Source organism: Watersipora subatra, chromosome 5 (genome assembly GCF_963576615.1).
Source record: "Watersipora subatra chromosome 5, tzWatSuba1.1, whole genome shotgun sequence".
NCBI lineage: Eukaryota > Metazoa > Bryozoa > Gymnolaemata > Cheilostomatida > Watersiporidae > Watersipora > Watersipora subatra.
This window is the reverse complement of record NC_088712.1, coordinates 44,107,119-44,179,207: the sequence shown is the minus strand read 5'-3', so window position 1 is coordinate 44,179,207 and position 72,089 is coordinate 44,107,119. Positions and strand designations below refer to the sequence as shown.

At 34.2% G+C, this 72,089-nt stretch overlaps 1 protein-coding gene across 1 annotated transcript; it reads left to right on the top strand.

Annotated features, from left to right (window-relative positions):
- The first annotated feature begins 12,246 nt into the window (after positions 1–12,246).
- Positions 12,247–71,436, top strand: LOC137397392 (crossover junction endonuclease MUS81-like). Its single transcript, XM_068083683.1, has 17 exons — positions 12,247–12,329; positions 16,789–16,959; positions 21,925–22,039; positions 37,207–37,337; positions 38,479–38,629; positions 39,815–39,898; positions 44,210–44,290; positions 46,866–46,954; positions 50,981–51,236; positions 53,520–53,665; positions 55,104–55,216; positions 56,988–57,085; positions 59,695–59,811; positions 62,167–62,262; positions 63,087–63,310; positions 70,406–70,489; positions 71,131–71,436. Exons 1-17 carry the CDS (start codon positions 12,247–12,249, stop codon positions 71,195–71,197), a joined length of 2,106 nt encoding a protein of 701 aa, XP_067939784.1. The 3' UTR covers positions 71,198–71,436.
- The last annotated feature ends 653 nt before the right edge of the window (positions 71,437–72,089 follow it).

Here is a 72,089-nt window from a genome sequence, read left to right as displayed (position 1 = left end):
GAATCTCATCAGCTTCTACTTTTTTCCACCAAATAATTTGATTTTCAAGACCTAGGGCATTGCACTTTAGTATTTAGTAAGCACTTTTCAAACATATACTTACGTACAATTATTGTTGCATATCTAGTTAGACTAGTGGGCGTGAACAATACACGAAATACAAAAAGACACATAGCTTTGTATTCATATCCTCTGTGCAAACTTTCAATTGTAAGTTTGCTAAGAAGCCAGGATTGATTCAATTCTTTTCTTTCTTCTGGCTCACTGACAATCTTCCATGGGTTTAAAGCTGTAAATTATGAATAAATAAAATAAAGTGAACCTAACTCTGTGCAAAGCTGAATCACATATTATAGACCAGTGTTTAATTAGAGGCTCGTAGTGAGCTGAGCTCCTAATGATAGATAAGTTTTAAAAGTAATTTTATCGAAAACTATAATAAAAAAATTAGAAAATTGATTCCTGTTGGGCATATTTACTACACAAAACCAAATAAAATGAGTATGATATTTCAAACCATATATGTTTTACTATTTCCGAATATTCTGTTTGGCTCTAAAACGTATAACTCAAATTTCAGAATTAAGCCTACTTCTTACATGGGTTGACATTCTGGCCATTAGTGAAATGTATTGGTCTGAATGTCAGAAAATAACACACGATGTGATTAGTACATCTGTCAAACACAATGTACATGTACTAGTTTCAATAATTGTAACTAGTAGTAACATTATTTTTTACACTTTTCACAATAAAAAGTTTAAATAATTGGCATTTTCCATGAAATATTTTTTTACTAAACATTCCTAGAATTACTTGTTATAACAAAATCATAATTACTGTATATGTATCATTATGTGTTTATATCACAAACCGAAGACACACTTTGATGCAAGCGGACAAATCAGAAATTAAACTTAGAGGTGAAATAGAAGGAATTGTGATTAACTTGACTTGTATCAAGTAATAATAAGAAACGATCTGGTAAAGAGTAGTAAAAAGAACGTAAGGAAGCTGGAAATTCCAGGTGCTAACAAGAAAACTAACCGAGAAGCTGTATACATAGAGACAAAGGAGAGGACAAGAAAGCAATGAAAGACAGTGAGAAAAAAACGGTGGACACCAACCAACATTATGGAGCTCTGGAGATGTCTTAGGAACTGTTCAGTGCACTACTCTCAGTAAATGTTAATAGAAAAACGCAGCAAAAGAAAAAAGAGAGGAAAGAGGAGAAAGTAAAAGAAAACAGTTGAAGGCGGAAAAACCAAAGAAAATGGCAAAGTGTTGCGCAAAGGTGATGGAGTAATAATAATAGTCAGGGAGTATTAATACAGATCAGGGAGTAGCATGCAATTATGAATCTTGCTAAGCCAAAGGCTTTCAAGCCAACACACTGAATAGATGAGATTAAAGAAAAAAACAGACAAACAGTAGAAGACCCAAACGGGGACCTTAGAATGAATGTATACAAGATCAATAGTCAGCAATTTTACAACATACGTATCTACTGCTCAGGTTCGCTACTCAAGTTCATATCTTTACAATATATTGCGAATTTTCCTGGAAACCCTGAACCAACCCTAGCACTACCTTACAAATAGCAATCTCATTTTACATTCCAGGGTCCGATTTAATTTTGGTGCAAATGTGCTGCATTTCTGTTAAACCCTTTCAATACCATGTTACCAAACCATGGCCTTCTATTACCACATAAATATGTTAACACAAATGCAACTCTTTGAATACACCAATTGCTCACTTAGTACAAACAAAAAAGACTTCAGGTCTAAAACAATAGCTCAATCAAGTCACATAGAATGAAAGCATGAAGAAAATTAATCTGAAAAAAACTCGTTTCCAACGTCAATATATAAAATTTTGCAGAGCAAATATGTTCCGCACACAATACTCTCTGTTACTTAATGAGTTATTTATTGGCCACTCAGGACAAGCCTTGCATTAAAATATAACCAAGAAACTAAGCAAAATCACTCCAACAACAATAGTAGAGCAGGAGGGCATCAAAAAGCTGTCAAAAAAAGCGATTTGTTCCTTTTGAAGGTGGGCTATGTAATAAGAGTGGCTTCTAGATCAGAATTTTGAGCTGATTTTAAATATCTGGTTTCTACACCTTTCAGATTGTTCATTTTTGAGCAATAAAATTAATATATTATTTTAATTAAATAAATGTCTGTAAAGTTATATGTGCTTCTACCAACAATGTGATAATGAAAATGGAATATAAATACTAAATATTTAGCAGTAACCTAAGTTGGAATCAATTCTGATCACACTAAAATATTTATTCTTCAAATATTAGAATAATATTATATTTGTATTATATAATATTATTTGTTCTCAGTTTGGTTGGTTGATATTGTGGCAGCTTTAAAGTTTGTCCTTGTTATTCCGCAACTCCGATATCATTACAGATCTGCAAAACTAAATGAAAAGTATTTTTAAAGACTCAAACCATGTACATGTATATATAATATTTTAGTATACATATATTCATCATTAACGCTTATTAGGTTGAGCCATATACCTTATTATGCAAGTGAAATTGCAATAAGTTAGTCTTTCAGACGGTATGACACATACATATTCTAATCAAATATGAAGCACGCCTATGGTTACAGTACTAATCAAATACCAACCTTCTAATTCACAGTCATCCAAGTCCTCTGCATCATTACTTCCATCTCCATCCTCTTTATTTCTGTTGCTACAGCAGCTGCATCGCACATGTTTTTACATTTGAGATCTGTATTGTTGCACTGACAGCGACGAAACTGGCACCCAGTTTTGCATCGACAAAACTTGTTATGAACACATCAGGAGGTGCTGGTTGTTGTGTCGTCTATCTAGCTTTAAGCTCTCTACCTTCCATAAACCATCCATGTTGCTGAGGGATGGGGCATTAATGATGATTTGTATGACTCTTCTCCGTATTGCGGCCTGATAGGCAGCCCTAGATATATGGAGGTTTATATCCCCTAGTGTAGGTGGTAAGTTTGATTGTGATGTGCGAAACGGTCAGCAGAAGATCTTATACAGTGCTTCATTGATGAAATTTGTCTCTTCACCATATAATCTGCATATGAATGTCTCAATAGATTCTCTTATTGCACCATCAACTTCAAAATCTGTTCCTAATGATTGCATTGTGTTACAGAATTCAGGATTGCTCTTTAGCGGCTTGAAGAAAGTTATCTTTTCTTTTGAATAGAACGCGCTTACACTGTCCCATCCACTTAGAGTATGGAGCCCGAGCAGTGCTTTGCATTGGTTTGGGTGTGAGGACGGTAGACAGACAGCCTATGTTTACATATCTCAACTGCTCCTTACTACAGCAGTAAATGAGCTTATGTGATGGTAGCTCATCCGCTAGAGATAGACAGTTCAGAAAACATCTGTGTCCTGGCACTTGACTAGAAATTTTGAGCTGGGTTTGTCTTCCATTATCTTTGCGATATATGATAACATTTGTGTATCTGCCTCTTCGTGGGCTGATGTCGAACTATCTATTTGGCTCACAGGATTAACTCATCAAGGTCATAGCTGATCATGTGGCATTCTTGAGAAAAAGCTGTTACAAGATCTAGTTTCTGTTTCACAGTTGACTTGCTCTATGTATCCTTCAAAGATTCCAATAGGGCAGTCTTGTTTGAGCCACCTGCTAAAAGTTCAAACCATTTTGGCACTAACTAGTTCGGACTAAACACAGCAACCTTCTGCCTTCCTTTCACACTTCTACGACTTCTCTCACCTCCATTTATGCTGATATCAAGGTATGTGTCACACACAGAAATCCACACTACATGTGTGATACACGCTTGCAATGCTAACTATCCGGTGCAAAAGCCGGCTTGCAACCATGCAAAAAGTTGGAGGAGCTTTCAGGGTCTGAATTTCGCCCATAGCAACAACCACCACGGCGTCAAAGGCTGATAGCTGATCCTGGTTAACATAGGTTGGTGGTTGATCATCAGCATATTTCTCAACAGCAGCCATCAGAGCCAATTTAGCAGTCTTCAATATAGAGCCATCAGAGTTAGCCAGGGACCAGCTGATGTTGACAAAAGAAAATAATAACACTTTTCTCAAATCCATGTTACACTGTTGGCTGATCACTAACAAATTCTCAAACAGTCTGTGCGATCACTCTAGGATTTTTTCTCTTGATTTCTTCTTAGCTGATGGTAATGTGGTGAAGGTTTTGAGCTTGTTTGATTTGATGGATGCCTTGAAATTATTTTTTGGGTGCTTAACATCTTATGTAAAAATTCTGAAAGCTCTTTCTCTTCTATCACATTTGCTATTTCAAGACTCTGCTTCATTTCAATGGAGGCTTTCGCACCACTGGTAATATGTACTAGCTTGGTAGTTTGAAACCCAAACAGATTCTTGTTGTTATGAGTATTTCATGACGTCCCTCATTTTCTCATAAGCCTTCCATACCTTTTCACGCATCGCATAACTTGCTGTATCCGAATCACCAAACACTAGCATCTTCTTCATGTCTGTATGTACAGATATTTTTTCCGGATGAGATAGAGTCCAGCGCTCAAAGGCCAATGACTTCCTGGTAAACCCTATGATTCCTCCGTGAGACTTGAGTCTATTCTAACTGTTTGCTCAATAGATTGATCACAAGCGATAGAGCTTAATGGACAGTGATGTCGTGATTGATAAGTAAAATACCCCTTCTTCATAAGAGCCTCATACACTTGGCTATGCTATACTTTCAGATTAGTCATCTCTGCATAATACAGCATGTCATATCTAGCATAGTTTGTGTGGTCATATGCAAAAAACCAAGGAAGGATCAAACGTGTTATTTATCTATACATTTATGTCCAAATTGTAGGCTATAACACGTCATGTATACTGCAAAGTGTTAGTTTTGCTGCTCCCAAAAAGTGCAGACAAAAATGAAAAGGTTTTCTTTTTCTTCCACCAAAGTACCATCATCATGGAATAATCATCATGAATTTGTAAAGTTATAAATATCTAGTATCACCTCTTCTGATGTATCACTTTCTTTCTGTTTCTTCTCATGTCTTTTCTCAGCTCTTTTCATAACAAGTTTGTTACAATACTTTTTATAACAGGAATAATGACATAACAAGTTTGAACTCTCATCAAAGTTCTCAATGCTTAGCACTTTTTGAGCAATTTCACATAGAATGCTCTTCTTTTCCAATATCAACCATCTGCTTGAATAATGTTTGGCTGTCGCATATTGAAGTTTAGTCACTCTGACTAGGGTTTTATTCATAGACTGTTCAAGACAGTGAAACAAGCAGTCTTGCTGCATCCTTGGCAGGGATTAAAAATACTGAGAGTTGACTCACCAAATCTCAAATAAAATCATTTATTAATTTTCGATATTATAAAATAGTTTTCTTTGTCTGATATGTAAGGTTTTCCAAGCAAACTTGGAGTTGCCCCTCCCATTTCAAAAGTGCCCTCTAGCTCGAAGATGTGCAAACACATAAGTGTAGAAACATTATAATTGAATTCAGCATAAATTTCTGACTATGAAACATCTTTGTTTGAGTAGCCCACCCTCTGAAGGAAAAGACTGAAAGATAAGTTTATGTTCTTGCTCTACTACAATGAATGATTACAAAAAGGTAAAGCTCACACATCTTGCTAGTTGTTTTAAATAATAAAAATGGTGAAAGTTTGCATATTTTCTTGTAAACTATTGCAGGTTTTATTTCACCGCTTAAAAACATATCTACTACTGTTTTGAATAGAATGAAAAAATGTCTTAATACAGTGCACAAACACCTTCTTCGACACATTTGGTTTTTACATTTAATACTTGATAACATCATGTGATGATGACACTAAGCAAAACTCAGCATTTGTTACTTGCTCCAGAGTTTATAAATAAAAAGCACAGCTTTTTAGATCAGCTTCAACTCCTTCTGGCTTTAAATGGTTAATAAAAACAGTGTTTTTTAAAACTACACAGAAAAATATATTTATCCGTTAGAAGCAGCATTTTTTGCCATTGAGAGTTGCCATTTTGAAATGCAAATTAAAAAAGTAACAGTTATCTGCCAATCAAAGCTATTATAAAGTTGCAACAACCACAAAACTACAATACTATCAGTTTTTCTTTAGCACTCGCAACTGCTTCTAAAAATCCAGTCAGCATAATTCAAGAAAGATCAAACTCTGAAACCTTAGAAATCAAAAACAGCATATTTTTCTATACAGACCCATGTGAGAGGACTTCTGCTAAAAAGACAACGTTTTGTCCTAAAATCCTTGACAGCCTTCTTTAACTATTTTTTGCCCTCTGTTCTCGAAATCCATTCCATTGTCATAGACTGTGAAGGCGTTTTAGTAAGTTCAACTTGTGGAGCACCCGGCTATTGAATATTGCACAAAACTATCTGGATATCTGGAAGGAATTTAATTACTGGGTAATTTTCCAAGAACACTGAGCAACATTCAAGGCCAACATAGTTTTATGTTATGTCATTCATCGTAAAAGAAGACCATATTTTTTAATCCTGTCTACATAAAGCAACCATCTTTTTGTAAACAGGCTCATTGATGAGAAAACTTGACCCAATGTTAGTTCCAACTATAATTTCAAAAAGAGTACATGTGTAATATTGTAGGTATACTTAGTCAAAAGATGTGTGTAGAATATTGTCTATGTGCACTTTTCACACTAATCCACCAATAGGCAGCTAAATGATGAAAATAATGTAATTAAAACCACAGCAATATCTGTTTTGCATCAGAAGCTTCTACAGCAATCTAAACTTGTTTTGCATCTTGGTCAATGAGGTTCTTCAAAACTACAGCCTCTGGGAACCGCGACACTCAATCATTAATTGTGCACACAAACCATCTGCACAAAGTGGTATGCATGATTACCACAGCTGCTTTGCCAGTGAAGTCATTGAAAGATGTCATGCAACCCTATGAGTCACATAGTTAGCGATTCAATCTTGTCGTCATAGTCAAGAAAGTCTCCTGGCAGCTTAAAAGTCCTACACCAGTGGTTCCCAACTTTTTGTTTGCTTTTACTCCTTTGCAAAATTTTCAAATACAAATTCCTCCCTTCCTGGAAAATGTGGAGTGTGAGCCTATGCTACACTTGTGCACACAGTTTATGCACACATGTATATTGTATTCACTGAAAGGGCTACACAGATACATATATGTAGGTCAGCAGCATATATACATGTAGATGTATTTATTTGTTAAATAACTGAGAGTAGGATATATAGTAATAAATCACATCAACATTATCGTTATTCCGCTACACTCAACGAGTGTGGGGTGAGATTGTGAGTTTTAATGAGACTGCTCCTGCTGATACCTCTATGCAAGTTTACACAAATCAAGCTTTGTTTTTTTTATAATGTACATCTCAAGTCGCTCTCAAGGTCAAGTCGATATATTTTCTCATTTTCAAGGTGCAGCATTGATGAAAATCCTACTTCGTGTAGGTAGGTACAGCTAAATGGCATCAGAATCTTTATTGCCTTTTCAGCAATGAGTGGATAAATTTTTTTTGCTGAGAGCCAAAACTAGTCAATAGACATTCATCTGAGATCATCTTTGAGTGCAAAATGTTAACCAACGCAACAAACTCCTATTGTAGCTCCTCTGACATTTTTTCAACAGTGCGTTGAAATGGATTTCGCGTGATGTGGAGCATCTTTTTTCTGAAGGTAGCTTAGGAAAGTATCATCCAAATTCTGTTATGAGATCAGACAGGTGCTCAGTAATGGTTGCCACTAGACTACCAGGAGGAGGTTTTGTCTTCCAATAATTCAGTGAGTGTTGGAAAGGATACCGTGTTCCCAGTGTAGGTTCGTGTATGCCACAGTACCAGATTTGCTTTGAAAGCATCAATGCTGTCATGAAAGGCAAGGAGATGATTGCTCCTTTGTAACCTCAAGTTCAACTTGTTTAGCAAGGCAAATGTCTCAACCAGGTATGCAGTCTCAAATACATACATGTAGTTATCAGCTTTCATGGCTGCTAAAAGTTCATGCTGGCCTTCACTTTCAAAAAATTGTATAACCTCGGACATAGCTCAAAGAGCCTGCCTAACATGTTTCACTTGGACAACCACCTCACTTCAGTATGAAATAACAAAGTTGTAAACACGACATCACAAGAACATAGTGCTGAGAACAATCTGGTATCTAGTGCTGAAGCTTTGATGTAATTCACAACTTTTACGTTCACATCCAAGTTTGATTTCAACGCATGTGGAAGAGTTTTTGATGCCAACACTTCACAGGGACTAAAGAAATACACTCCTTTTCTGTATCAGGGTTCTTCTGCTTGATCTGTTTTACAAAGCCTGATCTACATCCTAACATAACAGGTGCTCCATTAGTGCATACACTTATTAACTTTTCCTAACCTAACTTGGCCTTTTCAAGGAAAGTTTCAACTATTTTCAACACATCTCTTACTGAAGTTGTTCTGAGCAAGAGCTGACAAAACAAAAAGCACTTGGTCTACCCTAGCCAAAATATACATGTAATAGAAGAGGAAGGAGAATAGAAAACACATCTAGGATTTTGTTAAAGCTAAAAGCGCGTTTGCAAAATGCAAAATTATAAAAACTGAAATTTCCCCCTTCAAAATTCCAAGTTCCCCCTGGGGGGAATTCCCTTCAGGTTATGAACCACTGAAATGTAGCAACTCGCAAACTGCTGACAATGCCTGGAGCACTCTACTCAAAGTATAATACTACTAGGGTGTACCTCGATAGAAAAGTTGGGGTAGGGAAACCAAAAGTGTGCAGCAGGCAGTGAAAGAAAAAGAACAAAGCATTAAAACCTATGTAGCTCCAATGGCTACCACAGATAACTTGCACGCTGAATTTCAATTGGCTGCTCTGACAATAGAGCTTTGCAGTGAGGATGATGAACTTGACTGGCACATTAAACCTCTTCATGGCGCTTACTACCAAAACATTTATAATGTTGGCAATCTCCAACAGATATATCTGTGGCTGAACAAAAGGAACCTAACAGCCAATACAGAGTTGCTACTCTTGGGAGCCCAGGAGCAAGTTCTTCCAACAAGACAACTCTGAACAAAGATCTATCACACTATAAACGATCCTAGATGTAGAATGTGAAAGATGCATGTGAGACCATCCAACGCATCATCAGTGGATGCAAGCAGCTAGCAGGGAAACGGGGAAGGCATTCACTGAGTGACATAATCATGTTACAGGCATTGTGTACAGAAGTCTATGTGATAAGTATGATCTTAATAAACCACAACACTGGTGGGAAGTTTTTAGTAAGGTCAATAAGAATGACTGAGCTAAGATCCTCTGGGACTTATACTTTTTGACTGTCAAGAATCTCTTAGCAAACCAACCAGAGATAGTGGTAATAAAGAAGGAGAGCAAGAGGCCTACTGTATTAAATATAGCTGTACCCAATGGCTACAATATAGCCAGCAAAAAAAAGTAAAGGTAGAGAAATATCTCCCTCTTAGAAAAGAGATTGAAAAATGCTGGAATGTAAGAACAACTGTAATCCTAGTAGTCATTGGGGCACTGGGCGCAATAACACTCGCGCATAAAATGTGGCTTGCCCAGATACCGGCAGCAATCAACTCAAGTAAGTTGCAGAAAAGTGTGCTATTGGAAACAGCTAAGATCTTGGTGTGTGTGCTCAGACTAACGGGTCTCTGGTAAGAGATATGAATTTGAGCAAAAGTTACCACCCATATAGGTTAACCAGTGTGAGGAAACAATTTATTTATATATAAATATATAATTTAGGAAAGCATAAAGAAACAGATATAGCAACTCGCAAACAAATATATATATATAAAATACATTTAAAACTGAAAACTTTTAAAACTGTTTGTTACTTAAAGTTTCATAGCTATTACGATTCATCAGGTCAAACTAAAATTATTTTAGTTATACCTGATGAATGGTATCGACCATGAAATGGTTGTTACCATTCATCAGGTAAAACTAAAAAAATTTATTTTGACTGCTATATAACAGTCAAACTAAAAAAAGTGTTTTAACTGTTATATAACAGTTTTTATACACATGAAACTATGTGTACTAAAAAACTACAAGTTTTTCTAAAACATTTGTATATCAGTCCTGTTTTACTCAAAACATTGAGCACTCGTTTTACTAATGTTTATAAGTATAACTTTCATATATATATATATATATATATATATATATATATATAACTTATATATATATATATAACTTATATAATGTATATATACATATATGTATACATATATATATATAATGTATATATATATATATATATACATTCTGCGCTATCTGTCCTGTATATATGTATATACAGGACAGATAGCGCAGTTGGTAAGGTATATGGGCAGTGATCATTAGGTCCTAAGTTCAAACCCTAACAACTGCACCCTTCTGGTGGTTCTTAGAAAAGACCTTTGCTTGTATAATGTCTACAACCTCTATGATGAGTGCAATAACCAAAGCCATGCCGGCTCGGACGTAACTCGGTCAAACAAGGTCCGTGCTGCCTGTAGCTGAACCAGAACAAAACAGCGAAAAATGGGCTACTGGTTCAAAACGGATGAAATGAACTCGAACTGATAACATGGACCTTATGCAGTGCTACTTTATGAGTGAACCTCAAAAGTGGGGCTATATGGGAAGGATACATCAACTGTGAATAAACATGCGCCCTGAATTTCCACTAACCGCAAAGCAACTTGTAGCTCAGAGAAGTAACATAATCAAGCGGCACCTCATATCAGAACTCGAGGTAGATGAAATTAGGAAACACTTCATCCGAGTAACCTCGACCAACGAGGAGTGCAAATCAACACACACCGTCACAAATACACGACTTTGTGTTGACTCACAAGTTGAAGAAGACATGCACTTTGACCTTGGCTCTGAAGGAGCTTGCAGAAAATATCATCAACGAGATTTCAGCTGCTAATGATTATGGAAGCAGGGTACCACTACAGAGAGTTAGCAAGATCATACTCAAAAAGCTGTTAGAAGACATTAACTTGGCACTGGAGTCGATCTCAACTAAATCGATCAGTGAGACTAATGCCTTAATCTACAGTACGGCAACCATCGTCTTGGAAGAGATGGGTATTAAGCCACTGACAACAAGGCTTCAAACCATTCCATCTTGGCAGCTGAGACTGCAAAATAAGATCAAGGACTTGCGCAAGAAAATTAGTAGGCTCAGTGAAAGATCAAACCACAGTTTGGAGCGTCCAAAAAGGGAAGCCACAATAGAAGCTCTAGAATCTGCCAAACAGCAGCTAGTAGCACTCTCGGCACGACTAAAGCGGTACACCAAAGAGCGGGATAACAAGAGAATGAACAAACTGTTCACCAATAATCCATCTAAAGTGTTCTAAGTTCAAAGGTGAACTGTGGAGGCCAATGTCAGATCCTCCCCAATCCAGCACCTCAAAGTTCTGGAAGAATATCTGGGAGAAAGAGACTACTCATAAAATCACTTCAAATTGGCTGAAGAGGCCTAAAGAGAGCCACCAACACACTGTGGCTCAGCAAGGACTCACCATCAGCGAAGTGGACATCAAGTGCAGAGTGCAGAGTTCTTAAGAACTGGGCAGCACCTGGCCATGACATGATTCAAGTCTTCTGGTTGAACAAATTGACATCACTTCACACTAGAACGGCTAAGCAGATGTTATGCCTAATAGAAGAAGGCGACCATCCGGAATGGCTGACCAAAGGACGAACTTTACTTCTGATAAAAGATCCAAAGCAGGGGCCGATTCCCAAAAACTATCGACCAATAACATGCTTGCCTACCACCTGGAAACTGCTCTCAGGGATAGTTGCAGACAAACTGGAAGAGCACATGGGTCACTATATGACCACTGCTCAGAAAGGAATTAGGCGCAACGCCTGAGGAGCCAACATCAGTTACTGGTGGATCGGACGGTCTGTCAAGACAGCAGGAAAAGGCACACCAATCTTGCTATGGCTTGGATCAACTACAAAAAGGCCTATGACTCAATTCCCCATAGTTGGATACTTGATTGCCTGAGTATATACAAAGTTCACCCTGCTCTTGTGGCATTCATCAAAATGTCAATGACCAAATGGAAGACAGAACTGGAGGCTAATGGCAAAAAGCTAGCGAGTGTAAAAATTAAGCGAGGCATATATCAAGGTGACTCCTTATCACCCTGCTTTTCTGCATATGCCTAAACCCTCTAAGCAATATGTTGGAGAAGACTCACTATGGGTACCGGTTTAATAGTGGCACCAAGATAAACCACCTCTTCCACATGGATGACATCAAGCTGTATGCTAACAAAGAAAGGGACATTGATTCGTTAGCTAATACACCTCACTCAGGTATACAGCAAGGACATCGGAATGACCTTCGGTATTGAGAAAGGTGGAAGGCTAATTTTTAAGAAAAACCATTCTATGCTCACAGATGGCCTAAGAATGCCAAATGGTACCATCAAAGATATAGAAGAAGGGTACAAGTACTTGGAGATTATGCAAAGCAACATCAACCACGAAGCTGAGGTACGTCACAAAGCCATTACTGAATACAAGAAACGCCTTCGGCAGGTCCTACGGAGCCAGCTCAATGCCAAGAACCAATTCAGGGCAATAAATACCTATGCACTGCCAGTAATAGGATATCCAGCAGGCACAATAAAGTGGACTGAGGAAGCCATCAAAGAAACAGATATAGCAACTCGTAAACTGATGACCATGCATGGAGCACTCCATCCAAAGTCTGATACTACTAGATTGTATCTCGATAAGAAAGATGGCAGTAGGGGACTCAAAAGTGTACAACACACAGTGAAGGAAGAAGAGCAAAGCATCAAAGCCTATGCAGCTTCCATGGCCACTTCAGATAAGTTGCTAGCTGAATTTCAATCGGCTGCTCTTACAATGGATCTTCACCCTGATGATGAGGAAATTGACCGGCACACAAAACCTCCTCATGGTGCTTACCACCGACAAATATCTAAGGTTGGCAATCTTTACCAGACATATATGTGGCTGAACAAAGGAAACCTAACGGCCAATGCAGAGTCGCTAATCATGGCAGCCCAGGAGCAAGTGCTCCCAACAAGGCAACTCCAAACAAACATCTATCACACTAGAGACGATCCTAGATGCAGACTGTGCTAAGATGCACCTGAGACCATCCAACACATCATCGGTGGATGCAAGCAGCTAGCAGGAAATGCATACACTGAGCGGCATAACCATGTCGCAGGTGTTGTGTATAGAAGTCTATGTGACGAGTATGGCCTTAATAAACCACAACACTGATGGAAAACTCCTGGTAAGGTCAATGAAAATGACCGTGTTAAGATCCTCTGAGATTTCTACATCCGGGCTGACAAGCATGTCCCAGCAAACTAACCAGATATAGTGGTGATGGACAAGGAGAACAAGAGGGCTACTATAATAGATATAGCAGTACCCATTGACTACAATATAGACAGCAAAGGAAAAGAAAAGGTAGAGAAATATCTCCCTCTTGGAGAAGAGATTGAAAAATGCTGTAATGTAAGAACAACTGTAATCCCAATAGTCATTGGGGCACTGGGCGCAATAACACCGGCGCATAAAATGTGGCTTGCCCAAATACCAACAGCAATCAATTTGTGTGAGTTGCAGAAAAGTGCCCTACTGTGAACAGCGAAGATCTTGAGGCGAGTGTTTAAACTTCCAGGTCTCTGGTAGGAGACCCGAGTTGGAGCAGAAACTACTACCACCCATACGGGTTAACCAGAGTGAGGAAACAATTTTTTTTGTGTGTATGTCCACACATATAATTTTTGTTACAATATTCCCCATAAACTATCTTTAAAATAGCGTGGTTTCACTAACATTGAACCCAAAACAATAAAGTATTAATATGCTAAATAACCAGGCCTAAAAATTGTTGGACGCTTAGAATTGCGCCTATTCAACCATCAGATATATGCAAAGATCTGTCTTTGCAAAATATCCTTTTAACAGAGGTCTTTTAGCAAGACCTTTGCTAAAAGGATATTTTACCTTTTTTAGCGAAGGTCTTTGATGTTACAAGAACATAGTCATCCATATGGGTCCTGCGTCTTTTTACTTCTAACATGACATGATGCAGTTCTATGAGATCTATTTCAGTAAAACCAAAGCTATTGGAGTCTGCCTTTATATTAATTGAAATTTGAAGGTTGTTCCTCACTTTTTCTAGCGTAAAACTTGCATCAAGGTCTGAAATAAAAGAGTTAAATAAAATGAGCTCTGTAAAGTTATTATGTACAATTATGCAAAAAGTAGATAATTCTCAAACTCCCAAATTTTTCAATATTATAGCATATGTTATTACCAAAATTATATCTGCAGTAGTGAAATATAAAAGTTTTTAATTTTGAATACTCTTTTTGAAAAGCATAGGTCACAAGCATACTTGGGGATAAGAATCTATATACTGTATTTGATTCTGAAAGTTTGGTTGTACTTCTGTTTGTCCAACTATATCTAATAAAATCTTAGATATATATACATATATATATATTATATACATTTATATTATATATATATATTATATATTATATATATTAATATATACACATGTACGTATATAAATTTGCATATATATATTTGAACTAGCTGTGCTATACGGCGTTGCCTGGGTAATAGATAAGTCTTTGAACAGGCAATTGAGTTGCATTTAACATAAAACAACATTTGCTATTCTAACTTTCAAACTAAAAATCATAAGAGAACTTCTTTTCGGAGTTGAAATAAATTAGGAGAGAAAATAGAAGCAACTGTAAAGGTTTTCAAACTTTGTCAAACAACTCTAACTTTTAAACTTCATATCATGAGAAAAGGTTTTGTGCAGGACAGCTGAATTAAAAATAAATAAAGCAAGATTTTCAAACAGCTTCAAATTTAAAATTTCATAACTTGAAAGTAGTGCTTCGTTGAAATAATTTAGAAGGAAAATAAAAATGTAAAGGTGTTTAAATGTAAATGTGAACTCATTAGAGAGTAATGGCTAAACATAGTCTATATTGTTTATACAATTATATGATTTCAGTCTGTTTCAGTGTTGGCGTTCAAAAATTGGCATGCGAAAATATAGTAGGTTATAGATTTACATAGTTGTATAGAAACCCATAGTCATTATCTGATGTCATCACCTCCTGGTAGATATCCCCATCATTAAAAATAGTACCAAAATACTATGTTAACATTGGTAACTATAGGTACCTACATTGACTTTAGTGCATTTTGTGGTTATGATTTCTAAGATAGAGTATTACAATGTACTACATAGAAAGTTCTTACCTTCAAAACAGACGTGCAACCGAAATGCTAAATTTTACTTAGATGAATTTAATTTACTAAACACATACTTGAGGAAAGTTTTAGTATGTATTTTAGTAAACTTCAAACTTTTAACATAAATTTTATCATTTACTTTAGCAGATTGTGTTTATTATAACAAATACTAGATATACCAGATGACAGATATGGATAATTTGCCATGGCGAGTTTAGTGATGTGTATCTTTTAATAACGTATATAAATGGTACATTAATAGCCAAATTTTAAGTTTAAGATAAATTGTTGCTGATTTTGTGACCAAAGCTATAGCAAGCTGACTAAAGCTTGGTAAAAGTAATGGAAAAGCAGAAAGAGTTATGTGTACTACCGCAAGCCTAATTGACAAATCATATCTTTAATTTAGAGCGATGCTAGGTTATCCAAAAAAGTTTATACAAAATTATTATATTTGCTTCAAACAGCTATTTGTGGGGTCTCAAATCCGATGTACCAATTTACTCAACACTTTTCTCATACAAATTCTTTTTTTGTTGTACACATATTCTTTATTTTTTATACACTTTCTACCAATCAAATCAGTTAATGAGTAGATTTGAAAAGTTCTTGAATTGTTCTAATACATGTAATGCTCTAACTGGTGCTATATGAAAAGCTGATAATCGATCGTAATAAAAAATTGCTAAATATTTAGCAAGTGAGGCAGAAATTTTGAATCTAGCAAACAAATAAACTCTGTTAGAAGTTTAAAGGTAAAGCGTCATTCAGTTGGCTGAATTCTATAAAGCTTTTTTCTGATGAATTTACAATATCCAGCAGAAAGAAATCTGAAAACAACATGTATGCAATAGCCTAATTAAATGTTTATGGGTTTCATGTTGTTACAGATTATGCAAATCGGGCACTGCAATACATATTGCAAAATTCTTAAGAGGGCTTTTTAGACATGATGTAGCTAACTCACATGTTTTTGAACTGAAAAACAAACAACACTTTTACTAAGAATAAACAATTGGAACGCAGGACACTGCCTAATTATTTTAAAAGTAATAAATTTTTAATTCAACACTAGCTTTACTCAGACATTTACGCTAAATAATGCTTTAAAAAAGACAGGATTGTATTAACCCTTTGGCTGGGAAACAACCAAAACATGGTTTATTGGTTCCATGGGGAAATGACTTTTCTGTCGCTTTTGGTTAACTCTTATACAGCTTTCGCCTAATAACAATACAAAAAGAATATAAGCAATATAAAATCTTAAATATTATCGACAAAATATTAGTCGATGAATTACCATATAAAGCGATTATCTGAGAGGCGTTGCTTTGTGCTAAAAGCTAAAAAATCGAAACTCCTTTAAAAAATGAAAGTTTGAAAAACCAGTCAACATACAGCTCAACGTTCAAAACGAAAAAATAATATTTATTTGATTCCGCAATCGTTAGGGATATTGTGTTCTACCAGTATGATAACAATTCGGATAATGGCGGTAATGTAAACTCTAAAGACTCTGAATATACAGAGAAAGGAGATGGTTATGATAGCTCAGATGATGATGATGCTACTGGCATTGGCTCCTCTGTGGCATTAGACTATGCCAAAAGGAATGCTTCCCAGTATTTCATACATAGATGGCTGTACATAGTCGTAACATTTTGTAGTAGTACACATGTAAATGAATGTTTATGTACGATATATTTTGTTCATAGAAATAAATTTAAGTTTTAGCTATGCATTTTCATAAAATACCGATTTTATTGAATTTTCAAAAATGAATTACACAGTTTTTGGTTGTTCTTAGGGGTCTTTTACCGAGCCAAAGGGTTAAAGACTAGCGGTTCATTAAGTAAAGTTCAACATTTGCGCCAAAAATTCATAATCTGGCCACTTTTAATGATATGAAAACTATGAATGTTAGGCTGAAATGTACCTACTTATATGAAAATAGCAACGATGCATTGTGGCGACTGAGATAAGATTACATGATTTACTGTCCTAGTTCACTCATTTAAAGATTTTAGATAAACAAGATACCTGTCTGTGTTTAAAACATGTATAGAGGCCATCCCGCATCTTAGTATCACTAAATGAGTGGTTTAGATGGCACCGCTAATACCATTTATTAGCAGGCATTATTAGATGTGGTTTTATTAGCATCACTCATACAGAGATATTTATCTTGATGGTTTATTATAAAATATCTAGAATGCAGCAACATAATTATAGCATGGTTTAAAACTGCTTAAGCGTTGGTATTAGTTTAGTACCACTTTTGGTGTAGTAGCAATTAAAACCCAAACCAAATCAATACTGGTTTAGCAGTCACTGTGGATATTCTATGGCTATAGAAGTTTAATAGGCTTGTCATTTTATGGTAACAAATCATATTTTACACAAAATGAACGCAAGTATTAGAATGTTTACAGAACAAAAAGACCACTAATATTTATAATGATACATTATAATATTATATACTATATAATATAATTATATAGTATTTGTCCAAAAAGCAAATAGTTATTCCTACCACTCATACTGTGGTATTAACTAATATCACACCACGAGTGGTGCTAATTGATACACTGCCTGAGTGGTTTTAAAATTATCAGTCTCATACCACTGAACAAGCCATATTATTCATACTACTTCATAAGTGGTATTAATGTGGGGATACACTGCATGTATATCATTATGTTTTTACTACTGTTTCAAAACTTATCGTACCAAACTTAACAGACACTCTTGTGTGTACTCACTTGTACTGCCAACTTGAAGCATGAGTATCAGCGCGTACACTAGAAAAGTTGTTCGTAAATTGTATGAACTAATCATTCTTATTGTAGCGATCGCTGTAACAACATGAATTAGGAAATACAAATAATGAAAAATCCTTGGAATGAAGCTCTAACCATAGTCTACATTCCAATAATCTTAAATCCCAATGATAATCTAAAATTCATTGCATGCATTTTAATAGATAAATAATAAACCAACAGATATGACCAGGTACAAGTTAGTAATAGAAATATAAAAAATATTATATTTGAACTTTTAGGCTACTATTTTTGGGGTATACTAGCTTAGCATTTTATTTCAACTACTTCACACGTTTAGTTCAGTCTTTTATAAAATTTATCTGCATTGACCATTGAGAGTTGAGATTATTTTGGTCATATACTAAGTGATTGGCATACATTACCCTAATTTGATGTCTCAAGCATGTGATTTGCTTTAGACCTGAGTCCAAATCCACTGCTATTGATGTATGTATGCAAAGCCTGACAGAACTTGCATCTCTATTCATGTTTGTATTTACCCAACTCATCTCGAGGCATGGCTTTAACAATAACTAGCAGGTGTAACCATGTCAGTCCAAGCATACTAAAAAACAATTTTACATACCAATTTTAGATAACATTTTACATACCTAAATAAAATACTTATCCTACAGAAAAGATTACTTAGAATCATTTATCATAATCCTCCCACATATTCTTCTGCTTTACTGTTTAAACTTAGTAACATTTTACCTATTCATCAACTTTATACTTTACGCATTTGTATTCTAGCACATAATAAATTCCACAACTGTCCTTCATCTCATCCAGCTTACCCTACTAGACATTCATTACTATCTCTTCCACTCCCGTCTTCTTCTACTACGTGTGGACATAGACAGGTCTCTTTTTCAGATGGCACGGGCTTAGAACCTATTGCCTAGCAGTCTACATTTGATTGCCAATGCTCACAAATTTAAAGTGACTTTGAAACAACATCTGCTTGGATTACTGGGATAGCTTAGGTCTATTGACTTTTAGCTGTTTTGTCTGCTGACTTGGGTTTGGTGCCATGATTAGCTCTGCTATTGCGCATGTGGACCCTCATTTTCTACTAATTTCTTATCTTATATGTTGTATATTAAAATAATGAAAATAAATACATACATACCCATACCTACAAATCTGCATTGGTTTTTTTAAAGGTACTTTTGATAGTGATATTATTCACTTCAATAGCATGTAATTTATTTTTAACAAATTTATTGAATACTCGCTTTGTTTATACACTTGTAACTAGTAAAAATCTTACTCGCAGATGAAACTTTAGCTCCAGTGTTAAATTTAAATCAAGGTTTTAAATAATTGACATATTGGTCTTATTAGCTTGATTTTTTAAAATCATTTGTATTTTATATGTTATCATAATAAATTATTTTCACCATGTATTTAAAAAAACAATAAGTATCTAAATTAATTGCATACAGGATTAAAACAAGAGAATGGTATAAAACTGTGTAAGATTAAATGTCCAAACATTAATTTCATGTAAAAAATTCTATAAACATTTTTTTATAACTATTTGCCTTAGGGACATTTTAAAAAGTATTAAAATGTCCAAGTTTGGTCATAGAGTAGGTAAATAGAAACAATGCGCAACATACTTTACTTTGTGCTACAGTAGTATGCTTCAATCTAGCTTGTATATTGTCCACTCACTTTGACACTGCTCCAAGCTGGTATCTCTTTGACATCAAAGAATGATAAAAAATTAGAGTTATTTTAAAATATCTATTTTAGAGCTATGCTACTTGATATGGCCACTTCGATCAGTGACTAAACATTCTTAAAAACGGAGGGGTTATTTTGTTCTAAAATATGTGCTGTCTAAAACACACAGAGGGCATATCCAATCCACTCGTTCACTTCATGCATCTATTAATTTCTAAAAACAAACCACTACAGTTTTTACTAGACATTAACATTTTGCCAATATACATTATAGAACAGTGTCTTGCAAAGAGAGCTGTTTTTTCCAATACTCATGATTTTACTTTAATATACTTTATTTTAGTCTCATGGTCAAATTTACTTTGCCGCATTGACTGGCAAAAATAGATTTCATTTCTATTCATAACTATTAATTTTACTGATATGGGACAGTGTATTAGCTCTCACATGCCGTACTTCAGCATTGTAATTTCAGCACTAATTGTCTTTTTCGAAGTACAGTATATGTTTTGTTGTGGACTCTAAGCTGGGTTAGTTTTCATTAAATCAGTTGTGTACAGGTAAGTTTGAAAAATATCTTCACCCTGGTCTTTATTATTAAATATTGGTACTCCTATATCCAAGTCTGGAAATAGCACTACACCTGCAATTCTGTCTCAGATTATTTTTGTAGATGATACTAGTAACACAATCTAAACTCTCTTTTTTTACTCTACAAAAAAAACAAGTAAAATTAATTAAACAGAAAACTTTGTACTTACCATACTATATTTATACAAACACTATGAAATAGCTGGCGCATTTGCACCTGCTGCATTCATCAGATTATTGCCCTTTGGTTGATGTTGCACTATCACGGGTTTGTACAAACAATCAGATTTTACTGGCAGAACCTCGCGCCACCAACTTTAGTTCAATGCTTTGTGGGTTGCCTTGTAGGAGAAGGTTGCTTTCCTAGTTCAAAACCAAGGTAGAGGTGGTGGCAGTCTCAAAGGTGCAGCAAGATCGGAGTTGCATCCCTTTTGAGGTAAATAATTAATATTCACATGGGATAAAACTACTATCGTTTCAAATATTTCGCTTTAGAAGTATCAGCTTTTTTACCTTATGTTTTCCAACTGTTCTGTGTCATAGTTTAAAAAAGCTACACAGGTCAAACCAGATGATTGCTCAAATAGCTTGCCCTGTGACCCAAAATTTGTTTATGGAACTGATATTAAGTTAAAGATTGAATTATGTGCTATTGAACTTGGTCATGTGACCTATATTCAGTTAACATTTGAGAAAATTAAAAAGAACCTTTGCAAACTTTGTAGAAAGCTTCAGCTATTCTTGCAAAAAATATTTTTGTCTAAGATATTAAAGTTATTAAGAAAAAATTAGTGCTTGACAAGTATTATTGTACAAGCTTCCGGTGGCCAAAGGACCAGTAAATATTACTAGTTTGGTTCAGACCAATATGTGCAGAGCCTCTGCATTTTCTTACTGTCAAAGGTTTTGTACAGAAGGTTTTTTTAGCAAAGGTTCCTCGTGAAAAAAGAGCAAAACACAATAGAGATTTATGTATTAAAACTGTGAACCATTAACAAAAGGTTACTGTGTGGGCTTGATGAAACATAGTTTTTGATACTAGGCATCATTTAAAATTCTGAATGTCCATTTGTATGTGCAATAACTAATTCAGTCTGTCTGATTGCGTTTGTTTGGCTCTAAACTTAAAAATGGTTTTAAAAGTATTTTAATTAGTCATGTTGTGTTTTTTGTAGCAGTAAAGTGTGGATAGCACTGGAATGTTCTGTTCTCCTATGTATGTGTGTGTATGTGTGCTTGTGTACTCCGGTGTACATGTGTGCGTGCATTCGTGTGTGCGTGCATGCATGCGTGTGTGTGTGTGTGTGTATGCGTGTGTGCGTGCGTGCGTGTGTATGTGTGTGTGTGCGTGTGTGTGTGTTTGCGTGTGAGAGTGTGTGAGTGTATGTGGGTGCGTGTGGTATGTTCCTGCGGCGTGTATGGTATGCAGGTGTCTGTGGAAGTGTGGGTGTGTGTTTTGATGCGATGCGTGTTTGGGTGCAGGTGCATGGGCAAGTGTGGGGCGGGTGCGAGTGAGGTTGCGAGTGCGAGTGCGGGTGCAAGTGCGGGTGCGGGTGCGGGTGCGGGTGCAGGTGCATGCGTGTGCGTTTCTTTTTCTGTTGGTTTAGAAGTATTTTCTGTAGTGTTTATTTATAAGCTTTTTTTGTTTTGCTTATAAAAATCTTTGTTTGTTTTTCGCTCAGATGGCTTTTTGGCTCTCTCAATTTTGAAGTTTTTCTGGCTCCATTTTTTCTTCTCATCAAGGCTTTCTAGTACTTAGCAAACTTTTTATCATTATTAAAGTTATCCTGTTTTATTTCATAATACTCACACACACGCACATGCCCATGCACATGCATATGTACACAAACATTTCTTATTCACTATTCTTATTGACTATGTCAGTACATATATGCTTGGCATGCCCACAAATGAGTAGACATCATTGTTCTTTTTGTCCATATTAAAGATGTGGCAACCCAAATCTAAAATGGTGTGCTTTACCCAAATTTCTCCAGGACAATCGGACAAACATTCATATATAAATTTTGATGCTTATCTTTTATTGTTTTCTTGTTTTTTGGTTGTTGCTGTGCTCAGCTATAGCAACTGAATCTAGCAATAAAAATTAACCACTGTAGCAGGTATTGAACTCGCAGCAGTGACTACAATTGCAAGAATGCTAATATGCATACCTACAGTTATTCCTATCTGTTTTAGCTCATCTAATGCATTAAAGCGATTAAAGCTAAATATGTTTGTTTTATTATGAAGTAATGTTACCTTTTGTGTATGTTCCTTTTTTAAAAATTTCAAAAGTCATTTCAAAATCCATTATTAATTTTTATTCTTTTGTAACTTTTGATTGTGCTATTTCAATTTCAAATGTTCCATTACAGCGCAGTTGTAACATAGCGGAACATTTAAAATTGAAAGAAAACATAGCAGCATACCTTTAGTCTGTTTCGCAATTTATGACTATTCTGAACACTCTGTACAATTTACTATAGATTGGCATTGCCCTGACCTGTTTTACTTGGGTGCTACACTGAAATGCTTAATATAATAAACTGGGACAAACAGATGGGCATTGTGAGATATGGAACTATCACGGCTGATGTAAGCTTGGCTAAACCACAAGATTTAGACAGGTAGACATTCACGTGCACACACGCTGAAGCCATACTGGCTTCAGCGTGTAAATAATGAGACAATTATCAAGAAAAATAGGCTAAAAATGCCGAAGATTATTCTGATTCGTACAAGTTGCAAAGCTACATGTACATGTGAAAGTCAAACACAAAGTGGTCAACCCAAGTAATTTTTTTTGCAATCATCTTTCATTAATTTTCAATTTATGGGCCATCCTTTGTTTTCTTACCACTCATGTTAATTTGGTGGCCCTGAAAGCAGTTAGCAAAAAATGATGGTGATCTTTGAAGTTTATTTTACAGAATCTAACAATATTTATCAAAACTAGTAGTATTAAAATAAGTTGTATATAGTACATTGAAGATACTGGTACATGTACCTGACTTGTTCTGACATGTACGTGTACATTGAACCTGACTTGTACATGATTTAACTACATGTACAGGTACATGTAGTTAAGACAAGGCTATTTACATGATGCAATTTTTGTAACTAACATTTTTAAGATGTTTCGGCTGTATTGGCATAATCATCATATGGTAAGTTGAAAGTTGGTAAGTTGACCTATTTATGACAAATCATTTTTATAGGCTCTAAATATACAGCTTTATGTCCTTTAAGATTTTCTTTGTCTAAAAAAGATTATCTAAAAGTTTTAAGACATTTTTTAATAGATTTGTGTGTTCTTATGGTAAAAACAGTCACTTTAAGAATGTTAGAGCAGCGAGGGTTTTCATTAACTTTAATACAGTGCATATGAAAGAATTTACAACATGCTATTAGTAATACATATAATTTGGTACCAACTGTACATGAGTCAAATTTACGACAACTACACAAATAACCTCAAAACAAATAGCATCAAGCAAAGATTTTGGTATTTAGAAAATAGACTTTTCCTTTAAACTCCTGGCTAAACAATGCAATGTAAACAAACTTTTACATTTTCTAATTTAAGCAGCAATACTTCATCTCAAAATGATTCCATTGTTTTTGAGTTCATGAAATCATGATAGTTCACCTTAAATGTAGGGCAGGATTCGATAGCTACCAACTGGTGCTCTCACATAACTGGCTTATTTACAATGTTTACACTGTTCATATGTTATTTGGATGTAAACACTAAACTCATAGTTTGTCATTTACCTAAGACTGACAAGTCTTTGTGAGAGCATGAGCTCGAGGAGTGCATCATTGTTACTATGAGTTAGAGTAGAATCAATTATCTGAAATCTAGTTTTCTATTTACTATGAACTTTGGTTTTAAAATAGATGTATTCATTTATGTGTTTAAACTTAATAACTGTAAGTGTGCTGCACAACTTCAAAGTTATTTTACATTAGCAAAATTTTATGGCCAATCGGCTTTTTTAAATTGTTCAGATCTAAATCCTATCAGGCCTGGTTTGGAACACTGTGAGAGGATTTCATTACTGAGTTTTATAGGCATGGTCTTCATATCATTTTCTTTGCTAATAGATTTTTTTCTATGGCATCATTGGTAGCAGTAACCAAAGAGTTTTTGAATTAACTGCATTTTAAGATTACAGTAAAAAACTAACAGGAAGAACTATGCTGACCAAATTCTTGAAAGCTGGGAGCCCAATTAAGCATGCTACTTTAAGGTAATTTTCTAAATATACCAACAATTTTTGTATTGCCAAAAAAAGTATGGATTCGTAAGCACAACTGTCAAACTTTTGCAATTGCTAAAGTTTTTTAACAATCAACGACTGTTTTTCTTTGCATTAAATTTTTGTGGCCGTTATTAATTTTTATATCGTTTACTGCTTTTTATACTGTTTTTTTTATCACTGTTATACTGTTTCATCTAAAGCTTTCATCATTTATTGTGTTTTTGACACAATGACTATTATTATAAATAGAGCAAGTTTTTGTGTGTGTAAAGTGAAAGACTCCATGAGCTGCTAGCAACTAATTTGCTTATTGGCTGGATTTTTTTAAAACTGTTTTAGTAGTTTTTTGTGATGATTTGTTGACTCATCTAGTAACTACAGTGTTCAGTTGTAAAGACCATACAGACATACAGACATCATGTTCATCTGTCATGCAGACAATAAGGTTTAAAACAGTTTGATAAATGTTGGAGACAACATGTTTTCAAGGTTGAAGTAGTTTAAAAGAAATAGATTTCTGACATTTGTAACAAACCTTTTCCATCTAAACTAAAATAAAATATAAAAAAGTCTCATTGGTATTTTAAATTAGAAGATTTGGATTACCAATACTACTTGTGAAATAATTTTATATACAACACCACTGAATAATCAATACACTCACACATTGTTTCTTAGTGGTGTTGAATATTGACTACAGTGACATAATATATAGATAAATAAATTAATGACCAAGAACAGCAAAACAAAGCTCTTAAAGAAGTATTTTAGATTGATTGTTTTGCCTCTTTTATCTACACTTTCTGCTTCTTGCTTATCTTATCTTTTCATGTAATCGTTTTTTCTTCTCATTCATACCTTTTCTCGTCTTCTTTTCCCAACTTACCATTTTTTCCTTTTCGTCTTTCTTTTTTCTTTTATCTTTCTCATTCTCTTTTTTATAGTTTTGTACTCAATCTTTTCTTACTACTTCTCCGGCTCCTCTTTTTTTCATTCACCTTATCTCCCTTTATTTTTTTCGCTTTTCTTTTAATTTTTTTTTAATTTTGCCTGTTGTTCTCCTTTTCTTTTTTCTGAGCCTCCTTTTTTTCTTCTTTATTTTATTTCATTTCTACCTGTTTCTTTTTGTTCATTTCATTACCTTTCTCCCTTCTTATTTGTTTATCTCTCTTCTTAATCTTTCTCTTTCTCATTCTTTCTTCATTTCTTCATTATTTCTGCTCTACTTTTTTCTCATTTTCTCCTTTTTTGTTCTTTTATTTATCTTTTTTGTGTATTACTTCACGTCTTCAGACTTTTTTAGTGAGTTTGTCTTGTGGCTTTCAAAACAACTAAATTTTGCTGGAGATAGAGCCAAAAAATCTATTTTTAGGTTATTTCAAAGATGCAAATCTTGTTACTGGTCACAGTGAAAAACTTCAGTAGAGCAGTCAAGTCTACCAAACAAGTAAAAGAATCAAAATATGTTTGATATTTGGCATTTGTAAACTTATACCAAGTTTTTAAAAAACAGCAAAGGTAACACGGCAAAACTCCAAAATCTACACACGGTCATATATCGAAAAGTTTTGAGTGCTACTTGTCAAGCAGAGATGGTACATACGTTGTGTGATCACTAATTCAAAAGTACTATAGAAATCAATTATAGTACTAAACCGTGATCGGAATACCAATCATCAATAATCATTAAAACTAAGAATGTGACGCCAAACTTGACTGTCGTAGTGATTTATATGATTCACGAGCAGCTGTATACATTTTTCTACACTTTCGGATCTAGTTTTATTTAGATATCCATTGTTTAGTTTTCTGTTTTTATTAACACTTTATTTTATATTTAATGATGTAGCATAGTTTTTTTATACAAGTTATTAGCATTCAAATTATGCCAGTGCTTTCCATTCTCAACTGAGTTATAGATAGCTAGCTATGTCTAAATCAAGACAATGTATTGAGATATGCTTGTGTCTCATTCTTTTTTGCAACAAAAAAGCATCTAGTGCCTTAGTAGTCTAGAGTGCCTAAGCTGGTAGTGGGAGTGTGGAGTCTATTTTTTTGAAAAAGCCTGTGATAGTAACAACACTAGCAGCCAACCCATAATTGTTTTTTGCAACTGGGCATGTTTCCAGCTGACAAAGTCTACTTGACCCTGGACTCAGATATATTCAGCTAAGATCACATAGCAGTGTTTGTGTAGCAATGCTCCTAAAATAACATGCACAGCCACTGCTTGCAGCCGATAAAGTAGCTACCATAACCAACTTCTATGCAAATGCCCACACACAGATTGCCCAAATAAACATTATTAAAATTGTCTTAATTCTTCATATTACTAGCAATCTTGGTTGTGCATTTGACACTACACTTTGCTTTTCTATCTAGCTTTTGCGATGAAATTTTATTTTACCTGAAAAACATAATTGGTTTGAGTTAAAAGTTTGCTCAACTTATAATTTAGAATGTTAATATTTGAACAAAACCATTTTTCTGGTAGATTTCTTGTTTGAAGGTGTAATATACTAGAAGAAGCCACCCCTTAATGTTTGCAGGTTTCACTAAATTATTTTTCACGTTTATTAATTACATACTATTAATTAATTATTAACTAAACAGTTATAAATGCATAAGACTAGCCAAATTCCCGGCATTGCATGGGTAATAAAATAATTACCCACTAAAAGTGGCACTAATAAAAATATTGTGTACACAATAACTGTGTAAACAATGCAGAAAATGTTAAATACAGTTAGCTGCTGTAAAAATATTTAAAATCGTATAAGCATTGAAAAAGTAACTACTAACTACAAGTAAGTCTGTTATATTGTCTTCATTATGAGCTAAAACTTTGGTTTTGATTTACAGTTTTTAAAAACAGTCAATGTTGCTTGTATTTACGTGATCGCTTTTAACTGATTGTTTTTAAAAAGCGGTTTTTTCCTCTGCCCAATAATATACATTTCATGTGTTTATCTTCTAGAAGGCTAATCAGCTTCACATCGTGATTTCATTAGCCACTATTTGAATTTCTACTAAAGGCTACACTGTATAAATATTATATATAATCTAGTTATTTTCACATTAGCTTTTAAAAATGTAAAAATATTGATAACCTCTTTTTGCACTAAATCCCTTAAACATAGGCTACTATATTTTTAGTGAGGGAAAATGATGAAGCTAATATTGTTACATTCCTTGTATATCGCATTAAAAATATGGTGCATTCAGCAATTTATTTGTTCAAAGATTGTTAGTACTAAGAAAAAGTTTAATCTTAAAAGCTTGCAGTATATCTACCTTTCTAATTTAAATGGTACCTATAAGTATAGGCTGAAAAAGTATAGGCTAATCTCATCCATCTACTCACAATATTTGTGCTAGTATTTGTGTTTAAACTTATATTTGTAAAATATAGGCATAAGTCGAATTCCTATTTAGCTTAGTCAAACCATATTAAGTTGAAGTATAACTTACATTTATCTATTCTGACCAAGTTTTGCTTAGTTCAACTTTAGGTCAGATAACTCGCCGTATTCTTTATAGTTTTTATTTTAGCATTCCGATGACACAAAATTGATAAACTAACTAGAGTGGCTTACACTTTTGTATAGCTTAAACGTCTCAGGTTAATTAGTTATTATAAGACCAAGAAGGAATACGTAGACTATTTTGACAGTTGAAAAATAAATATGGATTTATGTGATTTAAGCCTTTACTTGTTGGAAAATCCAATTATGCTTTTGTGATTTTTTTGTTTTTGGAACTCTTAGGCAACTTTCAAAGAGACAATTGATATCTACTTTAATTGGCAACATAACTAATAGCAACATTTAATAAATAAATTTTTGAATTGCCAAGAAAAATGCTTTTGATGTAAAATAGTCTACAGACACTATTTTTTTTAATGTTTTAATATACCTGATAAATATAATTTTTTATTTTAAAATAACATTATATTTTTATGTATAGTATGATACGTTTAAACTGCTAAAAATGCTCTAATTAGTATAGAATTACAATTAGAAAGTTGTAATCAACAAGTTAATATATAATCATTTACAATAAGTATAATTAGCCATTCTACAAGTATACTTACTTGTATTCACCTAGTTGTGTCATTGTAAAGATTTAATTCTATGCAGCAAAAACCAAAATCTTAAAAGGTTGAGGAGTTTTAAGCTTTTTTGATTCTAAAACTACTCAAAAAAGTATATTTTCTCTTTGCAAGAAAAGTATAAAAATCTGGTACATCACATATTAGTCAGAGTTATAACTCTATATGTTTGTAAACGATAAATTCGAAGTGAAATGTCAACAGAAATTTAGAAGACTGATTTTTTAGTTTTGTCAGTTCTAAAATTACTCCAAAAAACATAAATTGTTTTTTTATTACTATAGCCTAAAAATCTGGTTTCAGCCGCATATTCACTAAACATTATATAATTGCATATATGTCTTGATTTTATGCTTACCACAATCAATAATAAAACATTTAGTTTAACTTTGTAGCTATGCTATGAAAGTTTTATCATGTCAAGTAAAAACATTAGCATTAACTATCAGTTAGCATGGTGACCTTTGAGATTTCTAGTCTTTTATTTCAGAAAGCCCAGAATTGGGTGTTTAAAAACTGGTTTTCATGAACCAGACAAAGTTTAAAACTGAATGTTTGTTTAATTAAGGCATAAAGCATATGCATCTCAAGTTTGGATAAAATCAGTCAAAATGTGGAGACACGTAGTGTTTATACAGACTAACAGACACCTACACAACGACAAAGAGAAATATATTAACAAAGATGACACAGGTAGCTGAAGTACACACATCAGCTTGCATACAATTTGTGTGGCCCTAACAAGCCATGACTACACCAAGCTATTTTGACTAACCAGATCATAATAATATAGTCTTCCTGTACCTTCAGTGAGTTGAAGGGTCATGAACACAATTTGGTAAATTGATCAGATTTGAAGATCGTGAGTCAAACCATCAAAGTTTCACAGCAGTCTGCTGATGTAAACATTAACACGTTCAAAGCTATAGATGTATTGAAATGAGTCAATTGGAAAAATATGTATATAAAGCTTTAGTTAATCTTCTTTCAAATATTTCACTACACTTTGCCAACTTTTACTGATGTGGTTATTGAGCTGAGGTAAAACTGCCTTTTTCACTTTCCTCACTGAATGGAATTTACTATATTTAAGAAAAACCTCAGATAATCCTTATTTGTTAAAACAAAGTACTTTTTGCATGAGAAAGTTGGAGAGATTCAGTAGTTTTTCAACATTATAACATCAAACAATTTAAATTTAATAAAGTGTATGAAGTATACTCTTAGGAAATTTATATAGTATACTGTATACAAGCTGTATACCAGTAATGCATAAAATACATATACTTTATGTAGCATACTATTATTCAAATTATAGAGTGTATACTAGACTAGTGGGTAATATATATACATTTAGTAGATGTAGTATAATAGCAATGAGTTTATATAGTTTATGCAGTGCATTCATAGTTAATTCATTTAGTATGTATACTAGTGGTTTATTTCTATACTAAAAGCAAACAGGTATTAAAATCAAATGGTAAGCTCTGATGTTCATTATACAAGTCTGAAAAAATATATACATGAAATTTCGGCAACGAATACAAGTAATGAGTTAATTACAGAATCACTTTCTTTTTGTCAATAATAAGCTAGCTGTGTCATAATTAGGTACAGTACTCATCTATTTTGAGTCTAAAAAATAATCTAGTAATTTAGGGCAGAGCCAGAAAGAACCAAGTATAAAAAGTTGAGTCCACTGTCACTCGCTTACCAAGTGAAGTAGAATTCTGCTCTGGAGGAGCCAATAAGCCTGAAGTATTTTCAGATTTTTGTGACAAACTCAAAATCTAAAATATCTTCTTTAAGTACTTTACTTTTACCTTACTCTGGTTGTCTCAAATTCTCTTATACCAAGAAAATGTGTTCAAAGATGGTTTTAGCGTGTTGATTTGAGAGATCTGGCAAAACTGTCCCTCAATGGCTACTCTAATTATAAAGCTAGAAAATTCATCCATTTCCCTAATATACATAGCTGCAGTTGTCTGCTCTTTGTTAATTTATTTCCATTTACTGTTAACTCTAATTTAGTTTTTTGGCTTTATGCAGAGCAATATTTGGTTGCCAACAAGTTTGGTATGCTCAGTAGTCAGTTGTTGGTAGGGTAACATATGAAAGTGACTAGGTCAATTATAAAAGCTTCTTCTGTTACACCACCAGAAGCATTTTAGTAGAATGAAGGTATTTTCTGCGTATTTTGAGTGCATAATAGTAGATTAGAGCCTGCTGCTTGTATTAAAAACAATCTCCTTGGTAAATAGCTAAAAACAATTGCTCTAGACTTTTGTAAATATTGTGTTTGTGGCGACTCTGCTATAGCTGATTGCTCTCAATATGACAACTTGGTGGAGTGAATGCTAAAGATGTCTTATTTGATTGTACACAAGTCACTGTTTAACTGATGGAGTAAATGATTTGGCAGTTGCACACATGCAAAAATTGTCACGTGAAGCATGGATCTTGATTTGTAGCACAAAAAATACTCCTCATCAGATATTCTTACTTAGATATAAGCACATTTTAAGTGTAACCCACCCGATTTTGCATATTTAAAAAATATTGAAAGCACATTAAAATCCTAATTACTGTTGCTATTTATAATCTACTAACAGAGAAGCTAATAACTGTCATGTCAACTCATGGCATCTGAAGAAACTCTTGCAAGGTCACTCACCTCAAATCTTAAGATTGAAATTGATAAAGTTTATCGCGGTTCAAGCAGTCAGAACAAAAATACTTTTTTTGATAGAGAGAGATAGAGAGAGGTTGCCAAACGCGTGACATCATTTTTGGCGAGGCTGGGCACGTTTTTGTGGCCTGAGCGTTTTTACGGTGATCAGATTTTTTCGGTTTTAATCTTCAAATATCTTGGCAATGCGATCGCGTAACACAACAAACAACATATCAACTGATAGAGAAAAAAAATGCTTTCTTTTAAGATCAACTTAAATTTTGACGCAACTACATCTTTAAAATCGATAAAGTTTATCGCGGTTCAAGCAGTCAGAACAAAAATACTTTTTTTGAAAATAACTTCAGTTCTCGCACTTCCGGTTTGTCCTTTTTACTAGGACATAAGCTATTCTATTCAAAATACAGTGCTGCACTTTCTTATTGACATATATTTTATTTTGTGTTTGCTCTTGATTGTTGTTGGAATAATCTTTAAATGTAACCTCAGATACATTGCTCTGGATGTTTCAGATGAGATAAAGAAAGATTGGTTAGAGTTTGCGCTGTCGTTTTCCTCAAGTTGCTGTGTGAACATATGAGTACTCAAAATGATGAGACTGTATTTATCACTTATAAACAATATTCACAGTTATTGAAACCATTTTTGGGAGATCTGGACACATTTTTAATGAGCATAATCACTGTGAGCGGATGATTTTGATCTTAAAATATTTTGTTAGTCAGATCTTCTAAAACAACCAACAAAATTTCAAATGATAGAAAAATGTCTAAACTCTCTGGTAACATCTTTTATAATATATGGCGTTAGGAGCCCTTTAAGTGCTTCTAAATCAGTTTCTTTCTACTCAATCATGCAAGTAACTGCTTAAAAAAATCAATGTATTTACAAGCAAAACTATTTGTTCGCTAGATCATCTAAAGGTGAAGCTATTTCAATATTTCAAGATCCTTGCCCTTGCAGTGATGAATAATCATTGTTACGACATGGAAAAGTTATAAGAGTAGATTCTAATTCAGTATGTTCAAAGGGTATTTACTGTGCAGCTTTTAGGTTGATAGATGCTCAATTCTAATTCCAACAATATTTAGCTTTATGGTAAGTTCTCCATAGCAACCAGTGTTATTCATAGCAACCAATGTGCATCTAGGAAACAATGAGATGGCTATCATAAAATTTTGGCATTATGGTAAACCACTACAAAAGCCAGAATTTCGTAATTCCTATTCATTGCGGATTTTCACCAGCACTATTAAACCTTTGTGCATATGATGTGTGAATGATAATTGAGCAAGCATAGCAATAAATTTGTCATTATTCATAACTTCTATGTCTGTATTCGCTGTCAATGTTTTACATCTAATGGTAAAGTGTCGCAGAGACCGCATATCTCAGTTGAGCAAATGATAAGTCAAAACTAGAAAAGAACTTTTACTGAAATACAATAAAATAAGTGGTTGTCCTTGACATCTGGAGTTACCATGGTGGCAACAAAAAATAAACTTTTGGAGCAAGGAGTTTGGTTACATCACAATAAGAATAATGCTTTGTTTTTCTGTACGACTAGAAATAGAAGTATAATGAATGTAATTTACTTTCCATGAAAATCATCATGATCTTTTGATCTGGAAAAGCGTGTTCATATGATAACTGGCTATACTACTTTTACTTGGCTACTCCACATTGCTGAACAAGGTCATAGCTTTACATGTGACTAGAAGCAGACATATAATGAATGTAGTTTTGACACTCTCAGGTATGTAACAAACTGTAAATCTGGTTTATATATTCATTAGCTATGGCTGTATTTTACATAGCTGAACAGAGCTTATCAAAACGCAGTAATAATTGGGTCTAGTGTAATGTTGGCCGTAAGCGCATTTCAGCTACTCATATCAATATATCAGATAAAATAACAGCCTACTATGAAGAGAGCTGCAGATGGACCTTGAAAATTTTTTTTGCATTGAAGGCATGCTTGGAGTACCAATATAATAGTTTAAGTTTAGCCATGAGCCACTCACAATTGCCAAAGATTTCAGGTATGTTTTTTCAAATTTAATTAGGGGGGTCTGCTTTTATTCGCATTGCAACAACTTCTAGTCCAAAGATTTTAAGCAAATAAAGCTTATAAGCACAATAATAGGTGACCGCTTGTTGTATATTAGACGTTTTTATTAAATATTAATGATGCTATTATCTTCATTTATGGTTTGTCTTGTAATTGATAGAGTGGTTGTTGACTGTATATAGATAAAATAGGTATGTGGTGGATAACTATAAGTGTCATTGTCTATCAGAATTTTATGATAGCTCATTGCTATTCTTATATTAATAGTGATGAATGTTTTTCATGTCTCCTAATAGATATATATATATGAGGAATTTGAATACTTCATAATTAGACCATTTTTATTGCCAAACCTACGTCAATCATGTCAAATTCAAGCCCTTAGCCTCAGGAATAGGTATCACCAAATGAGCCATCTCTTATAAAAGAAAATAGCTTGGTGCTTGCCAAATCTTTACAACTGGCTTGCAGTATTCCTTGTCCCATATGCAACACATTATTACAGTTTGCGAAAAGCCTTTCTGTACATACATGTAAACTTATTTAAGTTAACTTCATTGTTAATGTTAGACGTCTGCCTTGAAGGCAAGAACTCCCTTTGTATGTACTGCAAGTAGTTCATTGTAACGTTACACTTTATTGCAGATCTTAACCATTAAATACACTAAACTTACTGTTAGTAACCATAGTTATGAAGGTTTACATAATATTTGGTTACTAATTTTTAATATGTACCGTATGTATATACAGTTTTGATGATTTTACCTGGGAGTGTTTGCATTAACCCTCTGGGGCCCCTTGTTGCACTGGTGCAACATAAATTTCAAAACTAGATAGAGCAACTACAAATGCTTTATAGCCAAATATTATTCTCAAGTGGCTTCTTACATATCTTTATGCAACCCTAAACCCAAAATTGATTGGATTTCATGCTCGTGATGTCATCATATAACTCTAGAGCATTCCATGGAATTGAGAGTTGACCACACATGAGGAAAGCAACTTTTTAGGCAAAGATTTATAGCTCTTTGAGGTAAGTTGGAATAACTCATTTTCGGTTTTTTGGTACTATGCTGACCATATTTTTACACACATAAAATGTTTCGAAGAAGTAAAAAAAAATTTTCTATCTATATGAGCTCAAAGTTTCTTGTGCAGGAGTGCAACATTGGGCTCTACATTGCTAAGCTGCAAGCCAAGGGATTAGTATCGGAAGTTCCAATAGACCATTTTTAGGGCTAATGCTCTTCATTACTGTTGATGTGCATAATACTTAGTGTTGTAAAAATGATAGTAGAGGTACACTGACTGCCATTGAAGTAATATTACAAGGTTTCCTTCACTGCTACTAGTACTACTGTTATTAGTCGTTTACTACCAAAGCAAATTGGTATTTCCGAATGATACAAAATTGTGCAATTATTTCACTTGATATAGCATGATAGTTAGGTGTGTAGGCTTTCTTTTGGGCCATTTTAGGTGTTAGATGAATAATATTTCAAAATATACTGGTTTAGTTTGTAGATACAAAATGCATTCAAAGCCTTCCACTTCAAACAGCAACAGCAACCGCCTTCGAATGAGAAGCAGAGTTGATGGAACGAATTTGCTAGACGAGCTCTGGAAAATGGGACGAAGGATAGGTTCCATATGGAATGAATGTCTGTAAATAGAACCCGACAATACATAAAGAGTAAGCCACATCCATGGCACTTCAAGATCTAGCATCGAGCAGGAGTCAGTGGCATTATACATGACTGGAGTATATCAGGGTGGTGATTGTAAACGGACGGAGTTGGGCTAAGAAGCTGATGTTGTGCCCAAGCTAACATCTACTCTACAAAATAACTGGAAGTAAAAAATTGTTGGAGGCAACTTGTTTATTGCTATTCCCTTCATCTCTGAGCTAAATAAAACTGGGATGTTCTATACAGATACTGTTCAAACCAACAGGGTTCAAGAATGCATGCTCAATAATTCAAAAGTCCTCAAACGAGATAGTAAAGGATCTTATGACAGCTATGTAAAGGAGGTCAACAATGTGGTTGCTGTCAAATAGTGTGACAACAAAGATATCACCGTTCTCTCCTCATTGACTGGTGTGCAGTCCTTTGCTCAAGCCAAACGGTGGGACAAGTCGTCAAAAGAGCATCGTTTCTATAACATGCCTGCTGTTATACAACCACATAAAAATATGGGAGGCAGTGATTTGTAAGATTTATTTTTAGCAGAGTATCGTTTTGCCATGAAGAGCCGGTGATGATATCTCTACCTGTAACGACATTTGTAATGGTAGCCGAAATCAACACTTGGAATATCTACAGAAGTGATAGTCGCCTTCTCAAGCTACCAGAAATAAAGTACTAAATAGAAGAGAATTCCAAGCTGAAGTTGCCGGCAGTCTCATCTATGTCAATGGTGCTGCCAAACAAGGAAGACCAGCTGCAGCAGGTGATGCTAGTCTATGCCTTACACCAGCTAAAAAATTGGAAAAGGTCCGTGCAATGTTCACTATGACAATTTTGCTCATTGGCCAAAAAAGGCTCCAAAGCGAAGTCACGGCAAGCTGTTCAAGAAAATAACTACTACAAAATGTGAAATAGTCTCGGCTTTTTTGATGAACGAAATTATTTTCGTACCTATCACTGCAAGCGAATGGAGAGCTATAGTTACTTTGGAACAGTTGATATTGCTCCAGGATTTAGTCCATTTGTACCAAGCAGTGATGTAAACTTATATGCTTGTGTTATATATATATATATATATATATATATATATATATATATATATATATATATAACACATATATATATGTATGCATATATTGTATATATGCATACATATATGCACACACATATATATACATATATAAATATATATAAAAATATATATATATATATATATATATATATATATATCTATATATATATATATTTTTATATATATTTATATATGTATATATATGTGTGTGCATATATGTATGCATATATACAATATATACATATATATATATGTATGCGTATATGTATGTATATATACAACTTATATATACTGAATGTATATATATTCAATATATGTACTATATATATGTATATGTACATTGTATGTATCTGTATACATGTATATGTATAAGTACATTTACCATTTATTTATTCAAATAAAGTTATTTTACTGGCTCAAATACTTCATAACTATTGTCTAATGCGTAATGTATATAGGTAGCATTAAAGCCCAATGTTGCGTGAGTGCAACATTTAATATCTCAGGTCAGGGTTGTTGTAGAAAATAAAAAAATTAGAAAAACACTCATACATATATCTGGAAACTATTCAAAAAGTTTGAAAATTTTTAGAGCAAAGCTTCTGTGTATGGGCCTCACAGGGTTAAATATTCACTATGGGTTTTTATACTCCTATTTGAAATCTTCGCCTTCTGATGCCAACACTGGAACAAAATAAATCATATGGCGAGGGTCTACTGTAGCTCTATTGTATATGATGCTGAACCTAATGAGTACACTTTGTTTTAATTGTAGTTGTTTTATCAGGTTAAAGATATATTCTTCAAGTCACTATCATTTATACCGCATTTTCATTTAATGGGTTATACGATCTATGATTAGGCTCTGTCATCTCTCAAAAAATATTCATTGAGGTTGGAGAGAGGAAAAGACTGCAAGATACTCATGAATATCGGAGATAAGATTTGTGCGATGCTAGACAAGAAGTTGAGTGAGCATGTGCCTAATGGCAGGTGAAAGAATTTCATGCAGGCAGATACGCATGAGTAGAGAGTAATGTTTGACAACATATAGTTAAGATCGGTTCAAACTAACATGGCTAATAAGTTGTATACACTATCTGATAGTTTGAAGTTGATCTACTGGTTAACATGTGGCTAATGTCTGCAGGAAGCTATTAAGTGACAATACGGCTGGAGAATCACACTGGCTAACTTGCTTCCACCATGATTGCAGGGTGGCACTGATTATAACAGGGTTAATACAACTGGAAGGTGACACTGATCAATTAGTGACAACGCAGTCGAGAGCAGTGCTGCACAATATCTTTGCATGCACATTTAATTATTGGGTCTCTAAATACGTCGAATACTGAAAAATACCAAACATTGGAATTGTCTTCTATCGATATATAGTGTTAAACTTTAACATGAACAATATGAAAAAATATTGATTAATCTCGGTTGAAAAACAGGGGTTGTCTCCTCTTTACAATTAGGAGAGTGGACAACTCCAGTAAAAAATGAATTATATAACGATAAAATATCGGCTTCGATATTCATATCGATTTGAAAACTGACCAAATATAAAATCATCCACTGAAATATATCGTCACATCGAATGATGTCGTTTTATCGTGCATCACTAGTCTAGAGACTCTAGTTAGCAAGTGGCTAACAAGACTGGATGTGTCACTTGTTGACTAGTGGCTGATAATGCAGACGAAGAATAATAGTTGAGACGTGGTTCACTCGTGTGTAGGGCTACACGAGCTGAAGTGCAGCTAGCATGCCTAGAAGATTAGCATTTATTAACAGATATGATGACCTGATTTTGGAAAATGATTGACTACGGAATATTCACATGGCTGACAAAAAGTTTGTATTGATTTTCTTCTGCACTTTCCAATGAGTCTCTCAAATACTTAAACTGGAGAGCATTTAATAACTAATAGCGCCTAAGTTATTTTTATCCAAGCTTTTGTGTAGAAACTACCAAAATAGCCTGAGAAAGCCTGAAGCACTAACCTTCAGTTAAATGTCATGAGATAATTTAACTTGCCACCCGTATTTAGCCCGTATCATTTTTTTGACATTTCAGCCTTTGACTCCTAGAATACTTCGTAAGTAAGTAATAATACCTTCTCTAATTTAGTGTGACTCTGTCCGATGAAGAATCGAGAGAGACGAGCCTCTCAAGACAAAGAAAAACACCAGAACTTGAATCATCGGCAGGCACTAACATGAAACCTGTCAGCGCTGATTTGAATAGTGCCATGCCTCCAGTTGAACGTAATATTCCTAAGGTGTTGTATCTCTGTTTGTATTCAAAATTTGATAAACAGCAAACTCTCATCCCAGCACTTTTCCTGATGATCATGAAGATATTTTTTCTAGTTTGATTTGTTTTACACTGACAAATGTGGAACTTGTAATCATAAATTTAACACTTATAACCACAATAGTATATATATAATACATTATTACATTATATAATGTAATACATAGGCTTATTTATTAATTTGTTGGCAATAATTTAATTTTAAATATGAATGTTTTCAAATAATGGCATGCAGCAATAATAAAACAAAAATAAAAACTGGCAGTTCAGTTAGCCACTAAAATCAAATAAATCAGTTTGTCATATAGTGCTTGAAATAGCTTTCTCCGCTAAGAGAGCAGATCTTAAGTGGGAGATTGTTACAGCTGTTATCAATGATTTTCTCAAATCAATTGTTAGATGTATGCAATTTGTTCATATCACGTGAGTCGAAATGTGTTGAAAACCTGTAGACGTCATGTAAAAAATGAGGACATAACAAGAAATGTGAAACTGTGAGAAGCCCTCTTTTGTATGACTATGTAACGTTATATATTCCATAGTAATCAATACAATAAGATAGCAGTAGTGTCTCACTGTAGCGTTATGTATTCCATAGTAATCAATACATTAAGATAGCAGTAGTGTCTCACTGTAGCGTTATATATTCCATAGAAATCAATACAATAAGATAGCAGTAGTGTCTCACTGTAGCGTTATGTATTCCATAGTAATCAATACAATAAGATAGCAGTAGTGTCTCACTGTAGCGTTATGTATTCCATAGTAATCAATACAATAAGATAGCAGTAGTGTCTCACTGTAGCGTTATGTATTCCATAGTAATCAATACAATAAGATAGCAGTAGTGTCTCACTGTAGCGTTATGTATTCCATAGTAATCAATACAATAAGATAGCAGTAGTGTCTCACTGTAGCGTTATGTATTCCATAGTAATCAATACAATAAGATAGCAGTAGTGTCTCACTGTAGCGTTATGTATTCCATAGTAATCAATACATTAAGATAGCAGTAGTGTCTCACTGTAGTGTTATGTATTCCATAGAAATCAATACAATAAGATAGCAGTAGTGTCTCCAACTATTCATTTTAATCTTCTTTCTAATAATCACCTCTGGATTGAGTTCTTTGCATTTTTATGACTTTTAGGTAGGCTCAGGGAAGCGACCGTATGTGCCAGCTCACCGATCCGGCGCTTACGCTATCTTAATGGCCCTCTACCAGCACACGCAGGTTTGTAGCTAAGGTGTATAGAGATTAGAGTGTTTTCATGGAACGAAATAGTTAAAAGATAGTGATCATGGGTACAAACCAATGAGATACAAAAAAACTCTCACTCATGACCACCTCTAAAAGATGAACTTGCAGAAGATTTTAGTAGATTTTATTAGAAAATGTCGAGATTTTTCTTTCATTTGAGATTCTTTTGATGTTTGAGGTGATGTGACTAGGATGTTCGTAGGATGATAAAACTTAATCTCGTATGAAACACTCAGAAGAAAAGTACACGTGAAATGACATCACTAGTTGTTACAGTTGTGATGGTTGATATCAGCTACTGCGTTTAAGCGTTACGCGTCTCTATTCTGTTGAACTCTTTGCAACTATAGACATAATTTATTTTTGCCTGATGTGAGTGTTTTAACTGCCATCAAGTTTTGGTGACTTTAATCTTTAAACATCATCACCGTCAGATCACCTTTAACATAAAAAATAATTGTAAACAATAGAAAAATACTGATAACTTTTTGATAAAACCTATTCAGTTTTTGCGCAAGTTCATTTTCAAGGTCACAAGTTCATCTTCAAGGTTACAAGTTCATCTTCAAGGTAGAGTAAAACTTCTGCTTGCGACTACCTCTTAACTTACCTGGTATAATTTGAGCCAATATTTGGCTCAATATCTGAAGTAGTTTCCAACATACGATCTTTGACGTTCTTGCAGTTCTCTCTTTCATATAGCCCCGTACTATGGTGATACAATAATATTATTCAGTACCTTATACATTGCCTTTTTAGTTTGTCAGTACTACTAGTGTGAGAGGTACATGCAAAAAAGAAACACAGCAGTTTTTTGTGTCCAGAAGTAAAGGAAAAGCACAAAGATCTTTAGATCAATTGTTTCCAAATCTTTGAAGCTGTTCAGTAGAAATATATGTAGTTATGTAAAATGTGGAAGTGATTTATTAACCCTTTCACTGCCGTCCATATACAAATTTAGCTATCAGCCTACTGCCAGCCATTTTACCGAATATTGCCAATATTGCTTTATACACTATTTTTTCAATCTAGAACATATTTGTTATATCTTTTACTTTTCCCACATGTTAACGATCACTGCTATGCAAAAAACTAATGTATCTATACATTTTGCATTGCTGAAGCTATGTGAAGCTATGATCGCTACGAAGCTAAAAGGATCGTTTACAATGTTCCTTACTCTTACCAAACTGTTACTTTCACCACCATCAAAGTCAGTAGTGCTACTTTAATTATCTAGGTAATCACAAAAATATGAATTGACTATAATGTCATCAGCATAAGTAATTTTATTTTTTCTAACTCGGGAGGTACTTACTAAACGTACACACAAAATGTTCGTTTTAAGTTGTGAATTCCCAAACAAAAATTTTATATTGCTTCGTTATTTTAAGTTAATTTTATAGAGAAATTTTCGGAGAACATTGTTAATACCATAAAAGTCCTAAAGATCGTTGGTTATGTTGTCAACGAATACAGTAATACTTCAACTTACGAGTGCTCCAACGTACGAGAAACTTGAGATACGAGCCAGCTTTCAAGCAAGTTTTAGCACTAACATACGAGCCATGTTTGAGATACGAGCACTTGAGTCAGTTGCCAAGTATGCCGGAGGTGTTTTATGAGAACAGCATCACTCTGTATTTTTCAACTGCTCAGGTTATACTGTTGTACCGGGTTTTTTGTGCACGATTTTCTGTGCAGAATTACGTGAATTAAACGTACTGTGCGTAGACCGAACGTTTGCCAGTAAAATGAAAGATGATACAAAAAAAAAGCAAATGATAACAATTGATATTAAACGGAAAATATTGAAAAATATACGAAATGTGTATGCGTGATTGAGCTAGCTCGGCAATATGACAGAAATACATTCATAATTATCAAACAGAAGGATTATATTCAGGGCATTTAGTTCGCAAAAGGACTAACCATAGTTTCTAAACGGTGCAGCGATCTTCACGACCGCTGATGGCATTGGACAAACAATTGGCCGGTGACAGCGTAACTGAAACGATGCTATATGAAAAGGTCGGCGCTATTTATCCAAACTGTTTAATAGACATTCGGACAAGCTGGCTAGTGGTCGTGCATTAACCATTTGTGACGACACCTGTGTTCGTCCTAATCGCAACGTGTTGCAAGGACGACAAAGGCAAACGTCCTTGGATAGAAAAATTTCTCGCTAACCAGCAAGAAACTTCAAACTATGAACGCCGAAGAAATTTTAATTACGTTTAGTTGAAAATGAAAGTTTGCTTTTAGGTCTGCTTCTAAGTTTGTCTTTTAACACTTTGATAAAATCCAAATTTATCAAAGTCAACTGTTGTAACGAAGGATAACTTTTATCTCCCTCTCTGGCAAACGCGAGTGTTAACTGCTATTGTATGTATTTAATTTTACATTCTAATTTATCACATTTCCTTGCATTATTTTTTATTTGTTGCTTTTTAAAAGCATGTAATACGTAAGGAGAATAATCAACATGTTCTTTCTGTTACAATATCTTGTTTTGAGTGTTTTATTTGCTTTTTTTAGAGTATGGAAACCAATCAATATATATTTAATTGTTCTATATATAAATAAATTGCACCAACATGCGAGTAAATTGACATACGAGCTCAGTCTCGGAACGCATTAAGCTCGTAAGTTGAAGTGTGACTGTAATAACATTAAGCTACTACGCAATTGTTGAGAAATGCGCAAAAATGCGCATACGGCAGTTGACCATAGATTTCGCATAAATGCGCAAATGGCAGTGAAAGAGTTAAGATAGGAAAGCCGAAGATGAATGAGGAAGGAGAAGTTATTGTTAAATATAAAACGCTAGTATATCAAGCAAGCTGAATGATACATGTAGTTACAGCTCTCTTCATTCCGAAGTCTTCATAATTGGCGAATGAGAAATAATGGTAACGGCGCATCTTAGTTCAGCAAAACGCGCATACAACGCGCATACAAGACACTTGCAACGCACATACATTGTGGATACAACGCTGACACAAGTAATTAACAACACATTAACAACAAAATATTTATAGTCTGTTAATAAAACAGTCTAAAACATTACACAAAGTATTCTATTTTTTATCGGTTTTAAAACAGGTCTAAAACATTACAGCTCTTTAGTTTATGGCAACCCTGAGCTCTTTAGTTTATGGCAACCCTGAGCTCTTTAGTTTATGGCAACCCTGAGCTCTTTAGTTTATGGCAACCCTGAGCTCTTTAGTTTATGGCAACCCTGAGCTCTTTAGTTTATGGCAACCCTGAGCTCTTTAGTTTATGGCAACCCTGAGCTCTTTAGTTTATGGCAACCCTGAGCTCTTTAGTTTATGGCAACCCTGAGCTCTTTAGTTTATGGCAACCCTGAGCTCTTTTGTTTATGGCAACCCTGAGCTCTTTAGTGGATTTTTTTTCGTTGTGGTGCTAGTGTATGTGCGTTGTATCCGCAATGGTTGTGCGTTGCTAGTGCCTTGTATGTGCGTTGTTAGTGCCTTGTATGTGCGTTGTTAGTGCCTTGTATGCTCGTTGCGCATGCGTTGTATGCGCGTTTTACCGACCTAAGATGCACCGTTACCGAAATAATTGATCTATACTTGGCTCGTTGAAATGGGTCCTCATTTGACTGGTTGTAATTTTATTGCAATTTCTTCAACCTGAAATCAGCTTTATTTGAGATTCTTTAATGAAAACTCACAGATACTTTATTATTAAAGGGTAACTATTGAATTACCATTAAATTATCAGAAATAATAGCTTACAGTATGGATGTCGAAGCCTTCTATGTTTGTGTTACAATAGCAGTGATTTTAAATGTACCAACTTTAAAACCACTGCTATTGATACAGCTACAGCAGTAACTGAGTAAACCTTAGTTTGCGTGTTCAAAGGAGCTAAATTGTCAGCTTTTCCATAAGTCTCTACAAGCCTTTTTCTAGACATGGAAGAGAAAAATTATGTTGGGTGTTGTATGGCATCATGTCTTTTAGTCTTAGCTTAGAAATATGTACGCTCGACAAGACAACCGTAACGCAAAAAATATACAGTGCATAAGTTACACGTACAGGCAAGTATGCATGTGCACGCCCAAGTTCTGTAGTACACAGAAAAGTACACAGTATACCTTGCATAAGTTATATGTACAGACAAGTATACATGTGTACGCCTAAATTCTTTAGGGGACACAGTAAATATAAGGACATGTATCATTAGATATGCCAGATTCTCATTTTACTTGAGGATGTTGAACCTTTTCTATTATAATTGTGTTGTTTATCCTTACAGGTGGAAAACCATGAAGAATATCTTACTAAAGCAGACCTCATTCGGTTAGCAGAGCCTTTCAGTGACAAATCATTCGTGGTTGTAAGTATTCAGAAGTTTTTTATAAAAATATTCAAAATATATTCAGAATAAATATTTAAAATTCAAAATATTCATAAAATTGTAAAAAATTATTTTTATCGAAACAAAAGTTAACAGTTTTTAGAGTTTCTACAGTGTTTACACAGCTGAACTTATGTTAGTTCATTTTAATGTCTGAGTGTAACGCCCATTGTATCTAAGAGCAGATATTCCTATAAGAATTCACTATTACCCCCTTTGATTTGATCTCCAACCCGGAAAGCTCTAGTAACTAATTTAGGCTGCAGGTAAGTAAATTAAGCATAAAAGATCCTGAATCATATAGAAAACGTAATAAACTTTGCATGAAAAACGAAATATGTTAATCTTTTTGTCACTTCAGAGACCCTGGAAGGCAAGGTAGGCCTGGCAGTAAGTAGATTAGGAGGTAAAGGTTGTGAATGAGATACGCTGGATAACTTGCTTTAGTTTAAAACAGAGTTAAACTCTAAGCTACCATAAAACCTCTAATTGAAAGTCAAATATAGGCTGGTGGTATATTTTTCAAATTGTTCATCAAAATTTTTGGAAGATAAATTTAGCTCTATTACGGGTGAAACAAATGTCACCTATATTTTGCTCTCTTTTTCCGGTGGGGCGATATTAAACCTTTTCTATGCAATAAATCTTCTAACTTACCTCTAACTCATCAAATATCTCTTAATAAATCTGCATAAAAATTGAGAAATAAATCTACCGGTTGATATCTATTGCTTGCAATTGACCTGCGATGATATGATAGCCTGTGTCTTTCTTTGTAATTTGTTGGCATTTTCAAATTGTATTTCATTATAAATTTGAAGACATGTTGTTATTTTTTAATTATATTTAACAATTTTGCATAAAAGCTCGTCACACTCGGTTTGTAGCCAAAACTAGCTTTTTATGTGCAATAGAAAAGGAGTTACGAGCATCCATCCATTGTAAGATCAGACTTCCGCAAGGATTCTATTAAACAACATCCTATAAATTTGCATACAATAGACGCTCCAATAACATAAGATATCTGTTCCAGGAGCGTTTACGTTATAGGGAATTTACGTTTTAAGAACACTAAAATACATGTAAATTGCCTAATCCGTTCCAAGATCTTTCCAAACACACCCCATTGGCTATGCAAAAAAAAAACGACTTCACTTAACACTTTTACATTGTGGGTTGTACCGTAACTGCAGAATTATGGGTTCGCATCAAGACCTTTTTCCTTTTTATGATCAATCTCACTGGTTTTATAGACCATGATTACGGTAAATTTTACAAGTTGATAGGGGCTGCACATGTTTTGACGTTCATTTAAAACGATTTGCTTAATTTTTTAAACAGCAAAGTTTTTCTGCAAGATCAAGCTAATAACAAATATTTTGTACGTCTACAATAAGGCAAAACAACAAAATGATTTTACTATAAAAGGCAGTTCCACCTATTCGTCTATTACTATCCAGTGGTCAAGGTTAGGATAAAGATAATTTCGACGATACTCCAACTAGTGACATCAAGACTGCTGGACCGACGCTGTAACACCTGCACCAATGGATCGCCCGTGTCTTTATGAACAATTGCGCAGCTATCCTATTCTCTGTTTTTTCGACAGGTTTTAATGATAAATTTATTACGACAAACTAGAATGTTGCGAAGGTTATATATATATGTGGATATAACGCTAAATGCACGGCGTTTTTCTTCCGCAACTGCGGCAAAATAAACTAACAATCAAATGGATTTGGAAAACTCGCCCGAATTGACACTTTATGTTATATGGAACTTTTTACGTATTAGGAAGCAAAGACTTCACATAAATCTTTTACGTCATTTGGAGTTTACGTTATAGGAGTTATATGTTATACGAGCGTCTACTGTATTTGAACGTTATATAATGATAATCTATCAAATGATACACCTATATATTCATAAACAAGTGACATAAACGTGCCATACTTATATTACATGTAGAAACAAAAATTGACATTTTTAAAACAGAAATATCTCCATCATTTGCTTGGATAGCTGCGTTCTGATTGTTGTTTTCCATGCAAGGAACATCCTCTAGTTGTCCAATACCCTCCACAATATCTTCTTGCCTCAACTCTTCTTTTGCTGCTGAACTAGTCGATATCAGCTTCCAAAAAATTTTTTGGGAAAGCAAAACTTTTACTGTTCAACTTTTACGAGGCTCTTCATGATTGCCGATGCAACTGCTGCTACAAGAAACCTTGAACGTCGGGGCTAGAATATGTTTGAACTTATTTCATAGGTGGAATCAAATATTTTTTTGACTTCGAGACTTTACATTGTAAAATCCCTATTTTGATGCGATTGTATATATATATTTTACGCTGAATCTCATTAAATTAATTTGTTCATTATAAGCTATTTATTCGTCTGGGTTTGCAGCTTCTTTTTTAACTTGCAATTCTCTCTGTTTAAGTTCAATTCATAGGCTACTGCCAATGCATAATGAAACTGTCATCCATATAGGAGGGTCACATCATGACAATTTTTAAGATGGTTTGTAATTGAGTTGTAGCCTGTATTCTAGACTGATGGAGGGTCCCATTACACAGCCTTCTCATCAATGAAGACTCTAACCTCTAAGTCTCTGGTAGACAAGTACAGCTGCCCTGCCAAGTAAGCACTTGATGAATAAGTTTTAGAGTTTTACGCAAAGTATGTTTAGTATGAGCATACCCTAGAACACTTTTATTTCGCTAGTATTTAGTTTCGTGAGTAGCACACAGAGTAAAATTTCGCTGCAACTTAATTTCGCGGCTCTGATGAGAGCTAAAATATAGTGATGTGAAAATAAATGCAGTGGAACAAACAGATTAGATTCCTCAGGTCCAGTTCGCTAGTAAGAAAAAATCTTAAATTTGAGACTAGTTTGTATTTGTAAACCGTAGGTAGAAATGTGTGGGTGAGATCGATAATTCAATTTGATCGTTTGCTGCCATTTGTTTCTTGGACTACCAACGACGTCTAGGCCCCCCTCCCCCCGCCGTGACTTTCACATTCAAGTCTGAAGAAAATAGATAACAACCAACTTTACAACCAGAACCTGTATAACATGGTTGGACCTGGTGAGGGCTGTTATTGTTTTTGGTTGGCAATAAAATTCATCACTATAATAATTATTATGCAATTTTATGACCTTCTCTACCAGACTTTCATCCTCATCAGTTACAAATTCTGTGACTAAACTGATATCATCATCTTCTTCATTTGTCTTGGCTTTTCCAAAAAAACTTGTTATCTTAATTTGCTTTGCCATGCTGCTCAGTCGGTGTGTTAGCTATAACGAGTTTACCAGAAATTTCCCAATGAGCCCGACCACACACGAAAATTACCTGCATTTCTAATATGACGACTTTATTGTGGATATCAATGAACAAAGCTATTTAATTTCACATTTTCGCTCGTTCGTTATGATAGTTTAGTTTCGCTCATGAAATTTTCGCGAGAGGATGACTCCTCGAAAATGCAAAAGTTAGATGACGCGAATACATAAGTGTCCTAGGGTATTGTTGAACATTAGCTTTATTAATGTTAGCACGTTTAGCGTGGTATTGTGAAGGACTTCTTGCTAACCTTCTGTTAGACTACACTAAGATGACACCAGTGTTGGTCAATAGTAGAAATATATTTATCCTCCAAATAAAAGGTATAATAATAGGTAATACACAAGTAATAGCATGCATGTGTCTGCGTTCTCTCAGCGGTCGTCTCTTTCTTTCTGTCTTTAGATAGTCGTTAGTTTCTCCCCTTGTCCGAGTTGGATTGTCTTTGCCTTACCTGGGCGGTCAATTTCCAGTTAGCCCGATCTACTCAGCTGGCTCTAGCAAGGCCCAACCGCCTTCCTCCGCAGTGTTACTATTATTTGATCACTAATGATTCATATCATTCATATAATAATACTCTTAAAAGAACTAGATTTAAATATGAGACCAGAAGTTCAATAAGTTAATGTAATGCCCCACTCGTACCAACTTCCTACCTTCCGTAACAATAGTAGTTATGGACTTCGGAAATCACGAAAATTTACAAAGTTTAATAAAAAAAACTACGCAAGTTTTGTACCTTTAATAAGTATTAACTTTGCACCTTAATTGAAATTAAAAGTATATATCCTGGCAAATTGAAAACTAATTTTCAAATTTGCTCAAGGCTTCGCTGATTGTGTTTTTCTCATTGTCGTTTTTTTTAATAAATTGAACTTTTTCTTTTTTAAGGATGAATGACATACGCTGTAAAATCTGGTGAAATCTGTTCACTTTATTTTTGAACAGTTTGTAAATAGTTACTTCTATCCAACCTTTTTTATGATAGTTTTATGTTGTTCATGCTCACGCTTGCTCTTGACATTTGTTTTAAATTAACTTTTGAAATTGATCCTGGGTTCGATCTGTATCTGCCGCTCAGCATGCTTATCAACCGGATATCTTGTAGATATTGTTTTATAAATTATAAATTTACTTAAAAATTTTGTTGAAATTTTGATCTAATAAATTTTACTGTTTGAAATTATGGCTGGAAATTGTTTAAAGTCTCCAGCGACCGTTTGTTGGATGAGCTCTTGTTTACATTGTGAGTAGGAGGCATATTATCCAGCAACACTTTAAAGAATAGAGAAAGCATAATATTATTATGCTTTATTAGTTATCTTGAGGTGTTGACTGATGTTCTAAAAAAAGAATCAAGGAGATTGACCCACTAGAAGCTGAGATATAGCCAGCCAAACACAGGTCTACCTAATAAAGAATCAGAGGAAAACCCTTCGAAAATCCCGAAAACTGTGACGTATAAAATCGACTTAATGTTCATGTGCCGGAGTTGTGCACCCTTACCGCCGTTACGTATAATGATTGTTTTGGCTACGAGATGTGAAAAGCTACTCGCGATAGTAAATAATTTACAGACTAGCTCTGGTTTCTCAGGAAAATCAAGCAAACATTATGTGGTAAAGGCATTTGCCCACAACCCCTCGACGTGATTTGTCAAAACAGAAGAGCATATTTTGACTAGTGTGCTTCAAATTTTAACTCGATCTCCACGGATATGCTCCGAAGATCCTTTGTTCAACGAACGGCGCGTGTATAGTCTATATGCGACATCCACGATTGCAAGTCGTTTAGAATAAGAAATGAGAAAGTGAATTTTTGTTCATTCATCATTTTTCTGTTGTGTATCTACCGCAGCATTTAGTTGATTTTCATGATTATCGTCACTATTACCAGACTGTAAGTTCACTACAGCCATAATCTTAAAAAGAATAACTTGACCGTGCTGCTCTTGCTGTAAAAAAAGAAAACGATAACTTTTGATTTGATTTTTTCTATTGATCTATTATCTTATTTATGATTATTTTTTATGATTAATATTATAATCATAATGCATATTATACAAAATAATAATATAACTGCGTATAGAATAAATGATGTAACTAATATAATTTGAAGAAATTGATAGCAGAATGTTGCGAAATAATAGATGCGTGTAATTATTTTATTCTAAAACTAATCTACACGTCAGAGGGACTGGTTCGGAATTCTCAGAGCAATGATTGTTAGGCCCAATTTGATTGTTCTATACTTCCAGGGATTAAACCAATTAAAACGCCGTTATTGTTATAGGAGAGCGCATTAGTTGGCTTAATTGACCAATGGCACACGAGTCGATTTCATACGTCATATATTGATGACTACCAAAAAACTTATGTTTTTTGGTAGACCTGTGATTGGCTGGCTATATCTCAGCTTCTGGTTGGTCAATCTCCTTGATTCTTTTTTTAGAACATCAGTCAACACCTCAAGATAAATAATAAAGCATAAAAATATTATGCTTTCTCTATTCTTTAAGTCTCTCATGCTGTTAGCTTTTTCAGATGAGATTGATGTGAGAGATTCCTAGTAAATGTGGTGAAAAAGTCTGTCGTTTTTGAAAATGTCACAATTTCAATGCATTTTGTATATAACATTTCATATTCAATCACCAATTTTCATACAATGCGTGTAATTGACAATGTGTTCATTATTTTGATGCATTTTTATGAATATGGTAGCAGTATCATGGACATAAAAGCTCTCATATGTTGAAGTCTGTTATGATGTGCTGCTGAGAGTCATGATGCTGTGATGAAATAACATTCTGGTCACTCTGTAATGTATTGACTCATCGATAGTAACTCTATGAATGTTGGCTAGGATTAACCTATTGCTCAAATCTTCTTTGAATTGGTCAACTGCTTCAAAACTATTGCTAGCCTGTGTACCACTGAGCAGCTGTAGTTCAGTGATTAGTTCGCTGGCATGTAATCAGTAGGTCAGTAGTTCAAATCACAGAAGGACCATTAGTAGTGTTAGGAAGGGCATCCAGCTACAATTGCTCCTGTGCCAAACCCCACGGCATATTTAGTTCCAAGATAAATTTAGGTCGGAATAAAGTGCCGTACATGCAGCAGAGAGGGAATAATTCTTGATAATGAAATTAAAAGAAAATTAGCTTTATAGCTTTATAGGTTGATTAATCACCAGTACTATGTTTGCTTCAATTTTATGGAATGAACTGTCAGTAAACACTACAAAGTTATGGTGTTCCTTGTTTTTGTTTCTTGAATGTCCATTCATCATTGTTATTTCATTCATCACTGTTATCTACCAGATACAGATTGACAGGTGAGGGTGTGACACTTGCTAAGCAGCTTCATGACCAATCAGATTCAACCATTCCCAATTCTCATCAACCAGCAGCAAGCTCTCACCAATCAAAAACCCAAACTGAAGTCCCTAAATCTTCTGAATCTATTCGTATTCAACCAGCTGTGGTGGGTCGGTCGAAGGAGACGAAGACGAGTCAAGCTTTTACAGTTGTTCGATCTGCTGGTATCGGCATTCCCTCTTCTCTGGATAACTTACAGGTTGGTAATGCCTTGTTTCAACCATTTGATAACAGTAGTTTTTTGAAGGTTCACCTCCATTATTATTCGTCTTTAACTTGGACATCATTCGTTTTATGTATAATCATGTTGGATCGCTATAACTGCCTTTGGGTGCTGTATGTTAGTAGCAGCACATAGAAATCAGCATTTTCATGCTCTCTTGATTATTGATGTTCTTTTGTTTATGATTGAAATGTTTGAGTAGCACTCGTACATACAATCCTTCCCCTTGAATTACCAAACTCACAAATTTTCAGTTTTTCTATTAAAATATTTTTTTAAGACTAGAAATTCCACTGTCATACAGCCCATGACCAAAGTAATAATGGAAAAAAAGGGTACTGTTGGTTGTTGAAAAAGTAGTTCTCAGCAGGAATTGACAGAGTATAATGTAAATGAGACTTGTTTGAGATGATATAAAATAAATTTGAGGGAGCACGACTCTAAAAAGGCGCAACAGAAATGACAGAAATGTAACAGAAATAAATATTAATAAAATAAATAATTAACTATCTCAAACTTGTTTTACAATAATAAAATAAATACTAATTCAAGCTGTAGACCTAAACTACTGTACGTAATTTAAATAACAACAGCAATAATGAAATATGTTTATTATATCTCTTATTATATTGAAATGCAATATTAAAAGTAAATGGCAAGCTGCCGTGTAATATACAATTTGAAAGTTGGTTGTTGGTTAAAATAAATATTAATTCAAGCTGTAGACCTAAACTACTGTAAGTAATTAAACTAACAACAGCAATAATGAAATATGTTTATTATATCTCTGAAATGCAATATTAAAAGTAAAATATATTGTAATATACAGTTTGAAAGTTGGTTGTGTTGAATGTAGAACGGTTTTGACAGCGATATGTAACAGAAATAAATATTAATAAAATAAATATTTAACTATCTCAAACTTTTGTTTTACAATAATAAAATAAATATTAATTCAAGCTGTAGACCTAACCTACTGTACGTAATTTAACTAACAACAACAATGCCAACAATAAAGAAATATGTTTATTATATCTCTGAAATGCAATATTAAAAGTTAAATGGCAAACTGATGTATAATATACAGTTTGAAAGTTGGTTGTGTTGAATGTAAAATGGTTTTGACAGCGATATGTAACAGAGAGCAAGCATTGACATTTATGCGTCTGGAAGTTTTATGCAAACTGGAGTGAAATAAAGAAATATTCTGGTCATAAAAGGGCGTTGTAGTAACGCCCTACCTTGTAGATAAGATGTAAAGAAAGCTGGCTGATGTTCTAGATAATTTGAAAAATCTTTGGTAATTGGACAAAAACGTAGGCTGGATAAACTGTGTACCACATTTTCGTACCTGTAACTCGGTCAGGTACGTAAATCGGTTGCCTCAAACAGTACACAGTAAACAGTTCTACTATATAACTATCTGTCGCACGGCTTTTTTGGCGTTTCGTAGGTCGGTCGAAACTATTAATAAACCAAGCTGTTCAAGCGATTTGTGGCAAGACTTTATTGTTCTATTCTCTGTCGCTCGGCGTTTCAATTTCCGGTCTTAACTTTTATTAAACGAAGCTTTTCAAGCGTTTTGTGACGATTTTCGTCCTAATAAATCTGTCTATTTATGTATAATCCGATCAGATGGGTTAGTTTTAGGTATTTGCGGTAACCTTTCAAAGGCTTGGTAACATATTTAAATAGGTTTATATGCGTTTTGTATCATTATTATACTTATTAGACTTTACTGAAAAATAGTTAAATTTGTTTATAGGATTTTGTTGCAAGGGTTTGGTGATGGCCGTTAACGGATAATTTTTCGGGAGTTGTGTGCACTGTGCATTTATCATAATTCTCTCAATCAATCGTTTCATTCTTGTTTGGTCGTGGGAAAATTATAAAGATGATTGATGCAGCAGTTCTCCTGAAGCATGTGGCTATTCAAATTAAAAAGCCATGCCTTGAGCTCCACCCAACAGTTATATAACAGCTGTATTATTAAAAGCTCCCATTTTCTTTAATTTCGCTTGTTCTATCATCGCAGACCTTTTACAATCTTGATGAGATGGTTGAACCAGCAAATGAATATTTGAATAAATGTAATTACTCTGTAAACCCTCCATCTTTTGGCTTTCTGAGACTCTTCAGCTTTGTATCATGTTTTGCTTTGTTAGAGCGTCCTAGGTCGACTACCACTTTTTTTACTATAGTCGCTTCTCTATATTTATTGTATTTTGAGAGTTTGATTGATCAAACTATATATTTTAGATAAATACCAGCACTGAGAGGAAAGGACCACAGCCCATTCCGACTTCTGATCCTGCAAAAGCTCTGTTGGAAACAACACCCTTGTTCACTCTTCATCCCTCTCAATATGATATCTTGTTGCTAGTAGACAACAGAGAACATTTTGGGTAACATTACACAATCTAAAGATGTCAATACATGTGTGGGTGCGTGTGCACACGCCTCTTTGCTATATACTCAGTAGTTACGACAATTCTGAAGGTGCAACTATGGACAGCTGTGAGGTTAAAGAAGCTGTGGTAATAGGGTTAAATAGTTTGTGGCAGGATTGTCAACTGCATGAAATGACCTTTGACAACTCCTTCACCTAAGAGATTGCTTCTTATAATTGTTAGTATTATCTAAATATTCGCAGCAACATAAAATTGTAGACTCATATTGCATGTTATTTAGTTGGGAAAAGTTGTAATTTTTTGGGGCCAAAGAGGGGATTGCAAAACTAATGGATAAGTTTAGAATAAGGTTGAGAAGTAATGTCTCTGCAGCTTTTACCATAGATATGCTAGGAACTGCTTCCTTAAAGATAATTAGAGCATAAACCTCATTACATTGATTTGCAACCAATATAAGCAGTTAGAACACCCAAAGCCTAGCAATGGTTTTCAAAATAAAATTTATTCATGCGGCGATTATAAAAAAAATGTGACAAAAATTTGTTCGACTTCCTAATTGCGTCAGATTCGAAGGCTGAAATTGAACTATATTTTAATCACAACTCTTAGGAAATTGACTTTCGCGAAAAACATGTCATGTTTTTGCATACAAATATACTGGTGTGTACAGTCTTACCCCTCAAGCTGACAGGAGGCAGCTTAGCTGTTAACTGTTTCACCCGCAACACTGTTTGTACCAGTTTTGATTTATATCATGTACATGGTAGAAGAATTCATCTTATTGGTCGGTACAGTCTCCTTACTTACACATTAAACTAGAAAATAAGTTTTAAAATGCTATCAGAGTCGTGTGTTGTCTGTCCTCAGTCAGGAACTACTGATTTAGTGATTGCAAAGAAATTTAGTACAGCTGTTACCACGCATCTACCCATTGCAGAACTTTGAATGTTCGAATTTATATTTTATTATCTTACATGTATTGTGAAATGCATAATTTTACTTTGCTCATGATTTTGCTAATGTCATATCTATGCTGAATTAGAATTTATTTTCGTTCAATCACAACTGGTCTGTTGTCACAATGCTTCACATAACCATCAAGATCTTAATTTTGTATGTATATTTTGATTTTCATAGGTTTGCTTGCATAAAGTATAGTAATAATATAAATAATAGTAACAGGTCAAAAATATTGCCACCGTAAAACTGGGGCCATCAGCTCATGAAGCTTCTTCAGCTATGACAGCCGTCAGGCGAATGGTCATGTTAGTATTGCAAGATAGCTTTGTATCAGTAAAGACTGATGCATCAGTGGCATGGCAAAAGGCGAACTGAGGGGCAGAGAAGAACTAGAATTGTTTTGCTCACTTTCAATATCATAGGAGAACTCCATATTGCTCATTAAAGTTACCATATTCTATTTTGCTTGTAGCTTTGGGAGGGCAAAACAGCTCATGTTACCGTGCCTCAACAAAAATGCAGTTAAATTTGATGTACGTCCACTAAATGTTGGCGACTTTGTCTGGATAGCCCAAGAAAAATATGGTAAGATATTTTTTGGAGCTCGAAGAATGTTCAAAAGCTTGATGTTCACGAGAAGCATTAACTGTCTTTAAAAATGAACATACAAAAAATTTTTATTAAATTTCATCATAAGTCTAAAGTGTAATTGTGATAGTAATAGTAATTTGTGTAGCTGTTTCCACAGCTGTAGTTCACAGCTACGGGAAGGATAGCTCCAAATATTACATTTGTGCAAGTATTTATTGCTAGGGTAAAGGAGTTGTGTCTACATTGTTTTCACTAGTTAATATTGTCTCAACATCATTTGGCTAATATGGCTGTGAAACCTTATGCTAAGATTAAGAGATTAATTTCACCTCTTAATTTCACCTCTGTTTTAACCCTAATTATTATTTTACTATCATTTGCAATTTTGTTGTTTGAGGTGATATGACTGCCAGTATGTTTCAAGATTAAATTTGACTTGATCGTGATTAAAACACTCAGAATAACAAGACTTTTCTAAAAATGATCTCAGTAGTTGCACTTCCTGTTTATGCCTGTCACTATGACATCGGCTATTGCGTTCAAGTTGCAGTGTTACACGGCTCTATTGGAATACCGTAAAACCTCAATTTAAATGCCATGGCACTCTGTGTATCAACTCTTTCCTTATAATAGTGGTGTTTAGTTAGAGGTGGCATAGGTCGTGTTCAAATTAAGAGCGGTGTTGTATCTTTCGGCTTTTTACGAGCGATGTGATGCTAATTTCGCCTATATTTTACTATGGGTGGATCGACACTAATGCCATCGGTCTCAGCATTTCTGCTAATCAGTTTTTATATCCGTCCAAGAATAAGACCTAGTTAAACAAGGAACTACTTTGATTATAAATTGTTAGCGTGGTATTATTATTAATTATTTCGATGGTGTCGCTTTCAGGCTTTTAAAGAAAACCCGTTAACGCTTTCGAGCTAAAAATCGGAAATCAAAACGCTTTAAAGTTCTCAGGTAAGATTGTGAACAACGCTATGGACGAATTTGAAAGCAATATATATGATTTAGACTTTAATGGCTACGGATCAGAGTGTAGCTTGGATGATTGTGACGATTGACCTTCTCAGGTACCCCGTCACTAAAATCGTGGCAACCGCTACAGCAACAACGAAAAATGAATTGTTAATGGTGTAACCGAGGTCATTATTAGTTCTATTTTGTGTACACTTTTCTACTGATAACTTTCTATCATTGGTTCATAAAGATCAAAGGATGTTGAAGTAGCGGTCAAATAGAACGTGGTGCTCAGTTGAGGATGGTGTTGTTTTTCAACCCTTCTTCTCTAGTGGCCGCTATATTAAAGGTGGCATTCAAATAAAGGTATCTTTATTTTGTATTTGCAGTAAAAAATTAATAAAAAATGGTTCATTCAAGTAGTTTTTGCAGTTAATATTCCTTAGAGATACTCAGAATGTTTTGTATTTTTGTGTACAATAGTGACTACCTTCGACTCATAACTGTATACATTCTGATCTGCTGGTACAGAAGGTATTTATTTAGCTTTTATGTTCCATTAGCTCAAACTTGTTTATTATTTTATTTGTTTAAGCTTATTTTTATGGTTAAGTTATCATTATGCTAGAAATGTTATTAGGAACCAACAAAAACAAGTTGCTGCATACTATTGCTAATGCATCTATTCTTTTGCATGAAATTTGATGTTGAGTGACTTCGGTTTTATTTTTTGTGTACATTTGTAAACAGGATGTCTGAACAGGTGTTTAGAAGATTTTTCAATTATTTGCCATTGTTTCAGGGGAAAAGAGGGAAGTTGTACTCGACTTTATAATAGAGAGAAAGCGCATGGACGACCTGTCTGGTAGCATTGTAGATGGCCGATATAAGGAGCAGAAAGTAAGTCCCTGCTTTTCCACCAGCCTGAGCAGTTGAAGGGAGGCCTTCTGTTGCAACTTTTGAAGACTAAACCGGCAAAATTTCCATCTAATTCTTGTTTACAAAACTAGAATGGGTTACGTGCAATATTACGAAGCTCAACTAGTAATAGTGTAATTGTGATAGTAATAGTACTTTGTGTAGCTGTTTCCACAGCTGTAGTTCACAGCTGTGGAAAGGATGGCTCCAAATATTGCGTTTTTGCAAGTATTTATTGCTAGGGTAAAGGAGTTCCGTCTACATTGATTTTACTCATCAATGTTATTTCTACATCATTTGGCTAATATGGCTGTGAAACCTTATGCTAAGATTAAGAGATTAATTTCACCTCGGCAAGTGATTTATAAAAGGAACTACGAATAAAAAGTGCTTCTCATTTTCTACAGTTATTTAAATTGTAATTAAATATCATTTTAAACAAATACTCGCTGTGAAAACAGTAGCTGTTGTGATTGCAACTGTTGTGACCAGATTTTTAAAAATAAATAATTTTCCTTAGTAGCATCCTTCGCTGATAAAAATGCAGCAAAATTGAACAAATCTGTAAACATTAATTCTACTCGAAGATATAAAATATAACATTTTGACTTTTTCATAACTCTTATGAGAAATCTTTTAGCCCAATTTGATGACTTGCATAACAACCAAAGTGTCATATTTTAAACCTCAGATTAACACTGGTAAGATGATCGGGACTTAGTAAAACACTTTAGTGAAATAATACAAGTCCAAGCTTCATGAAATTTGTCAAATGAAATTCTTAGTTTGTTCAAGAAAAAGCTAGTTACCTCAACTCCGCACAGATGACTTCTTGTGAAACAGAAGATGATTCTTCAGTTGATTGGAGTTGAATGTATCATCAGGTTTAAACATATGTGAAACATTATTTCTTTACATTGTGATTCAACAAAGAAAAAGTTTAATGAGCAATCGTAGTGGCTGACTTAATTCACTCAAATAAAAATGACTACGTGTGAAATTGGTGGAGCAAATCGTAATTTTAAGCAAGGTCTCATTGATCATGAATAGTATTATTATGGTGCACACCTCGGTTATGATGTCCTTGTTATGCGGTTTTTGCCTTACAATGTCACACACTAGTTTTTCGTCCCTGTTGTACGACATTTTTGCGCCATAGGTTTATCAACAAAAATTTATCTGGGTATTCAAATTTGGTATGCTGAATAAGCCAGAATAACGAAGATGCCAGTATGCTATTTTCTAAAGTCCTTCCCACATTGCCTGAAAATGAAACATGACCAATAGGTTGTAAAATTTTACAGAATCATAAAGTGGAAGTTTACTTTAGTAAAATACATACTCAAACTTAGCTTTAGGTGTGTGTTCAATAAGCTAAATTCATTTGAGTTAAATTCAAAGTGTATGTTATAAGTCTGTCACGAAAGTAAGAACTCCCCACAGTACGTACAGCATATAGTTCATTGTAATGTTACATTTTATTGCGGATCATAACCACTAAATACACTAAAGTTAGTGTAGGTAACTATAGTTAATAAGGTTAGCATACTATTTTGTTACTAATTTTTAATATGTGCAGTACAATATGTATATAAAATTTTGATGTTTTTTCCCAGAGGGTGTTTGCATTAGATAATTATTATGGGTTCTATACCCTTTTATTTTCGCCTCGCGTTGCCAGCACTGGAACAAACTAATTTGGTATGACAGAGCTTCAATGTCCGGAGGTTTTTATACTGTAAAATCTATTCCTTAACATACATGTAGTTGTTGAAGGTTAAAAGAGTTTACTAGCATTCGAATAAATGATACAGGATGGCTTTGATTTCGCAAAAAATAAACATAAATTAGCTACTTGTGGCAACTGGTGGACATGTTTAAATTCTAGTAAAAGCGTGATAAAGATTAAATTGGGATTGTCTAGACAACCTTAAATCTATTGTTACAAGCAGTTACGGAAGGCAGTGAGAGTTTCAAACCAGTATTCTACTGGAGGATGTGTCGACTTATGATACAAACTGTAATTTAAACAGTTCTAGTTGCTCACAATCAACTTTCGATTAAAGCAAAGCATGTGAATTATGAGATTCCCAAATTCTTGTAACCTTTGAAACAAAGAACAATTTTAGTTCAACTACTTGGATAGTAGCCATCATTAAATCAATTATATTTAATAAAACCTTTTGCTATGAGGAATTTTTCACCTTTACTTTTATGTAATACTAGTACCCTGAAGTCTAGTGTGTCATGAGATGTAATATCTATGTGTACAATTCATCTGGAGTTCCAGGAGTCGGTAAATTGGGGCAGTTGTTAGAGCGTTGGTATGCTATGCTGAAAGTTGCAAGTTTGAATCCTCTTCAGTGCAATTTTTTTCAATTTCTAACCATGGCTATGGATCTACATACATAGCTTTTATTAAAGTAAAGCTTGATAGAGTAGCATCTCTTGGACTTGCTGCTGGTTTCTATAAGTTGAACTGCTTGTTTGACAACCAATATTTTACCTTTAATGTTTTATGTGGGTAAAAGCCTTGGACTATCAATTTTGCCATATTAGCATTCAAGCACATCTAGTCATGACCTTTGTAGTTGAGAATGAAACAGTCCGGGTTACGGAAGCCCATCTATCTGATAGAATACTATGCTACACAAGATAATGCTAGGATCAAGGAAGATGCTCTGCTGCAGGCAACGATGAACACACAGGTAACTTATGTGACACGTTTCAACAAGTATTTTTCTTGTAAACGTCAATACTACTTATCTAGTCGTACGCATTTCTTTTTGCTAGTTTGGTGTCATAAAGGATAGTGTAATTATTGCATTTGAACTTACACAAATTTTAGTATGTTTCAATGTTTCAAATTAATTCCAGAATGTTTCAAGATTAAAATCAACAAAACTTGATCACGGTTCAAATACTCACACTCAAGAATTTGCGATTATGATGTCGATAGTTACAACGAAAGTTACAGAATATAGACTCGTAACTCTGCAACTTGAACGCAACAGCTGATAAGAACTATAGCAATGATATCAACTAGTAAAGTCACTTCGGCACCTGTTTTTCATCTGAGCGATTTTATCGCGTTGATCACAGCACTCAGATCACTTCAAGTATCAAAAACAAATGCAAATTATAGAAAAATGCTGATATTTTATAATAAAATCTACTAAGGATCTGTGTGTAATATCATCTTTGTGATAGCCATTAAGTACTGAGATACCGATATATCAAGTGGATGTTTAAAATAGCACTGAGATTATCTGAGTACTTCCGATCACATTGTCGCAAATTTTATAGAAAATTGAAGACTAGTGGCGTACTAGTTGGTTTGTGCACGTAGTTAGTACAGTCACACGTCGACGTATGAGCTTAATGTGTTCTAGTGCTGAGCTTGTAAGTCAATTTATTCATGTCTCAAGCCGCTCTTTTTCATATAAAAATCATTAAGTATAAATTAATTCGTTATCATACTATGAAAACACCGTGATATTCTAAAAAGGATATTACGGCCGAACAATGTGTTTTTCATTGTGACAATTCAGTACCTACAATACCTAGTTGTTATGATCTGCAATAAAAAGTAACATCACTAGACACACTACTGTATCAAACTTTTACCTTCGAGACAGACATTGTGGATACCAGCTGCCTGAAAGAAACTTGAGAGCAATGAGTTCAGTACACTAAATATTTGTAACCCCATGTAACAGAAACTTTGAATATGTTTTCACTAAATTGAGTTTACAAAACACACACACAAGTGAAGGAAAGTTTCAATGTTGTACTACACTTACTTGAAGGTTGGCTTGCAACAAAATTCACATTACAGTTATTTGCTATTAAAAGATTCACCATGTCTTACTCTGTTGCGTTGTAGGTGCAAAATATGTGGAAATGGGATTACAAGTTTTTAAAAGCTAGAAAAAGGAACGGTTAATCGCTGCCATTACGAAAACGCCACAGTGTGGAATCTCTTTATTTCGACGTTGTACTCAAAGTCGTTATTGTTTTGACACATGATGTTATCACTTAAATTAAAGGCCAATAAAAAGCTCAATATAAAACGTCCCGTAGCACTAGTTTATAACAAACACTTCAGGTTTTACCGAAGACCCCGTATCAAATATAGATGCTCGCTACTTTACAGTTTTGTTTCGGCTTGAACTAATCATCAAGCCGTAATCTGATCATGTGACCCATACGTCCTGCCAAGCAGGTGACCAACAGCGTCGTCATGTTTATCAGAGGATGATATGCACGCCTTCGAGCTAAGGTTAAAAAATTAAACGAATTTTTACGGTAGGTTTTGAGATATCAGTGCTCAAAGTGACAGCATTACAAGGATGATGAAACAGATGCGTAAAGACAATAGAAATGATTTAATTGAATGCGTTAAGTATATTTGTGAAAATATTTCGCCGATCGAGGTTGTCTGAAGGTGTAAACAGAAGCCATCGTGTTCATCTACATCCCATTTGAGCTGTTTTGGAAAAGGATTCCGATCTACGGCGTTTTCGTGATGGCTGTGATTAACTGTTCGGTTTTGAGCTTTTAAGAGCTTTGAATCACATTTCCACATATTTTGCACCTACAACACAGCAGAGTAAAACATGGTGAATCTTTTGGTACAAAATAACTGTAATGTGAATTTTGTTGCAAGTCAACCTTTAATTTTATTATGTTTTTTTAGTATCTGTACCCATCTACGAGCTGTTTGCCACGGGTTTACTAGCTTTCAGCCAACCTTCTAAAAAAAATTTTCAAACTGGTTCAAAGCAAAACACTGAGCGATGTTGTTGTTAAAAGCAACCTCTTCCATATTTGGCCATCTAGTGTAGTGGTCATTGAGAATTGGCTCGTATCTCTTAGAATACTTGTATACTCAAGCAAGAAACTTGCTAGAAAGTCAGCTCTGATCTCGAGTTGTTTGTATGTTGAGACACACGTATGTAGAAGTATGGCTGTATGTATTTACTTGAATTTTGGCTATGGTTGGATCATTTAGTATGGCATTTAAAAGGTTTGATGCATAGACGTTCACTCAATTGCTACAGATTATAGATGAGTTCTATGTAAAGAGATGTGACTCTGTCAAAGACTCCATAGCTTACATATCACTCCTGCACAGACAGATTGTCAAGATTTACCAGGTAGGTGCCTAGAAGATAGCCCACTCTCCCTAGTTTACAAGTATTATTACCTTTTTATCCCTTTTTATTCAGTGTATCATAAAGATTTAGTGCTGTCTTTTTAACCCTATTTTTTATGATCCAGTGTTAAAAAGACACTTTTTAACACTGCATGTTTTAAATAATGTATCTTTTTAACAATTTAAAATTTACAAAAAAGTTCAACTTTTTTACCACTTGTGTTAAACACTTGTTAGAGTGTTTTAATACACGTGGTAAAAAGAGTGAGTTTAGCAAGTGTTTGAACACTTGTTTAAATACTGTTAACAAGTTGTTTAACTACTGTTAAACAACTTGTTAACAGTTGTTAAACAGTTTTGCTTAACTGTGTCTTACAAACAATAATGAATTTCATTAAACTATTTGTTTTTTCAAATATTCATTGGTTTTTTGCACATCTTTAAGCGTTCACTTCGATTATCTACCTCAATTATTTGCTAAGTCTGCTAAGTTCTTAACTTTGATGAGGCCAGACTGCTTGCTTTGAATCTACAGTTTGCATCTTTTTAAATGATGCAAATTTCTCAGATTTTTAGTCATTTGTCTAGTAAGCTGCCACAAAACCATGAAGTTAATTTGAGTCGTTCTCAAAGTATGGTTACAAGCTCAATTTAGGCTGTTGTCGGAAAATTCAAAGGCAAAAAACTAAGGAATGGGCTACAAAAAAGCATAATGGTCAACTGAAAATCTAATGATATAAAAATATTGTTCACCTTTCTTTGACATAAACTACTTGACCATTCTGTTAAGAATTTTTTCATAACTATTTTCCGACCTCTTGTTAGGATAAGATAGTTCACGGATATTCAAAGCATTCCCTCCCTCAACTGCCATTCAACATGACAGACCATGAACAATGTCACATGACGTACGCTGACTTTAACTCAGCCGGTAGCAAAACGAAACCTCCTACTGTCACGGATTCGTTTAAGCGAATGCTCATGTGCGTGCCCGGGGTTTCCCTGGACAAAGCTAATGCTATCGTGGAGAGTTATTCGTCCATCAGAAGGTATTTATATCATCCTTTAAGTAAAAACCTTACATGTTTTATTTTCAGATACCAGTTAATGCTAGCCTCCGTTTATTCTTGATCTTAATAACAGAGGAAAGTTTATATTTGAACACCATGGCATTTTATTTTTCAACTCTTCTCTTATAGCGGCATTTTATTAGAGTTGAAGTTTGTATAGAGGCTGGTGCTGTATTTTTGTAATAGCTCGGAAATATTTTGAGAAGCTAAATTGAAATTTTTTACGGTCGAAGGGAATGTAGCCGAGCGGTGTGACATTAACCCTTTTGGATGCAATAAATCTGCTAACTTACCTCCAACTTGTCAGATCTTTAAATAAATATGCATTGGGAAGCTGACAAATATCTTTACCAGTTGATATCTATTGCTTGCAATTAACCTACAACGATCTTATAGCCTGCGTTGCAATTTGTTGAAGTTTTCAATTTTTTGTCTTGCTAAATGCGAAGGAATATTTTCCCACGACCAAACACGAGTGAAGTGATTGTTTGGCAGCTTTATGATAAATGCATATGTGCACACAACTCCCGAAAAATTATCCATCAACGGCCGTTACCAAACCCTTGTACCGAAGTTCCACCAAAAAATTTAACCATTCTTGTGCAGAGTCGTTTAAGTATATCAATGATACAAAACACATATAAACATATTTAAATATGTTACAAAGTCTTTGAAAAGTTGACACAATATCCTAAAACTAACCCATCTGATCAGATTATACATTAATAGACCGATTAATTTGGCCAAAAATCGCAAATAAAACTTGAGCCTTGTTTAATCAGAATTAAGACCGGCCAACGAAATGCCGGTAAGGCCTTGTGACAGAGAGTAGAACCATTAAGTCGTGCGCATTTCACGAGAAAAACATGCACATTTCACCAGTCTATGGCATTGTCCAATTGCCGAAGGTTTCTGTAATTAACGTGGAAGTACTGAAAAGTAATCGCTTTTTTGCCGATTCTACCGGACTCTGACATTTTGGACAATTAGAACGAGCACTTTGGTATTCCAACTGATGTCCAAAGAAGGGAAAGTAAAGGAAATGACGATGATATTTTACTAACAATTCTTATAAGATTATTACAATATGTACAATTGTACAATATTATTTTACAATATTACAATTGTAAGAATAATTACTCGATTTTATAAGACAACCAGGTTAAATCTGTTTAGAGTTTTAAATTCAGCATAATCTTTTAGATATAAATACAAAAATCTAGATAAATATCACAACTTCCTGATATTGGTTGCTATGACCAATGGTATACAGCCCCCAGCCTGCGTATATTACCCCTACAGGATGAAAATATTCGTTGGTCATAAAAATTCGCGATTTCGCGAACAGTCAATCCCGCGAATTATTAAATTCAGTGAATAATTAGTTCTATATTTAATCACAAGAGAGAATAACTACTGCACAAAATTGAAAACTAGTCGCTAGCCTAGTTTTTAATGTAAATACTAAACGTAATTGAGTTCCAAAACATTTTTAAAATCATTGTCTGAGCTTTGAGCTAACACCATTGGCAATGCATCACATTCATTTACAAAATTATTCGAGGTTGTCACAAGATATGCAGAATGGCGTCATCGCGAAAATAGCCGCGAGGCAGAAGTACTAAACGTAGCCGAGTTCCAAAACTTCGCCAGGCTTCGAGCTTTATTGCCATTGCGTCAAACTTTACAAAATTATTCAAGGTTTTTACAAGTTATTCGGCATAGCTTCAGCATAGCAAAAAAGCTCTCCTAGTCTTTTTACATTAGAATCAACTCCATCAATCTCTAATACCAAAGTCAAGGACGATCATGATTCTGATCTGGACATTATGGTATGTTTTTGATTTGCAGTGCGGATACGTCTTTCCATAATCAACTGCATTAGTTAATTCTTTTGTTTAAAAACTGATCGCTTTCATCAAATACTTCAGCTATTGTTTTTGTACTTCCTCAACACTCGTTAATATTTTTTGTGTTTACTGCAGGTTGACTACGAAAACTAGAGACAAGTAGTAATAATATTCATCAAGGCAGGAATATTGGCAGAGAGGCAACCAGTCAACCTAGACCCCCTTCATCGACAACAACTCCTTGATATCGCTGTAGCAAACATGATTAAATTATATATTTTATTTCATGTATAGATATATTATAATTTATTACAAACTTGAGTGTACAAATAAAATATTTCAAATACAAATAAAATTTTACAAATGATGAATGGAGTAAATATAAACAGTTTAGTCCATATGCAATAAACTTAAACTGGTACTCTTGATATGTGAATACTAGCGTGTAATGGTGCTTTCTGACTAGTTATTTTGGTAATAGCAGCTCTGTCGCTGTCACTGTCTTGGTTAGGTGTTGAAGGCGATTCTCTCGCTACTACATGGCTGGTAAGGAAGTTATCATCAGAACTTTCCTCGTGGCTTACTATTGCAAAGTTCTGCCGGTTGGCCAAAGATTTGTGCTCGTAAAGGCGTTTTTGTTCCTTTTTTAAAAACATATACATGTATTCTTCTCGTAAGTAGCTGCGGTCACTTCAACCTCAATTTCTAGACCTTCTTGAATAATTGGTGATCTTCTAAGAATGACATCTACCACCCTTGCAATCATTGCTCTTCGGTGTATGATGAAAAATCTCTCTCTCACACTAAAACAAATAATGAAGCAGTAGGGATGGGAAAAAATTAGTATTGCGTTTTACCGAAGAACCAAAGCAAAATTCAACTAATTTAGTAAATGTAAAAAACTCATTACTTACCACAAGTTGTTGGCTTATCAAAGGCCTCCAAAGCGATGAATATTCGTGAAAACCTCTGGACGCAGCAAAAATTGTTTACCGTAGAACAGCATGATCGCCTCGCAGTTGTAAGCTTTATATAAACCGGAACATGCGGTGTGCGCATGCGTAGGAATAACTATCACTAGCCGCAATAGAGTTAATTTTTTCTAGAGAGTGGCAGTTTTCAGCCGCGAATAAATTCATCCGTGAATATGCATGAAAATTTTTTTTTGCGAAATGTAACTCCGCGAATAAATTCATCCTGTAGGGAACACAGCAGCTTGCCATTTTATTTCTAATATTGCATTTCTCCTATTGCAGGGGACAGATATAAACATATAATATTTTCCTTTCATTATTGCTGTTTGTTGTACATAATAACACTCAGTACATTACAGCTACCATTGCAGCTACCATTGCAGTTCTCCTATTGCATTGCAGTGTGCCAGGGCCGTTTGGCTGCTAATATTGCATCTCTCAACTGGCAGTACCCTTTCTTTTTCCATTATCACTTTGGTCATGGGCTGTATGACAGGATAATTTCTAGTTATTTTATAACTAAATTAAAAATTTTACACAACAGTTCATTGCACTTATTGGCAAGTTCACTAGTTTACAGTCAAAACTTGTGTTTGATGTGCAATAGAAGAGGAGTTATGAGCTTCGATCCATTGTAAGCTGAGTCTAAATAACCGCGGTTAAGCTATCAAATAAGATGCTATACACAACAGAATTTACAAGTTATATAACAATAATCTCTTGATTTCTACAAATATATATTAAATAACAAGTTGCATAAACAATTATCAAACATGCATAAACAAAAGTTAACATTCTTGAAACAGTAATAATTTTATCATTTGCATTTTCAAGCAAAACTTTCACAGGTTATAATAATATATATATATATATGATCAGGTATATAATAATAATCTATTGATTGCTACAAATATATATTCAAGAACAAGTAACAAACAAACCATAATTATAGAACATGTATAGAAACAAAAATTAACATTTTTGAAAAATAAATATTTACATCATCTGCGTTCAAAAAATTTTTTCAACAGACCTAAAATTTCACGCTTTGCTATTTGGAAAACCTTTCGCAAAAATAATGATAAACCTTTAGCCACATTCGCACTAAATACAAATTATAGTAAGAAAATACTACTACAGATTCCATCGCTGTTATAAACCGTTTTTCACATACGTCAAAATATCAAGATCGCATTAAACAAGGAACTACTATTAGTCTGATACAGTTCTTAATTATTTTTAAGACGTTGCTTTCAAAGTTTTCAAAGCTTTTTGACTCTTAGAACTAAAGAATCTAAAAGCTCCAAAGTTTAAAAAGGTTTAGAAAATCAGCTTTCTATGTTTTCTCTTTTCAACATGTAAAAGCCTGGCAATTTCTAGCTTTATACATACAGTGAAACACGGATAACTCAAACTTCAAGGGACCGAGCAAAAGTGTTTGAGTTATTAGAGCGTTCAAGTTGTCAGGACAGTCATAAGTGCACGTATTTATCAGTAGATACAAGTACATATACAAACTATATATCAATCAAAAGCATAGATTGCTTGTTGCAAGTTAAAGGGTCTCTCGTGTGAAGTTTTAAATATTTTTAATCAGAAAGTATAGATATTTTTCTATCACTTGAGATTTCTTTGTTGCTTTAGGTGATGTGACTGCCAGGACGTTCTCAGACTAAAATTGGCAAAACTTGATCACGGTTAAAACGCTCAGAAAAAATACACACGTATTTTTCTACCGAGCGTTTTAACCAAGATCAATTTTGCAGTAAGTCAGTTATTACAAAACTGCTTTACTATTAAAAACCCATTATCAATTTTGCCTATATTACTTTAAAGTTATCCAAATTTTACCTCAGTTTTCCTGCTTTTTGAGGGCTTATCACTAAGCGGATGTTTGGTAAAATTTGATTTTTGCAAACCTTTGGAAAAGTCGTTAATGAAAATATTTGCCGATGTTGGTAATAATGAGGCCTAAGAACTACTAAAAGTCGATGTTTATCTCTATGGCTTGGAATAAAGTGATATTCTAAAGCGATAGTAACAACTGTCTCGGTAGCCGTTTGGCAAAAACTGTTCGAGTTAACGGAGTTTCGGTCGAGTTATCTAAAGCCATTTATCATTGCGTGAGAACGGACCAAGCAAATCCATTCGAGTTAACCATGTGTTTGATATATCCGAGGGCGATTTATCCGAGTTTCACTGCATATATATACGTATATACATATATATATTGCGCTGAAGAGGAATAGTATAAAATACTAACTGTACTACCCAGCGTTGCTCGGTTGATGCAAAAGTCTTTGGACAGAAAATTGATTTGTATTTAACATATAACAACATTTGCCATTCTAACTTTCCAACTACATATCGTGAAAGAAGCGTAGTTGAAATAAATTAAAAGAGAAAATAAAAAAAACAAGTGTAAAAGTTTTTGAACTTTGTCAAACAACTGTAACTTTCAAACTTCATAACTTGAAATAAGTGTTCCGTTGAAATAACTTAGAAGGAAAACTAAAAATGTAAAGGTGTTTAAATGTAAATGTGAAATCATTAGTAATGACTAAATATAGTCTGTTTTGCTCCACTTACAATGAAAAATCATTTGGTTTACAATTATATGATTTTAGTTCGTTTTATTGTTGGCATGCAAATTTTTGCATGCCAGTGTTGGCATGAAAAAATATCATAGGCTATAGACGTACATTTACATATAGAGTGGTATATAGTGATATAGAAATCCATATTAGTTATCTAATGCAATCACCTCCTGGTAAAAAATCATTAAAAAATCATCATCATTAAAAACTAGTAACAAAACAATATGTTAATTTTAGTAGCCATAGATACCTACAATAACTTTAGTGCATTTTGTGGTTATGATCTGCAAAGTAATGTAACATTACAATGTGCTACGTGGAGAGTTTTAACCTTCCAGACATGTTTAATACAAACGCTAAAGTTTATGTTAAATGAATTTAATGCTAACTGAAATGCATTTAGCTTACTAAATACATACTTTAAAGAAGTTTTAGTATGTATTTTAGTAAACTTCAAATTTTGAACTAAAATTTTATCATTTGTTGGTTTGCGAATCAGTTTTTACCATGACGGATAAAGAGAGATTAACAGATTGTAAAGATAATCTCTCAATCTCTTAAAGATAAAGTGGATTAAGATATATATGTTGCTCGTCATGACAAGCAATGCATATCTCGTAATAACGTGTATAATCAGTACACAAGTTGCCAAATTTTAATTTTGAGAGAAATTATTGTCGATATCGGTGGCAGAAAAAATTCACCCGTATAGAAAAAATATCGAAAAAAACATCGTTTTTCCTAGAGTTACGGAAAACTATTTTATAACCAAGGCATCGTAACGCGTGGGCGCAGTGCTCAAATAATACGTCATTTAGCACGTGCATATGCTATAGAGTGTATGATAGTGCCTGTGATCAATACACTTTGTATAGCTCAGTTGTACAGCGTGTGGGTTTAAAACTTGCGGTTGTTTTCACCGCGAGTTCATATCCAAAATGCGGAATTTTAATTTCCAAGATTTTAATAGCTTTAACTGGACATACACTGACAAACAGACAGATACCCAGAAACACAGACAAACTTTGAGAAACATATATAGATGAAGGTGTTGAGGTGGGGACACCGGACATTAATGTTTTAATAGGGTAATAAGAGAAATGAGATATATAGTCAAAAATAGAGAGAGATGAAAAATCGTTGTTGTAGGATTTATGGAAAATTTGGGAGTTTCGTATCCAACACTTGCTGATTATCTCTGATATACATTTTTTTAATGAAAATGCTATTTTCAGTGAAATTGGCTCATGCTGTCAGCTGACTAAATAATTTTTGTGTTCAAGGTCATTTGCTAAGGCCCCATTATATTTTACTTCTAGACAATCTTTACCATGATATACTCTTCAGTCTTAGATTTATTAATGAAATAACTTAGTCAATAAGTTATTAGCATTGGAAAAAACCACATTCATATAGGCCTAAACAGTTTGAACTGTGTAGGCCTATATGATTGTGTACAAGTAAATACTAAACACTAAAGACTGAAGACTTATATTGTTCAAGCTGTTTGAACAATATTGCTTTTATTTAAGTAAAATGTGCAGGTGTGTTGTATATGATAGAGTCTGTTACTTGGCATTTATTTAGGCATTACTGTAGATAAATTATGAGAGTTGCTCTACGTCCAGTTTTATGAGACAGTATTTGTTTTAGTCTGACGGAGAGCTACCAAAAGTGTGCTAGTGAAAAAGACCGGATAAACCTGCTAAGTTCTTTCAAAATCGGAGACACCAAAAGGCAAGTTATTTTTCTTATATTCGCTTGTGTTATTTTCTAAGCATTGCTATTGAAGTTTATGTCTTTCTACCGCTTTTGTTTACTATCATAACTGTTTTGACTTATTGAAAATGTTTATAAAAGGTTTACCTCAAGTTTTATATGAATGTTGGGTTTTGTCAAGTAACTGAAATATTGAGCTTAGATGTATATATATATATGTAATGGTCTGCAAGGGCAGTATTACACACTGCAAAACCAGATAAACACCATTCAATTCCAATTTATATTGTAGCATTCAATTTTTTTAAAAGAAACTTATGGATTTTTATATAAATGTAACCTATATAGTTCTCCCACACATTGACATACATGTGGTACTAGAATTTTAAACCTTTAAATGAAAGTGAATATAAATTGCAATTAACAGCTTCATTGAACAATTTTCTAGTAGTTTTTTTCAGGTGTTTTAGAACAATTTACACTTGCTTGTTATTTTTAGCTGCCCTTCTGCACATTTTTACCAAATAAATCAAAATAACCTAAACTCTATATAACTATATATCTACCAAACTGGGTTTATGGTGCCCTGTGGTGGAGCTGTAAAAGTGAAACACTTGACCTAAAAAGCTATAGACTGTGAATCTAATTTTCTGTTTTAGACGTCTTGGGGATGCATGCAGTAAAAACATTCACACCATGTTTTATTCACCAATACCACTATTGTGACAACTGAGAGACACCTGCCACTGCATTTCAATGTTATCATTTAGCAGATACAATTGTGTGATGGAATTGTTGACCAGTTAGAGGCATGCATTTTCATGTTCGATATATTGTCTCTGATGGCTGTTATCTCATTTTTAGCAAACTTTATCTTGTTATTCATGCTGCACAGTTGAAACATAAAAATTTGTATGCATGAAATTAGTGATATCTAATTTGCATTTTTTATTTATTTGTCTAAACCCAACAGCTAGTTACGTAAATAACAACATAACTTCTAAATAAAGTGTAAACATATTAACTTCAGCCATTTATTGTCGTGCTCTGCGTGCTATCAATCACCTGATGATGGGTTGATTATTCTCTATAAAATTAGTTTATATGGGTAAATAAAAATTACAATGATAATCTAATAACGTGTAATATATGATCATAATATATACATGTATCACATATTATAACAGTTATAGCAAGCTTTTTTACCGTTATAATTACTTCATTAGTGAGCTCTTAATTTGGCTCTTTATGACCCCGCCAACTGGGACCTGTCGTTCCCTACTTTGTAAAAAACATCCTGATAAGCTTACTCCCTTTTGTCGAGGCCATTGTGAACCCGTCAGTTACATTATTCAGGGAGTCAAACACCAAAGAAAACTCCTTGATAGAATCATAATTATCCCTGTTTTAATGTATTCATTTATATGTTAATTATCATCAGAAGTGCACTGGGAGCTTCTTGACTATTTGCTGTGCTAGACACACTAATCATGGAATCATAATTATCCGTACGTGTGTGTTATTAATAGTAGGAAGTAGGTAGAAGTTCCTAAGTTCTGTCATACACATAATGTTGAATTTAGAACTCTATATAATGCACACTGAAGCATCAGTAGCC

Bases quoted from the DNA above. Each gene is read 5' to 3' on its own strand.
- LOC137397392 (XM_068083683.1), top strand. From the start codon at position 12,247: ATGTTGGAGAAGACTCACTATGGGTACCGGTTTAATAGTGGCACCAAG. The intron at 55,217-56,987 runs GTAAGATATTTT...CCATTGTTTCAG, and splicing joins GATAGCCCAAGAAAAATATG to GGGAAAAGAGGGAAGTTGTA. The intron at 70,490-71,130 runs GCAAGTTATTTT...TTTCTGTTTTAG, and splicing joins AAAATCGGAGACACCAAAAG to ACGTCTTGGGGATGCATGCA.